Consider the following 72,089-nt stretch of genomic DNA (forward strand, 5'->3'; position numbering starts at 1 on the left):
TGCTTTTTATACACAGTCAGATTTGTGATTGGATGTGTTTCATATTCTTCATTAACGTTGTTGGACCTGTGAATGTAAATTCAGTGGGCTGGGCTGTTAATGAGTACTCATGCCATGTAAATGAAGGTAGATACGGTTCCGCTGATTGAGATTAGGTAACCTGACCCAACTGGAAAATCTGAAAATTTAACAGCAAACATGTAACCTACCATAGGAAATTGGCATTTTGCATTTCGACCAATCTGCTCATCCTTCTAAAACTTCTGGGTGGACCAGGAAGATGCCATCTTCTGTATTTCTAGGAATTAATTATTTGTAAATTGAAGGTACAAATCATGATAAAATAAGTAATTTGGAGTACAGTCTTGAGTGTTGTCAAAACAAATAAGAATTTTTTTTTCAAATCCTTTCACCTTGCATTGCACTTATCATGTTAATTTGCAAGAATGTCAAATTTTTTTATTTGTTCATGGGATGTTGGTGTCAACACAGTTATTATCCATCTTCAATTTCCCAGAGGGCATTAAGAATTCCCCCGATTGTTGTGGATCCAGAGTCATGTGTAGTCCAGAATAAGTTAAGGTTTGGAAGGTTACCGTCCGTAAAGGGTATTAGTGAACCAGATAGGTTTTTACAACAACTGACAGTTGCCATTACATTAGTTTTAAATTACAGATTATCTGAGTTCAAATTTCACTATCAGCCGATTGGTTGTCAAATTAGACATTCCCATGGAGAATACGCCAGTGAAATGCTGACTGACGAGTAACTATAAACAGTTTCAAACTAAACAAATTATGTCTGATTGGTCAAGACATAACACTAAGGATTCACAGAAAGTTGCTGCCCATTTTGTTATATTGAGATAGACACTGTGAAAATATTTTCTTCTTCTGTCTTCTAAGAGTAAGACCTTGTGAATTAACATATTCAGCATTCAGTGTTTTAACACTTCTAACAATCCTAAATTGGCCATAAGTGTAATCTTGAACATATTTAGGATTATTTAGCATATGCTTTCCAATTGCCGAATCTGATGTGATATTGGGCACTGTCTTTTGAGTTTTACAAGAACTAGGTATGTTCATTACTGAAACAAAATATGCTGGCGCGCACATGGGGTTCAGGCAGCATCCATGGAGAGAAAGCAAGATAATGTTTCGAGTCTAGATGACTCTTCATCAGAGCTGAAATGATGTGAGTATGTTCACTACTTTGTTTGCTGCAAACAGCAGAAGAGATATATGATTTGATACAGTGTGCCAGTCTTTAAAACTTGCAACCGACATATTGAACATCATAACACTAAAATTCACTGTAAAGCTTCAACAAAATATGTCTTTTTTTCTTTCAGCAATGATAAATTAAATTCAATTAATTCCCTTCTATCTGTGAAAATATCAAAACGTTGTAAAAGAGTCATTGCCAGGAAAAAAGGCAGAGTCAGAGGAGACATGAAATAAAAAAAACACCTTTGGTATCCAAGGCAACTGCAAGTTTCTGTTCTTTACAAAACCTTGGTCTCAAACAGGTTACTACAGTGGGCTTTGTGGAGATGACAAGAACCTGCATTACCTAATGACACAAGTGAGTTTCAGCCATGAACAATCTTATGTGAATTTGTGATTATATAACATGCAGGAAACTTGTAATGAACGTTCACTCACCATTTATTCAAAGGCAAATTTTATGATATACTTAACTGAGCAGCAGTAAACAGTGTAATGATAAAATTTCAGTATGTGTGCGCACTCAGGTTGCTGTTAATTTCATGTCTATGATATTCCATTAAATTTACATAAGTATATTGTAAAATGACATTTCAATGTGAAGAAAATTGTGGATACTTTTTCTTAAACAACATTTGTTGATATTAGTAAATATCCTTAATGTCAATTCCATGACACGAATGGCATAGGATTTACATTTGGCATCATGTACTGGATATTACATGCCCATTCTGGGGGTGTATTAATCAAGGATATTGTGGCACAGAGAGGCCCAGGCCAATACTTCCCACTTGACCCTGAGCTCATCCTCATAACAAAACAGTTGTTGTGTCCAGCCACCAAAATCAGCACTTGGCCTACCATATATTAATAACAAAATAAACAGTTGAGTTTGTTAAAAGTGCCCATGCCATAACATGGCTGGTATGGGCTTGCGGTGAGAGTGGGCAATGAGTTTCTGGTTAAGTTTTTAAAAGTGCAGGAAGGACAGGGTAAGGGTCAGGGGAGTGTCCTAGGACCAACCTCCTTTAGCTGCTTCATCAATGACCTTCTCTCCAACATAGGATCAGAATTGGTTATGTTCACCATTGATTGTAGAACGTATAGCACAATTCATGAAACCTTGGATACTACTCGGAAACAGTCCATGTACAACTGCAACAAGCCCAAGCTTGGATTGAAAAGTGGCAATTAACATTTGGTCATCTCCAACAAGGGAGAATCTAAACGTGGTCTGTTGACATTCAGTGACATTATCATCTCTGAACTCCCACTATCAACATGCTGGGGATTACCATTCACCAGAAACTGAACTGAACCAGCCATATACATACTGTGGCAACAAGCCAGGGAGAGGCTAGGAAAACTGCACTGAGAAAGTTACTGCCAGACTCCCAAAGCCTGTCCACAATCTATAAGGCATAAGGCAGAAGTGTTATGGAATAATCTACACTTGTCTAGATGAATGTAGCTCCAACAACACTCAAAATAAAACTTGACACCATCCAGGACAAAGGAGTTTGCATGATTGGCACACACCTACAAACATCCACTCCCTCCAACGCTGACACTTTATCAGCAGTGTCTACCATTTACAAGATGCACTTCAGAAGTTCAGCAAAGATCCATCGACAGCATCTTCCAAATCCATGACCCCTTCCATCCAGAAGACCAAGGGACCCTTACTTGCAAGCTCTACTCCAAGTCACTCACCATCGAGACCTGGAATATCACTGTTCATTTCAGAATTATGTCAGTGGTAACACTCAGGATGTTGACAATGTGACATCCAGTGGTCGTTGTTTGTCAAGGTGAGATTGTTAGATTCTCTTTTGTTGGAGACGATAACTTCCTGGCATTTATGTAACATGAATCCAATTTGTCAATTATCAGCTCAAATTTGTGAAGGATTTTGTGAAGGTCTAGCAACAAAAGGTCATAGACTGCTTCAGTATCTGAGCAGTTATGAATGATGCTGAAAGTTGCACAATCAACAGCTGGCATGCTCACCTCAGATCATATGATTGTCGGAAGTCCATTGATGAAGCAACTGAAGATGGTTGTGAACATAGGACACTCCCCTCACCAATTGCTGGAATCTTTAACATTTAACTGAGAGGTTAGAGACTATATTTTGTGAACAATCACTTTGTACCTTCTGCAATGAGCTGAAAAGAACCTTGAGAAGAGAAATGAGAGAAATCCAGACAAAGTAAAAGGGTCACTTAATGAGCCCTCTGGATAGAGGTGGTTCCCAATCTTCCCGTCCATCCAAAACCAATGTTCCCTTGAAACTGCATGTGTGCACAACCACCTCAGGGTTTTGTGCATGGTCTTCACAATAGAAGCTCTCCAAGGAAGTTTCAACAAGCTCCCAAACTGTGTTTTAAATTCCTTAAGGGATATTGGAGGACCTGGTTAATTCAAATTCATTCCCTGAGGGATTTCATCCCATTCCATGTGTTTGTCATTTGTATCTACATTGCTATCATTTGCTCTTAAGGATCAGCCATTGCAATCTACCTAGCACACTCTCAGCTACATTCCCTCCCCCCAGTGCCATCCCCCTCCCATTTATCTCACCACCCTCTTGGCTCGCAGCCTCATTCCTGATGAAGGGCTGTTGCCCGAAATGTCAATTCTCCTGTGCCTCGGATGCTGCCTGACCTGCTGTACTTTTGCAGCACCACACTCTCAATTGCAATCCATCAGTCTACTGGCTGCTTTCTCAGATAAGTCTTCAAGAAAAGAGTGAAGCCAAATGTAATGGTTTTGAGCTGTGGTTGAACAGGGCTAAACAAAAATCTTCATGTTTTTTTCAAAGGCTTTTTATCATCTATTCTCATTTGTAGTTGTCCTGAGGGCATCGCATCACAGCTGTTAAGTTTAATAAGTCAATATGAGGCTCTCAAAGAATTGGAAACATTAGTTAGTAAATTTTTATCCACTGTTATAGATGACTATGTCTGGAATTCCATGCATGGAAAATATTGCCTTTAAAGTAGTTATAATGAATTCTGAAATAGGTTTGATAAGCTTCTGGTTCTCAATCCATTAGGAAAAGTAGTCAACCCTAATGAAAAATGTTGTTCCCTTAAATGTGGACAGACCAAGGCTAATGTGTTCCATGGCCAGAAAGAAGAAGGATATAAGAGGTTCTTTTCTTGTCTGTGATTGACACACGTAACTCAGTTTGACACCATGTCCTCCAGGATTTCAAATGTATAAAACAATCATATAAATCATAGTACCCTAGCCTTACACTTGAAAATACCCAAAACACCCTAGTCACTCTTTTGAAGTATTTCCAGATGGAGAGCCTGTGGAGCCACCAAGCAGTTATTGATAGTATTGATAATACCATTTTGATAGTGCTATTCAAAGTACTGACGCAGGAATAGTGATACTGGAGACATTCTCTGGTAAGCTATCCAAGCAGAACATCTGTGCAGATTCTTTGTTGTGTTATATAACCTCATGATCTCATCTTTGTTGTGGCTGGCAAATAATGAGTTATGAAGGCCATCAAGGTCTCAATTTTTTGACTAAATTCTTTTTGGTCCGACATTGCTGGGCAGCTATCAAGGATCTTTCATAACATGTCAGCATTGGTCTTGTATTTTCTCTGTACATATTCTGCAATTATGGCATCAACCACAATACAAAGCTTTGGATTCTAAGTGGCACCTATCAGAGCAACTTTATGTTCAATAAAGTCACCAATAGTTTGTGATCAGTCTCAATATTCACAGGTAGGCCTGAAACTGATTGAAGAATTTCTCATACACCCAAGTCTTTGCATGTAGATTTTCCTCAATGATGTTATGTTATTTTTCCATGTCAGTGAGAGCTCTGGGAAAGGATTAGACTGATTGCGTGATCCTACCATGTTGAATTTGGTGTAAGACAGCTCCCAGACCTGTGGATGATGTATCCATTGTTATTGTGGTAGGAAATGCAGGACTATAGTGCCCAAGAACTTCAGATGGATCTCTTGACTTTTTCACAAATGTTAAGTCAAGGCAAAGTGTAATGGATCACTTAGGGAACTGACACCATAGCAGAGCATCATGTAGCCTGTTGTGTGATATTTGAAATAACCTCATTTTAGCACATCTCACAGCTTGTACACTTGCCTGAAGTGGATTTGTGACATTTCTTAGTGTTAACAAGAAGATGGGTTTGGCATCGACATTCACTTCAATGAGGTATATATTATTCAGTTTCTCCAGACTTCTGAAGAGTTTTGGAAATTAATGTTTAAACTGAATGGCTGGTTCTTACCTGATGACAACTCCCACGTTAAGAATGAGACTATACAGGCTATACTGTTGAGCAGTGAACATGACTGGTTGTGAATATTACATAATGTTTCAACAATTTTTTTGTCTTTGTGTGTTAATGTTGCCTAGAACTAAACTTTCAGACAGGTTCTGCCTGTACCATGAATTTGCCAGATGGAAGTTGTGGAGTAATCTTTTGCAGCCAAAGTAATTGACAGAATTGTGTCCAATTTTAATGTGTATAATAACCATTGTCTGTGAGTGATCCTGATTATTACTGCCTTTAACTTCCCCAAGAGAAAGAGCTTGTTGTGTGGCACTGCTCTACTTTGTATTTACTTTGTGTTTTTTATTTGGATATGGATTACTATAAGTAGCTCACTGTCAAAACTGATCACTGTTACTGCTGCGAATGTTTTTAGTTGTGTTGACACTACCTTCTTCCTGCATGTGGACCTTCCTCACTCCAGCGGGGTAAGCTTGTAAAATGGTGGTTGGCACCTTTTCTTCTTCTATTGATGCCATTGTGGACTTTTATTTCTATGCTTTCTATGGTCTCCACGTTCTTGTTCATCCTGTATGGGACTCTGCAAAGTTTATGTGTGAAGTAAGAAGGAATTTATTGCTCAGCTGAGTTCAAGGAGCACCTATGGCATGTTGTTTATGTTCATACCTATACTGGTTCAAAAAATAGTTTGGCCTTGAGGACTTTCCCTGCTACGTCACATTGCTACTGGCTTCGCCTAAAGTTTATTCTCATCCTTTGCTATCAGAATGCTAGCTGGAAATGTCGTTGACCTTCTGCACTCTGCTGTTGGTGGGCTTTATGGTAGGTGCTCCTTACTGGTGGCCTCTCACCCTTGGAATGTGTGCCTCTGCTTGCCATCAAGTAGTAAAATTTTGTCTCGGCTGATAATAGGAGGTATTATATATCTATGTAGTGAATATCAAAAATATTTACTAACTATAACTATATACAAGCAATGAAAAGACAGGCCATCACTGAATCCGAGCATTATTACAAACCAAAAGAACTGCAGATGCTGGACCTCAGAAACAAAAGCAGAAATTGCTGGAAAATCTCAGCAGGTTTGGAGAGAAATCAGAGTTAACATTTCCAGTCCAGTGACCCTCCCTCAGAATTGTTCCTCACACCCTGTTCTGATTTCTTTTCACAGATACTGAGCTTTTCCAGCAATTTCTGTTTTTAATTCCAACATTATTACACAGCTCCTTAAGCACATGCTTACTAGTTATTTTTACAATAAAGACATGGCTAACCTTTTGCTCCTTAGAAACAATTTTGGCCAGGATATATACAGAGTTTTTGTTATTTTTCTAATAATCTGACTAGATTCTCAATAATCAGACTGACCCTTGTTACCTTATCACAATGACAGTCTACTACTACTGTGCGACTGGTCAACTATAATATTAGCACCAACGCGTGCGGGAAAAACCCAAAATAAAAGACCTTGATGCCATTCAGGCTATTCTTATGAACATCTATCTTTGAAGATATGGCAATCAATCGGAGAACTCCATCAAAATTCTACGTTATTTCCCCAAGTCATAGAATAAACCTTGGATGGAAATTACAAAGGTTAGACTCACAGACATCGTGGCAATGCTGTTCGCTATCATCATGACAGGGAAATTATTAGGTCACAGTCACACTTCCCCAGTAGTCAGAATTGTAGCTTGCCAACTCCGAGAAGCAAATTCAAAATCCGTACTTGCTGCAGAATATAGGAATCATAACAGCTGGCTAGATACCTGTTATTAATGTGGAAGACACATAATTGATTGAGAGTAATTTTAGCTTTGCCTGATTTAAAACTGGCAACACTGAATTAGCTGCCCATTATAAATGCTGCCTGACTTCAGTATCATTGAAGACCATCAAAAGGAACATAAGTTTGGGTGTGTAATGGGTAGCCAAATTTAAACCACCCTTTGTACTATAGCTCAAAGAGATAAAATTAACCTTGTTGACTGATGTCCCTCTCTATTTATACAGTTTATAATACAGCCTGATGGAACTTTAATGCTATGGGTGCAATTAATGAAGACCTGAATTGTTGAGAAAAGGATAATTTTAAAGATGTTGTATCCTCTTGATCTATCATTAACTGTCTTGATATATCATTGCATCAGAAATTGGTTCAGCCCAGGTAAAAGTCGAGTTAGACATACCTCTGAGGAACTAAGAGCAAATAAGGGATCCCAAGCAGCAGACAAAATTCTATTTGTATTAGTCCCAAGGAGCACAATGTGTCCTTCTGCCGTCCTGAAGGCAAGGATCTGTCGATGTAGTTGAAAGTCTGCGCTCTTCTTCAGCTTTCTCACTCATATAGGTGCACAATAAAGCTAATTCTCCTTCAAAACTGAGACATTTCTGACATAATTCATAACTCCAGGGGGAATTCAGACTAATTCAGCCATTATTCACCGTGGAGGCAATTCTAGAATAAACACAGACTCACTGACTATAACAGCAAATAAAAGTCCAGACTTTTGACACAACAGCAAGCACTTGATGAAGAGGATGGTAGGAGACAAAAAACACAAATCCTGAATCTCACCCTCTTTTCTTTGCGTGAGGGCAGGTTTCAGGGTGGGCTGTAGTGTGTGCTCATATTTACCAGAGGTACTCGACCAGCTGCCTCCAATAAAATCAGCGTTCAAAACCTGAAGTGTGGAACCAGACTGTACAGATTAAACCAGGTGAGACCAAATCTGTTCTCACAACAGTTCTTTCAGATAGTCAGGCACCCTTGAGGGAGGTAAAGAATCAACTTGGAAGATTAAAGTCACGTAATGATTATAAGAAGCAGTCACGCTTGGGCATAAAATGTTCATAAAAGCATTCTTTGCTCATTTTGGGATATGGTCTCTCATATAACTCCTTGTTTTCTCTTGACATTCCTTTTAAATAATGGGATTACTTCAGTTTTCCTTCAGTTCTTCTCTTTCATCAGAACTTGTGTTCCATAATATTTTTTGACATTAATTGTGTGCTTCTTTGTGAAAGCAGAGCCAAAATATGTAGATAATTGGTCTGTCATCTCTTTGCTACACATTATAAATTCCTCTGTTTCTGACTGTTACTTGCTTTTTTTTGACTTCACTATTACTTTTCTTTTCCTAATCCTGTAGCAGTTTTGATAATCAGTTTGCAAGTTTTCAGTAAATTTACTCTCACACTTTATTTTGCCCCTCTTAACCAAACCCTTTGTCCCTTTTGCTGAAATCTAAACTACTCCCAAATCTCAGGTTTATTTTTATTTTGGGCAGTTTGCGTGCTCCTTCCTTGGATCTAATGCTATCCCTAATTTCCTTATAAGCCATAGAAAGACCATCTCATCATTTTATTTTTATGCCAGACAGGTCATGCACCTGTTAAGTATTTTCCATCGCTTATCCACGATCATCATGTCAAGTAACAGTACCCAATTTCAATGTATTGAAGGTTTTGGTATCAATAGTGAAATCGTCAGCAGACACAATTTCATTTCTGTCAAGACGCCTCCTGAGATATGCTGATGGTCGATAGTAGAAGAGTTGGCATGAAGAGGAAAAAGCAAATCATGGAGGATGTGGGGGGTGGGGTGGGGAAGCTACAATAATTAGTATAGTAGCTATAATGGGCCATGAGGGCATGGGAGCAATATGAGTCCATGGACATGGGCAAATAGGCATATGATGGCATAGAGTGTATGACAAGCCATGGATATTGGTACAGGTGCATTAAGTTAGCACGGAGTATGTGTCGGGGCTTGGGCATGTTGTGAGAGCAGGAATTGGTACGGATGTAGGTAGAGTGTAAGTGGTTTGAGATAATGAGAGCAGGAGGCTTTGTTTATGTTGTAATCTTTAATTTTAAACTTCCACCTACACTTAATTCAGGCAGCAGTTCCAACTGCCAACCGGAAACTGTGAATGCAGGTGGGTATTTGTGAAGACCAGGTTCAAGTAATTAGATTTTCTCCCACCTTTGTGCAACACCTTTTTATTTCAAAAATACACATCATTCATAAAAAAAACTTTACATACATACATAGTCACTAAAGCAGTTCTGTTTTTACAGCAACTGATTTGAAAGTAATAAATGAAGACCAGAATCTCCCTGGAATTTTTTGATCCAACTTGATTGTGGCAAAGAGCTCTGACTCCACTATTAAGTAATGCTTGTTGTTGTCATCAAATTTCACAATCAGTCTATCAGCTAAAATTAAGTCTGTTATATCTAAATAAGTTAATATCTGCATTAAAAGCGATGGACAAACAAATGTCATTTATAAAATAACATCACCAAAGCAATTCAAATGCATTGCTGAGATTTGGGAGCAGTTTAGATTTCAATAAAGAAGAACAAAGGAAGTGGTTAAGAGGTGGAATATAGAGTTTGAGAGTAGATTCACAAGTGATTTGAATGAAAGTCAGTTATTTTTAGATTTTAGACTCCCCACAGTGTGGAAACAGGCCCTTCTGCTCAACCAGTCCACACTGACCCTCTGAAGAGTAACCCACCCAGACCCATTTCCCTCTGACTAATGCACCTAACACTATGGACTATTTAGCATGGACTGAGAAATGTCTCTTGATTAAACTTAAAATATAAGTCATAACTATTAATTTACCCTGGGGCAGTGTTTTGTAGCGGAAGAAGACAGTGTTATTTTCTGGGTCTGTAGATTGTGGAGGAGCAAAAATGGCCTTTGGTACAGTGATAGGCGCTTCTTGTCAGATGTGGGAGTTTAAAGAGAGTTTAAGGGTTACTGCGGATTATATCTGTAATAAATGCTGTTGGTTGCGAATCTTATCAGATCGAATAGATCGGTTAAAGAGACAGTTAGAAGCAATGAGGAATTTGCAACAGCAACAGTATGTGATGGATGGCAGTTATCGGAAGGTGGGAAGTCTCAGATGCAGTCACATAGATGGGTTAACTCCAGAAAATGTAAGAGAGGTAGGCAGCTAATGCAGGAGCCTTCTGTGGCTATACACATTTCAAAAAAGTATGCTGTTTTGGAAAATGTAGGGTGTGATGGATTCTCAGGGGAATGTAGCACGAACAGCTAAGTTTATGGTATTGAGACTGGTTCTAATGCAATGAGGGGTGCGTTGGGTTCCAAGAGATCAATTGTGTTAGGGGACTCTCTAGTCTGAGGTAAAGGCAGATGTTTCTGTGGCCAGCAGTGAAAAAGCAGAATGGTGTGTTGCTTCCCTAGTGCCAGGATCAAGGATGTCTCAGGAGGGTGCAGAATGTTCTCAAGGGGGAGAGGGCCCAGCAAGAGGTTATTGTGCACATTGGAACCAATGCTATAGGAAGGGAAAAGGTTGAGATTCTGAAGGAAGATTACAGAGAGTTAGGCTGAAATTTAAAAAGGAGGTCCTCGAGAGCAGTAATACCTGGGTTACTCCTGGTGTTACGGGCTAGTGAGGGCAGGAATAGGAGGATAGAGCAGATGAATGCATGGCTGAGGAGGTAGTGTGTGGGAGAAGGATTCACATTTTTCGATCATTGGAATCTCTTTTGGGCTAGAAGTGACCTGTACAAGAATGAGGGTGTGCACTAAATTGGAAGGAGACTAATATACTGGCAGGGAAATTTGCTAGAGCTGCTCGGGAGGATTTAAATTAGTAAGGTTGGGGTGGGGGTGGTGGTGGGACCCAAGGAAGCAGGGACAAGGTAGGATAATAAATTAAACTGCATTTATTTCAATGTAAGAGGCCTAACAGGGAAGGCAGATAAACTCAGGGCATGGTCAGGAACATGGGACTGTGATATCATAGCAATTACAGAAACATGGCTCAAGGATGGGCAGGACTGGCAGCTTAATGTTGCAGGATACAAAAGGTACAGAAAGGATAGAAAGAGAGGCAAGGGAGGAGGGGGAGTGGCATTTTTGATAAGGGATAGCATTACAGCTGTGCTGGGGGAGGATATTCCTGGAAATACAACCAGGGAAGTTATTTGGGTGGAACTGAGAAATAAGAAAGGGATGATAACCTTATTGGGATTGTATTATAGACCCCCCTAATAGTCAGAGGAAAATTGAGACACAAACTTGTAAGGAGATCTCAGTTATCTGTAAGAATAATAGGGTGGTTATGGTAGGGGATTTTAACTTTCCAAACATAGACTGTGACTGCCATAGTGTTCAGGATTTAGATGGAGAGGAATTTGTTAAGTGTGGACAAGAAAATTTTTTCATTCAGTATGTGGATATACCTACTAGAGAAGGTGCAAAACTTGACCTACTCTTGGGAAATAAGGCAGGGCAGGTGACTGTCAGTGGGGAACACTTTGGGGCCAGTGACCATAATACTATAAGATTTAAAATAGTGATGGGAAAGGATAGACCAGATCTAAAACTTGAAGTTCTAAATTGGAGAAAGTCCAATTTTGACAGGATTAGGCAAGAACTTTTAAAAGCTGATTGCAGGCAGATGTTTACAGGTAAAGGGACAGCTGGAAAAAGGGAAGCCTTCAAAAATGAGATAACGAGAATTCAGAGAAAGTATATTCCTGTCAGGGTGAAAGGAAAGGCTGGTAGGTTTTGGGAATGCTGGATGACTAAAAAAAATTGAGGGTTTGGTTAAGAAAAAGAAGGAAACATATGTAAGGTGTAGACAGGGTTGATTGAGTGAGCCCTTGGAAGAGTATAAAGGCAGTAGGAGAATACTTAAGAGGGAAATCAAGAGGGCAAAAAGGGGACATGAGATAGCTTTGCCAAATAGAGTAAAGGAGAATTCAAAGGGTTTTTACAAATACATTAAAGACAAAAAGGTAACTAGGGAGAGAATAGGACCCCTCAAAGATCAGCAAGCCGGCATTTTGGGGAGTCGCAGAAAATGGAGAAGATACTAAACGAGTATTTTGCATCATTACTTACTGGGGAAAAGGATATGGAAGATATAGTATGTAAGGAAATAGATGGAGACACCTTGCAAAATGTACATATTTCGGAGGAGGAAGTGCTGGATGTCTTGAAATGCATTAAGGTGGATAAATCCCCAAGACCTGATCAGGTGTACCCTAGAATTCTGTGGGAAGCTAGAGAAGTGATTGCTGGGCCTCTTGCTCAGATATTTGTATTATGGATAGTCACAGGTGAGGTGCCAGAAGACTGGAGGTTGGGTAACATGGTGCCACTTTTTAAGAAGGGTGATAAGGAGAAGCCAGGGAACTATAGACCAGTGAGCCTGACGTCGGTGGTGGGTAAGTTGTTGGAGGGAATTCTGAGGGACAGGATGTACATGTATTTGGAAAGGCAAGGACTGATTCAGGATAGTCAACATGGCTTTGTGCATGGGAAATCATGTCTCACAAACTTGATTGAGTTTTTTGAAGATGTAACAAAGAGGATTGAAGAGTAACACTGAGACTGGTGAGAAAGGTTAGATCTCACGGAATAAAGGGAGAACTAGCCATTTGAATATAGAACTGGCTCAAAGGTAGAAGACAGAGAGTGGTGGTGGAGGGTTGTTTTCATACTGGAGGCCTTTGACCAGTGCAGTGCCACAAGGATCAGTGCTGTATCCTCTATTTTTTGACATTTACATAAATGATTTGGATGCGAGCATAAGAGGTACAGTTAGCAAGTTTGCAGATGACACCAAAATTGGAGGTGTAGTGGACAGCGAAGAAGGTTACCTCAGATTACAACAGGATCTTGACCAGATGGGCCAATGGGCTGAGAAGTGGCAGATGACGTTTAATTCAGATAAAAGCAAGGGAAATTTTGGGAAAGCAAATCTTAGCAGGTCTTGTACACTTGATGGTAAGGTCCTAGAGAATGCTAATGAACAAAGAGACCTTGGAGTGCAGGTTCATAGCTCCTTGAAAGTGGAGTCGCAGGTAGATAGAATAGTGAAGAAGGCGTTTGGTATGCTTTCCTTTATTGGGCAGAGTATTGAGTACAGGTGGTCATGTTGCGGCTGTACAGGACATTGGCTAGGCCACTGTTGGAATATTGTGTGCAATTTTGGTCTCCTTCCTATTGGAAAGATGTTATGAAACTTGGAAGGGTTCAGAAAAGATTTACAAGGATGTTGTCAGGGTTGGAGGATTGGAGCTATGGGGAGATGCTGAACAGGCTGGGGCTGTTTTCCCTGGAGCGTCAGAGGTTGAGGGATGACCATATAGGATTTAGAAAAGTATGAGGGGCATGGATAGGATAAATAGACAAAATCATTTCCCTGGGGTGGGGAAGTCCAGAACTAGAGGGCATAGGTATAGGGTGAGAGGGGAAAAATATAAAAGGGACCTAAGGGTCAACTTTTTCACGCAGAGGGTGTTATGTGTATGGAGTGAGCTGCCAAAGGAAGTGGTGGAAGCTGGTACAATTGCAACATTTAAAAGGCATTTGGATGGGTATATGAATAGGAAGAGTTTGAAGGGATATGGACCGGGTGCTGGCAGGTAGGACTAGATTGGGTTGGGATATCTGGTCAGCATAGATAGGTTGGACTGAAGGGTCTGTTTCCATGCTGTACATCTCTATGACTCTAATTAGCTTATTTGCTTAGACATCAGTTAATTCTCAAATCTACAAGCATTTGCTGTTGACATGCATTCTTTGCATTACCAAGGACTGCACTGATAAAATATGAATGGATGCTTCACACTATAAATACTGTTGTCTTTGTTTTTTATTATTTCCAATAGCTTTACTTTCAGCACATCTATTTGTCCTCTACAAATTGGCAACAAACAATATCAAACATCATAAATCTATCCAGTTCTAGTGTAACATAAATAAAAAATTCTATTGTGTCTGCTGGTTAATAGTGAGAAGTCTACCATAAATCTTTACTCAGGGTATCAATGATAAAATCTTCAGAAGAAAGTTCCTGAAAATGTAGGACAATTTAATTGAAAAACATAAAATATTGGAGACACTTGGATGATGACTAAACATGTATAAAATAGGAAATAATTGTTTTAAAATCACAGATATTTCAGAATTTGCATTAAAACATGACTGAACAAAAGGGGTAAAAGATAAAGGGAATTATTGCATGGAATAATGATAGAAGGTGTAAAAAGATAGTGCTGGTGAATCACCAAGCACGAAAAAGCCCAATTTTTCCATCAAAATTATTCATTACATCAGGATTATCTTTGAATTCAAAGACATTTCTCAGTGTTTTTTTTCCTCACTGGCAAACATCTCCCTTAACAATACTCCCTATTCCTACTCCCCTTCATCTATTTAGGAGCTTGCAGACTTCTTTAATGGTAAGATTGAAATTATTTCTTTAGCTCCTTAGTCTGCTTCCTTTCCATCCTCTTGTCCATCAAGTCCACAAGGGTGATATGCTCAAGGCTCTGGATTATGTTACGACATGGAGGTGAACCCTTCTGCTAATTAAACCAAACACCCAATAAAGCTCATCTCACTTCATAATCTGTTAAAGTATGAGTGACAGAGAATTCCCAATTCCACTATTTAAGGAAAAATAATATCAATGTATTCTTTAGTTCTAAAAATGAACATTAAACAATAGCTATTCATCACTCTAACCTCCCCTTTCTCTTAACTGCTTGTTATCTGCCTCCAACTCTCTAACAATATATTATTCCAATAAAACCCATGTTAAAATTACATCCACTTAATTTCAAAGCCACACAGCCACTGTCATCTCTGGTGTCCTTCTTCTTTCAGCTGAAGATCTCCCTTGGTCATCATTTGTCTTTTACAGTAAAGATGTTTCATATGAAAAAGGTACATTTGATTGAGAGTGTTTTGAATTGCAGTCTTTTTCAATGGCAGTTTGCTCTTTGCCTAACTTTCAAAATGCCTTTCCTTTATGCCCCCAGCATTGGATTGTCTCATTGGTTCAATGTTGGCAAAACAATAAATTCAAAACCGATTGGGTTTTAGTATCCTGGAGCTTAATTTAAACTAATTGGTTAAATTTGAATTGTTATCAAAATAGCAACCAACTCAGAAATCTGTTTCAGAGCCTTATGTTACATATTTTCAATTTTGAGTACACTCTGAGACTGCTAGTTAGTCATATGACAGGTGCTTGTAAGCTTTCCTTGCAAAACAGCATTCACTCTTTCTTAAAGGTACAGTACACACCTTCAACTTCATAACCATTCTTATTAACAGTGTTAAGAGTACACAGTCAGTCCTGATGGTTTATGTCCAAAACAATCAAAATAGATAAGTAGGCCAAACAAAACTATCTAAAGAAACTTAGCAGGTGAGGCAGCATTTGTGGAGAGAAAACATAGTTAATGTTAACCTCTATTTTCTTCCTCTTCCACAGATGCTGCTAGACCTGGTCAGTTTGTTCAGCTGTTTATGTTTTTCTTTACTTCAGAGATCCAACATTGGCAGTTTTCTTGTTTTATCTGTGCAAGTAGAGCATCTCGCTTGACAGATATTGTTGCTATTATTGCTGCTGCTATTATTGCTCCTTTTTAGAACTAGATGGTGGAACTTACCATTTTTGAAATGAAGCATAACTAGTTGCATAGCAACTAAAGTTGAATGAATTGTAGGACAGATGAAGTGATTTCCAAGACTTTGCAGTCATCTGCCAAATAATGAAAATATACTAAGGTAAGAAGGGTTGTGGTTTCCAGCCTCTCCTCTATCCAGGACTAGAACTCTTTGGCTTTGATTAAGAATGTTCATCCAATTTATCAGTTTCATTGAAGAACTCCTGACTGCTCACATGTCTGGTTGACATGGACAACTGTTGATAAAGTAAGAAAATAGACATGTAAGCTGCTAACTCCGCAAATAATGACCTACTTGCATATGACAATTACTGATCAACAGCTCGAAAGGAATTCCTCCTCACTTCCAAACCAGCATGGGTTAAACCCATAAAGCAGATGGGATCTTAAATTCAAGTCACTTTTAGGGAACTTAATTCACCAGAATCCATCTTTCCTTGTCACAGAAATTCTCTTTTATTGCACCACTACTCTTGTCACTGGCTACCAGTTCTGAATTCCCTATAGGCATTGAGGATAGAGTAGATCATTGCACCTGATCGCAAAGACAACTCACCCATTGCTGTTCAGTCTCTCCACTTTTACCAACACCTGAAGTTCAAAATGGTCAGTGTCTAATTTAGTTGAATGAGTGAATGAATGAATGATTTTATTGTCATATGTATTTTACAGTGAGGGAAAAAAACAGTAAATTACAGTGAAGAATTTTTCTAATGTTGCTATGATCCAATGCCATTTTAAGTAATTTAAGAATAAGTAAAGAAAAATAAAACTTAAAGAGAGTCCTTCAGTCCTTTGCCAGCTCATCAACATCAATGACACCTGCTCCACCTTCCCTCCTCCACTGCTTCACTCCTGTCTACATTGGATCCAACCAATTTAAAGCTGCCAATGTTGGACCCAACTACTGATGAAGTCCTTGGTTCACAGGCACATCTTTTGCTGCTGGGCCTAGCTCACCAATGTCACCTCTGCTGATGTAGCATCCATCGATTCCAATGCCAGGTCTTGTGCTCACCCCGAAGAGTAAGTAAGGCCTCATTTGAAGTTCACGATGGGTTCACTTGAGGTCCACACTGAGCTCGCTCAAGATCTGTCTTGGATTTTCACCACTGCTGATGCCACTGGGCTCGAGTAAGTAAAGGAAAATAGAAAAGAAAACAAGAAAAGAGAAAAAGAAAAGTGATTAGAGCAGATAGGCACTGGCTCAATTCGCTTTATACTTAACCCTTATTTAAATCTTTCTGTCTTATGGCCTGTTCTCAGACGACAGCAGAACTACTGAGTTCATTCTCCCAAATGATTAGAGCAAAATAGTAGCTTATTTTAGAGCTAAGGTTTATCAAATTGTTTCCTCTTACTTTTGAAAGGAAGAATGCTAGTAAAGGGTGACAGACAGAGATAAAAGATAATACTTAGATAAACATTTATTCGCAGAGTTATTTCTTCAGCTGTCATGGACAATAAAACAACAGCCTAGAAATTGAATGAGAATATTATTGAGACAAGAAATGCTATGACGAAAGAAGTCAGGCACTTCTGAAATATGCACATACATAAACACAGAAATCTAGAAGTTGCTGTCAAAGTTTGTACTTTGTCACAGTCCTATCAATGGATTTGCCCCTATTATGACTGTAATTGCAGGAAACCTCTGCCATTTTCCATTAAATTTTCTTTGAAACAAAGTTTGTTTCTCTCTCTTTCTTTTCCTGGCACCATCTTCATCTATATCCTCACTTCACCCCCTCTTCTCTCACTGAAAGACTGAAGCGACTGGGCTTGTATACCCTTGAGTTTAGAAGACTGAGAAGGGATCTGATTGAGATATATAAGATTATTAAAGGATTGGACACTCTGGCAGCAGGAAACATGTTTTCGCTGATGGGTGAGTGCCAAACCAGAGGACACAGCTTAAAAGTAAGGGGTAGACCATTTAGGACAGAGATGAGGAGAAACTTCTTCACCCAGAGAGTGGTGGCTGTGTGGAATGCTCTGACCCAGAGGGCAGTGGACGCCAAGTCTCTGGATTCATTTAAGAAAGAGTTGGATAGAGCTCTCAATGATAGTAGAATCAAGGGTTATGGAGATAAGGCAGGAAGAGGATACTGATTAGGAATGATCAGCCATGATCATATTGAATGGTGGTGCAAGCTCGAAGGGCTGAATGGCCTACTCCTGCACCTATTGTCTATTGTCTATTGCCCCCAAATGTCACCCCATCCTCATCATCAACATAAATATTACCATGCACATGAGAGGAAATCTTCAATGACAAGTTTACAAGAAGTAAGGACATAAAACCATAAGATGTAGGAACAGAGGGAGCAGGCCATTCAGTCAATCAAGTCTGTTCCACCACAACTTTGTCAGCAACTATCAGCTGGGTGACAAATGCACAGTATTTCTTCATTATTGAGTACAAACTCTTCAGCCAGTACCATTGATTTTTCATAAATCTAGCAATAAACATTTGATTTACCATTCATGATGATAAATTATTAAAATCATTTTCCAATTTATTTCACTTGATTTATGCAATCCATTTTGCATAGCCACAATTGTCCACCTCATTAGTAGGCTTTTCTCTTCCCTTCTCAAACAAGCTTTATTTTCTGGAATTTAATCCTCAAAACATTGGTACAGTTTGTAAGAAAAATGTGATTTGCTTTTTCAAACTTTGAAAGTCAATTACCCTGACAATACATTGTATGTTACATAGCATAATACAGTTGTTGTTATACTTCTTGTCATTGGATTCATAACAAATCGTACCAATAAATAATAGATATAAATGGTGAGGAAACTCTAACAATAAATACACAACAGCCAAACAAATGTAATATCTTAAACATATTCTAAAGGATGCAACATCAGCCCGTCTATAATGAGACCACCAAACAGGAATAATATTATTCAATATCTTGAATAATTATTTTCCATGTAGCAATAACTATAAAATGATTTCATTATTTCATTCCAAACTCCTAAAATCATTATGGTGCTCATGCATTTCTTTTCCTACTTCCATATCCAGAAGCCTAGATTAGATTACTTACAGTGTGGAAACAGGCCCTTCGGCCCAACAAGTCCACACCGCCCCGCCGAAGCGCAACCCACCCATACACCTACATCTACCCCTTACCTAACACTACAGGCAATTTAGCATGGCCAATTCACCTGACCTGCACATCTTTTGGAGTGTGGGAGGAAACCGGAGCACCCGGAGGAAACCCACGCAGACAAGGGGAGAATGTGCAAACTCCACACAGTCAGTCGCCTGAGGCGGGAATTGAACCCGGGTCTCTGGCGCTGTGAGGCAGCAGTGCTAACCACTGTACCACCGTGCCACCCACAAAAGCCTACTTTTGCAGCAGAGTATGAACACATTCCCAAACAGCCATTAGGTATTTACCATTTTTTTTCTCACCAAGAACAAACTAATGATGGCTGTCTGGTGGATCCTAAAGCTCAGTTATTATGTAATTTTGATGTGCCCAAATATTGGGAAGATCAGCAATGTACTTACATTTAAAGAATAAAGGAGAACATTGGATTTTGAAACTTTAAATTATACATAATTAGCACTGAACAGTAGCATAGTGTAGAATTTAAAGTTACGCTTATACTTCCATCTAGTTAAAATAATTTTCCTCAAACTTTTTTATCTCATGTACTCATTAAATCTATAAGAGTTGAATATGTGTTAGAAGGTCTATAATCAGGGGATTATAAATTTGCAGAACTCTAATCAGATTAAATTTAAAGCAAGTAATAACACTAGGATATTATCACAGTAAAATATTAATGCTTGGGTCATTCATTTATAAACTTGCTATCAAAATGAGCATAAATATTCATGGATGCAAAACCATGTGAACTAATCATTTTTTCTCAAGGCCACCAGCAAACATTGGACACAATTGATATAAAACACCAAAGCTGTGCCATTGTTTTCATTGCAGAGTCTTAGTGATCTGTGGTATTACATAGAATTGTGTAGAATATGTAGCACAGAAGTAAAGTAGTTAAGACAACTGGGCTGTGCCTGTTTTATATTCTGCCAAAGCTTCCTCACGGTTAGTGAGTGTGAAGACAGCAGTCTGTTGTTGAGTGCAGCAATACAGTACATAAAACATGGTCTTGAGAATGTGGCAACTGAGTGAATATTAACTTTTTTCTTATGTTTAATCCAATTTGTATTTAACATTTAACTATGATTTATTGTTAACGTTCAGACCTTTCGGAACAAATAATGTATATACTCCTTACTGAGTAAGCATCAACAGTTAGTTAATTAAGGGACTACCTTGTACTAGTTTCTCTCGGCAGCTCAATGCAGGTAGTTTCACAAAGTACACAAAGTAAGCAACTTGTGACAATAGGTGCAGGAAGAAAGCAACTTGTGACTGAGTGCAGTTAGATACATAATGTGAGTTTAGGACCTTCATGAATGCAGGAGTTGGTAATCTGAAAAAGGAGGTGATGTTCTCACTTATTACATGAAATGAGTCAGACAAGACAGGAAACTGGAGACCAGAAGCAGAACATAAGCGTGAAAGCCCAGAAGCATTGATTGGATGCTCAGGTAAACAAGTAGTTGCTGAGTTTTCAGATTTCTTTCTCTCTACAAATGTGCACAATTCTGCAAAGCGGCACTAGGGAAATACTACCAACAAGGCATGTTAATTATTAATAGGATTTATCATGTTTCTTAATAGCAATAAGGTTTATTAGTATTGGGAACATTTATTAAAAATAACAAGGTTCACTAAAAAGTAACGAAACTGCAGAAAAATGCATATTTTGTTGAAGTTCTTTTGTTTTGAAATCAACAGGACAGTTCACAAATATACCAAAGTAAATCAAAAACATTAGCATACTATATGAGAAGAATGGCAGGAAGATTATCATGGAGAATATACCACTAAAGTAAGATTATTGAGTTACATGGGCAAATTGCCTTGTGCAAGTATGATGTTGTGAATATAAACGAGAACTGACAAAAAAAGGGCAGAACATGTGTTTAGTCGAATAATCCTCCTGGATACAATGTTTTCAGGAAAAGAATGAAGGTGGGAGTTGTGCTAATATTAATTAAGGAAAGCATTGCAATGCTCAAAAATGATGCTTTCACAGAGGTTTCAAGAGCACAATTAGATTACTTATAGTGTGGAAACAGGCCCTTCAGCCCAACAAGTCCACACCGCACCCGCCAAAGCGCAACCCACCCTACATCTACCCCTTACCTAACACCATGGGCAATTTAGCATGGCCAATTCACCTGACCTGCACATCTTTGGAGTGTGGGAGGAAACCGGAACACCCGGAGGAAACCCACGCAGACACGGGGAGAATGTGTAAACTTCACATAGAGAGTCACCTGAGGCGGGAATTGAACCCAGATCTCTGGCGCTGTGAGGCAGCAGTGCTAACCACTGTGCCACCGTGCTGCCCTACATCTACATGGCTAGAGATTATTTTATAAGCTATCCATATATTAGTCCTTAAAGGCTTAAACCATTTTGACATATCTATTGGGGAGCCAAGACTTGAACTTGGGCTTTTTATCCCAGAAGTGGGAACAATGCCAATGCACCACACAACCTTTTCAAGCTGTTGGAAATGAAATTAAGTTCCACCTAATCTGATTCTTGAATGTTGTGAAAATATTAAGGGCATTTTTTTGCTTTTTCTTTTTAAAGAGACATATTACAACAGAGGTGACAAGCTGTCTATTTGAATCCAACAAAATAAACAGTTTGTTTAGAATCTTGTATTAAATTTGGAGCAATAGAAGGATCCTGAATGGGTAGTGTCAAGGTCCCCCGAGCCAGAATGACTAGTTTTGGTTTTTCAGTAGCCGTCGTTGATGTATTGAAGCTGGTTTTATAAGCTACAGTACACCTCTCCCTATTATGGGGGCGGCACGGTGACTCAGTGCTGCCTCACAGTGCCAGAGACCCAGGTTCGATTACAGCCTTGGCCAACTGTCTGTGTGGAGTTTGCACATTCTTCATGTATTTGCACGGGTTTTCACCCACAGTCCAAAGATATTCAGGTCAGGTGAATTGGCCATTCTAAATTGCTCATAGTCTTAGGTGCATGAGTCAAAGGGAAATGGGTCTGGGTGGGTTACTCTTCGGAGGGTTGGTTTGGACTTGTTGGGCTGAAGGGCCTGTTTCCACACTGTAGGGAATCTAATCAAATCATTACTCTTTCTTTCGCAGAGTTCTGGCTTGATTTTTCATCCTCCTGGACTGAAGAATTGCATTGTAAGCCAATCTATTTTACTGAATTTACTGTTGTCAACATTGCGTTTATGGGATTTTACTTTATTGGAATAGTTACTGTTTAGTTATGAAACAATATATCAATCTGTTAAGTTTTCCAATAAAGTTGTTTTTTGAAATTCTTCTGTCCTTCTCCGTAGTTTAACTCTCATGTATGAATAAAATGTGTTTTGCTTCAAGACTGATAATTTGACCAATTGAATTGCATCCAAAATTCAACACTTGACACTTGCCTTTAAAATAAGAAAAGTTTAGGGCCTAGGCTAGACTCTTACTAATTTTTTAGGGTGTTTGGTCTGGTCCGTAACAGTGTATAGGGAAAATTTCCTACAGCAATATGTTTCCTCTAGCAGTATATTTCCCACAGTAGTATGTTTTCTTCAGTAGTATGTTTCCTAAAACAGTATGATTCCTCCAGCAGTATATTTTCTACAGCAATATGTTTCCTCAAGCAGTATGTTTCCTAAATACTATGTTTCCTCCAGCAATATGTTTCCTAAAGCAGCATGTTTCCTAAGCGCTGTTTCCTAAAGCAGTATGTTTCCTACAGCAGTATGTTTCCTCCAGCAGTATATATTCTACAGCAGTATGTTTCCCAAAGCATTATGTTTCCTCCAGCAGTGTGTTTCCGAAAGCAGTGTGATTCCTACAAAAGTACGTTTCCTACAGCAGTATGTTTCCTAAAGCAGTAAATTTCCTACAGCACTATGTTTCCTACAGAGTATGTTTCCTCCATCAGTATGTTTCTGAGAGAGTATGTTTCCTACAGCAGTATTTTTCCTAAAATAGTATGTTTCCTAAAACAGTACGTTTCCTCCAGCAGTATGTTTCCTCCAGCAGTATGTTTCCCAAAGCAGTATGTTTCCTCTAGCAGTACGTTTCCTCTAGCAGTACGTTTCCTAAAACAGTACTTTCCTACAGCAGTATATTTCCTCCAGCAATATGTTTCTTACAGCATTATGTTTTCTAAAGCAGTATATTTCCTGTAGCAGTATGTTTCCTAAAGCAGTATATTTCCTAAAACAGTGTGTTTCTACAGCAGTATGTTTCCTCTAGCAGTGTTTCCTGTAGCAGTCTGTTTCCTAAAACAGTAAGAATGAATGTACAAAGATGCTGGTCACCTACAAAACACAAAGTTTGAATACTTCTGTAAGTCAATAAATACAAGTTACACATGGAGATGGAGAACATTTCTGAGATAATAAATACATATTTTACTCTTATTTTGTTAAGGTTAAAGGACCTGGTCAGAGCATAGTGTAAAAAGAAATCATTCAGACACAAAATGTTCAAAAATTAAATAAGGAGGCATTGGATAGGCTGTAAAGTAAATAAGATACTAAGATTATTTGAGATACATCCAAGGATATTAAGGGAGAAGAAACTTAAATTTACAGAGGCACTGGCCATGATTTTTCTGTCTTTCACTGTCTTAGGGCTAGTGTTACAAGACTGGAGAATTACAAATGTTATGGACTTTCAGATGGAAGGTTTCATTAATACATTGTGAACATTATTAGATTATGAATTGTTTTAAAAAGAAAAGCACATGGATATGGATTAGTGCTGGGAAGCCTTTTTTGAATAATGGCCATAAATTCATTCAGGAACAGAAATTTAAATGCACCAGTTTCAAGAAGAAATGTGACTGGAATCAAGGGCTTGGAAGAACCACTGGAATATTAATGGGATAAGATGTTTATGACAGGCAGAATGAGAACATTGAGATCTTTTTTCTTGTTTTGACTTCCATTTTGAGAATACAAAGGTTCAGTTGAGAAGAGTTCAAAGTGGAGTTCAGAAGCAAACCTTTATTTTCTCTTTAGCAGGAGATTATTCCATTCAGTTTCATGGAAACCAGTCACTGCAGCAGCTCTTACTAGTTACTTCAGCTTATAATGTTTCAAAACCATGAGAGTTGGAATAAAGACCTTGAGGTTGTTAGATTTGATAAAGCTTAGCCTATCAGCCTTGTGAAAGTTTCATCGGACTCAGAGAGGAATTGTAACATTTTCTGAACAGTTCAGGAAAGAGAAACTGGATGGAATCAGTCAAGTAGAAACTTAGAATTGAATTTGCATTATTTTTTCTTTGGACTTCATTCTGTGCAATGGATGGTTTTGGAAACTTTTTAATGTGTGTTTTAAAGTATTATGACACGTGGTTTTCTTGCATGTATCATTTGGATTTTTTTCTAATTGCTGCATAATAAACTTATGTTCTGTTGTTATGGATGATTTGCAACTTCCTGTCAATGTACTTCAGGAAATAATATATTACAAACAATTTTAACATATAATCTATAAAAAATTAATTCTGGAATCTGACTTGTCTGGTAAATTGGATTAATCAAACCTTGTTTATAATAAGGGTAAGAATACATTAAGTAGCTAGAAACTAGTCAGTTTAACTATGAAGGTTTGAAATGTCTGGAAAAAATAACTTATAACAAAGATAGTAGTCACATGGACAAATGTGGGTTATTTAAGAAAGGTTGTCATGTATTTCTTGATGGAAAGTAATATTTATCTAACTTGTTATTTTTGGAAAACAACATAGAAGGGCAATGATGTTGTTGTGGTGGCCTTGAAGGCATTTAATGCAACACTACACTACAGCACTATGAGCAAAGGTAGGACTCATGGAATAAAATGACAGTAGCAGCTTCAATGAAAATCGGTGGAGTGACAAGAAACAAGCTATAATGCGAGTGGATGTTTCTAGGGCTAGAGAAGACTTTTTGTCAAGTTCCTCATGAGTCAGTATTGGGACCCATGTTTTTCCTCCTTGACCATAGGGTATAGGGCACAATTTCAAAATTTGTGGATAATACAAAATTTGGAAACATTGTAAGCTGTGAGTAAGGTAGTATAGAAATTCCAAAAGACATGGACAAATTGATGGAGTGGATGGATAAGTGACAGATAAAATTGAATGCAGAAAAATGTGAAGCAATTTATTTGGGGGCGAGAAATTATAAAATAAATAGCAATTTGCCTGGGAGTGCAGAAGCAGAAGGATCTGGGTTTTTTTGTAGATGAGTCATTCAATGTGCATGCACAGGTTCAGAGAAAAGTTGATAAAGCATACAGTATCTAAGGTTGTATTATAAGAAGCCAGGAGTATAAGAACAAGAAGGTTATGCTGAACCTGCGTAAGGCACAAGTTCATTCTCAGCCACAGTTTTATCTATTGTTTTATGTGCCATTCTTTAGAAAGAAGTGAAGGGAGCAGAGACGTTGTGAAAATTATCCTCATGAATGATTTCAGGGTTGAGGGATTTTAGTTACGAAGATAGTTTGGAGAATTTGGGACTGTCTTGCTTTGAGAGGAGAAAGTTAACGTGTTAGGACAGAATAGAGAGGGAGAAACTGTTCCCACTAATGACTGAGAACAAGAGAGCAAGGATTTACAATAGTTTGTAAAAGATGCAAAAACAAAATCATGAAAAGCCTTTAGATTAGTTTCCCTACAGTATGGAAACAGGCTCTTTGGCCCCATAAGTCCACGCCAATCATCCAAAAAGTAATCCACCCAGACCCATCCCCCTACCCTATATTTACCCCTGATTAACACATCTAACATTATGGACAACTTAGCACCGCCAATTCACCTGACCAGCAAATGTTTTGATTGTGGGAGGAAACCAGAGCAGCTGGAGGAAACCCACACAGGCACAGGGAGAATGTGCAAGCTCCAGAGAGGCAGTCATCCAATATGGGAATTAAACCCAGGTCCCTGGTACTGTGAGATAGCAGTGTTAACCACTGAGCCACTAATCCGCCCCATGAAGCATATAGTTAGTGAATGGAATGCACTGTTTAAAAGTGTGGTGGAGGAAGGTTCATTTGAAACATTAAAATGAGGACTAGATGGTCATGTGAAAAGAAAGATTAATAAACATTAAGTGAGAAGGCAAGAGAATGGCACAAAGTGGATTTTTCATTTGCAGAGATGGTGTAGACCTCCTGCTGCTTTGCAATCAACTTCCAAACCCTTTCTCTTTCATGTAAAATTCTAACTTCACTGAAATGTGTCTTTGCTATTCACTTAAATCATGTCATCTCATCGCCTACGGAAGCATGCTCGCCGATCTCTGGGCAGACACAATCTTCTGAATTAATATTGTATTTACTAAGGAATATTTATATTTATGAATCTTAATTTCAATTTTGTTCTAACTATTTTAGTTTGATCTTTATCTTATGCATTATTTAACTGCAAAAAGCTGCAGAAAACTGCAACATAAAAGGATTTGGCTTACTTGAGCATGGAACCCAGAAAGCTAGCAGATGCAGCAAGATATCAGGAAGGCTAATGAAATGCTTGAACCTTATTTCAAGAGACTAGGATAAAAGAGTAGGGAAGCCTTTCTGCAACTATACAAGGTGCTGATGAGACTACATCTGCAGTACTGTGGGAAGTTTTAATCCCCTTATTTGAGGAAAAATATCATTTCATTGGAGATAGTTCAGAGAAAGTTCATGAGGATGGTCCTCAGTATGGAGGAATTGTCTTATGAGCAAAGACTAAACAGTTTGGGACTCTACTCATTGTAGCTTAGAAGAATGTGAAGTGATCTCATTGAAACATATAAGATTCAAAGTTTGTGAGAAGATTTGTAGCTCAGGTGCTCATTGTTGTGGTTCTGTTCACTGAGCTGGGAATTTGTGTTGCAGACGTTTCATCCCCTGTCTAGGGGACATCCTCAGTGCTTGGGAGCCTCCTGTGAAGCACTTCTGTGTTGTTTCCTCCAGCATTTATAATGGTTTGTCTCTGTTGCTTCCGGTTGTCAGATCCAGCTGTCCGCTGCAGTGGCCAGTATATTGGGTCCAGGTCAATGTGTTTGTTGATAGAATCTGTGGATGAGTGCCATGCCCCCAGGAATTCCCTGGCTGTTCTCTGTTTGGCTTGCCCTGTAATGTCCCATGCAAGACTGCACAGAACACTACATAGGGCAAACAGGAAGACAGCTAACGATCCGTATCCATGAAACCAACTAGCCATGAAATAACACGACCAGCTATCCTTAGTAGCCACACACGCAGATGACAAGCAACATGAGTTCGACTGGGACAACACTACTATTATAGGACAAGCCAAACAGAGAACAGCCAGGGAATTCCTCGAGGCATGGCAATCATTCACAGATTCTATCAACAAACACATCGACCTGGATCCAATATACCAGCCACTGCAGTGGACAGCTGGAACTGACAACCGGAAGTGGCAGACAAAAATCACTATAAATGCTGGAGGAGACAACACAGAAGTGCTTCACAGGAGGCTCCCAAGCACTGAGGATGTCACCTAGACAGGGGACGAAATGTCTGTAACACAAATTCCCAGCTCGGCAAACAGAATCACAACATATAAGATTGCTAAGAAACTTGGGATGATAAATGCTGAGTATGTTTCCCATCATGAGAGAATCTAGGAATAGAGGGCATAGTCTCAGAATAAAAGGGCACAAATTTAAGACCGAGATGAGGAGGAATTTCTTCTCTCAGACTGTTGTGTGTCTTTGGAACTCCTTGCCACAGGGAGCAGTGGGGGTCAGGTCCTTGTGTATACTTAAGGCTAAATAGATTCTTGATTAGGAAGGGAATCAAGGGTTATGGGAAAGCGCAAGAAAGTGGACGTGAGGAATGTCAAATCTTAATCCTACTGAACGGCAGAGCAAGCTTGATGGGACAAATGGCTTACTCCTCTTCCTATTTTTGTAGTAATATGGTCTTTTGGTCAGATGCATTCCAATAATTACCTTAAATATTATTACCCTGTGATTGTTACGGTCTGGATGCTCCCTCATTGTAAACATGTCCTGTCTGTTTTGGCTCATTTTCCATTACTAGCTTAAAGAATAATTCTTCTGTTGGGCTTTGCAAGTATTCTGTAAGAAATTTGGCCTGTACATACTTTAAGAACTCAATTCTGGTTCTTCATTCATCCACTTTTCCTTGAAACCAGTACTATTATTCATTATCTTCTAATCATCTCATTGAATTGCTTGCACTTTGTTTATTTCATTTTTATTTCATTCTCAAGTAGTCTGTAGAATATCATTACTAGCATTCTTAATCTCTTTCTACAGCTTCTCTCAGATGCATGTGAATGCCGTTCCAACCTTTAAGTTAATTTTTACAACTGTTCTTATGCTATGGAGAATTAGTATAGTTGTGCAACCTTTCCTTCAGTATCTTTTCTGAATGCAATGTATCTTATAATATTTAACTGCCAGTTCTGTACCTTATCAAACCACATTTTGGTTACCTCTGTTGGTTCTGGAACATCAACAAAAACTATTGCCTCAATTTCCCCCTATTAGAATTCATTCTGCTTTCCTTCATAGTGGGAAGGCAAGGGGCTACTGTGCCCAGACTTGTAGTGAACTAAGTCACAAGTGGCAGTCAGCTGAATGAAAATGTAAATAAAGAAACATCACATTTTGCAGTGTTTAAGGGGGATTAATTTTGGAGCAGTGCTGAGGTGAGAGACTTGATTTACCTTGCTGTATGGCCCCAATTTCAGCCTTGTTATGTGGGAGGTCAGCTGTCTTCGAGTAGAAGGTGCAGAAGAGTGTGGGAAAGATATGTCATTGAGTTGCTGTCACATCTCATGCATTAGCTGGCTGAAGAGGCTTGTGAGCAATACACTTTGCCATCTCAAGTGATGGAGTTGAGACAGAAGCAGCATTAGAATAGAGAAAAAAAACACTATCCAAAAATAGCAAGTAGGTATTGATTACTGCCATTCAAAACTTACTGTTATGTTTTCCTGTAAAAAAGTGTAGTGTTGGTGTTGTGAAGATATTTAAATACCATTTTGTTTTGGTTAGATATTTGTTAAGATTTATGTCGCTATTAATAGAACAGCTGTACTTTAATGCATGTCAAAGCAGGAAAACTATACCATTGTACCATTCAACTTATAAACATTTTTACAGTGCAATATGATCTGGCCTGACTTTAACATAAAATGTCAACATCCAGACCTTCTCTCAATCAATAACTGTGAAGAGCTACTGCATATGCTCCAATGTGAATGAATAAGAATGGTGCTTCATTTGACAATGTGACTAGAAAGTGACATTCAAGCATTCACATTTATATATCTTTAAAATTCACAATTCATGTCTTCTTACATATTTTAATGAGTTATAGAAGCAGCTATTTTACAGGCTGTACCATAACACTTTGTTCTTTTCCATCGATTAAAGATGAATTTACATGCATGTCTCAGGAAATCAGTAAGCCTTGCAGTTTCTAGCTATTAGGCATGCAACAGTGCTTCTTGCTATCAATAAATAACGTGTCTGTAAGAATTTACAAGCATTCCAGTAAAAGATTCAGCCATTTAGTGATTTATGAGGACCTGACTAACATACAACTCACTCTAGATTCTATTTTATCATTAGTTGAGATAGGTTAGTATATGTGCGATATCTAATCTTTCACAGAGGAACTGAGAAACCAAGTTTTCCATTCGCAAGCATGTGATGCTTTTCAGGAAGCACATTTTTCTTGAAGCCTTCAGTAACATTTTGTGCGTGTAAGCGAATTGTACAATGTGTAACTGCAGCACTATATGATCTGGATACAATATTCTTCATTTAAACAATATTACACAAGTTCAATCCTGCTATACAATTGGAAAAGCAATTACAATTTAAAAAAAATGCAGCACCTGTAAATCCTCTTTGAAGATAAATAAAACTAAAGCTACAAATTGATACATATTTATATAAGAGGTGGTCCTAAAATTTTGGGTCAGCACAAGGGAGTCTTGAACTGCAACTACCCTGGCCAAAATGTGAAAAAAAAATCTTCGACTGGGCGTGAATGTCACGACCAGGCTAATATTTGTTGATCATTCTTTACTGAGAATGTGGCAGTGAGTTATATACTTGAACTACTTCTGTCTAACTTATGTATATAGACCCATAGTGTTGTTAGAAAGAGAGCTTCAGGAATTTTGACACTGTGACAGCTAAAGAGAAGTGATATATTTCCAAGTCAGGATGGTATGTCACTTTGGGGGAAAATAGGCATGTGAAGGTTTTCCTATACATCTGCTATCCATACTCTTGTAGGTGCTAGAGGTCCAGAAGGTGCTGTTGGAAGAGCATTGGCGTGTTGTTGTAGTGTATTTTGTAGATGGCATGCAGTGCTGCCATTGTGTCGATGGAGTTAATATTGAAGGCAGTGAGTGTCTTTCTAACCAAGGAGCTCTTTTGTGCAGGATACTGTCGAGCTCCTTGCCTGTTGCTATTGTTGACTGGTGAAGTCAGAAGCGATAATGGGCCTCAAACTCAATTAGCATCTAACTGTCAAGGAGCTAAGAGTCAACTGAATGAAAAAGGATCAATAGATCAGGTTGCCACTTGTGACTGTCAGATAATTAATTCACAGCTCAGGGAAATGGTGCGAAGGGAGGGAAAATCCAAAGGTGAGTATGGGTTGCTTGGTGAAAAATAAAGCAGGCTGGGAAGTGGAAGGCAATTGTAGGCCAGGAGTATGTAGATCATGAGTCATTGGGCGTTGAATTATCCAGAACATTAGAATGGGTGGACTAGAGATTCAGCACAAGGTCATCAATTAGTTGGGAAGGTAGAAATTGGGCCTGAAGCTAACAGAGAGACTTAGGTTGGTGATGGAAATCAGTGGCAAGGTTGATTGCTGCTACCAGCAACCTGCATTCCTTATATGTGTGTGGTCAAAAGAAACACACCTGCTCTTCCTGGCAATATATTTAGTTAAGTTACATAGTTTCTATAGTGCAGACAATTATAAGCCTGGTTTTCTAGAAGACCACAATGGCTCTTGCTACAAATCAGTCTTGTAAAGGTGATATCAAGCCAGCTTTAGGCCTTTAGCATTCCGTATGACATTTGATGTACTTTTGACCAGAAGTGTCCATAGATTCCTTCCTACCAATCTGGGCTCTCAGAAAGCTGCAAGTGCAATGCAATTTCTAGATTGTTAATTTTTGTAAACTGATATGCAGTATTTAACAGGAGACAAATTTTAATGAGATATGGGGAGAAACATATATTGAGATTTGTCTGGAAATTGTGTTACTTTCTTTTTATTTGGAATAAAATGAGCCAAAGCCAAAGGTTATAAATGTTAGGAAATGAAGTGTGTGGAATACACCAGCATTGATTTAAATGTGAGTGACAAGATGGTACACTCAAAAGAATGAGACTTTATGTTCTGATTTTCACTAGTAGTTATGTGGACTGATTAGAGTCATAGAGATGGACAGCATGGAAACAGACCATTCGGTCCCACCTGCCAACACCTGGCTCAGATCCATTAAAACCCTTCCTAGTCATATACCCATTCAAATGCCTTTTAAATGTTGCAATTGTACCAGCCTCCACCACTTCCTCTGGCAGCTCATTCCATACACATACCACCCTCTGTGTGAAAAGTTGCCCTTTAGGTCCTTTTTATGTCTTTCCCCTGTCAGCCTGTAAATCTTTTCTGAACCCTTCCAAGATTCACAACATCTTTCCGATCGGAAGGACACCAGAATTGCATGCAATGTTCCAACAGTGGCCTAACTAATGTCCTGTACAGCCACAACATGACCTCCCAACTCCTGTACTCAATACTCTGACCAATAAAATAAAGCATACCAAACGCCTTCTTCACTATCTTATCTACCTGCGACTCCACTTTCAAGGAGCTATGAACCTGCACTCCAAGGTCTCTTTGTTCAGCAACACTCCCTAGGACCTTACCATTAAGTGTATAAGTCCTGCTAAGATTTGCTTTCCTAAAATGCAGCACCTCGCATTTATCTGAATTAAACTCCGTCTGCCACTTAGAGTCATAGAGATGTACAGCATGGAAACAGACCCTTTGATCCAACTTGTCCATGCTGACCAGATATCCCAACCCAATCTAGTCCCACTTGCCAGCATCCGGACCATATCCCTTAAAACCCTTCCTATTCATATACCCATCCAAATGCCTTTTAAATGTTACAATTCTACCAACCTCCACCACATTCTCTGGCAGCTCATTCCATACACGTACCACCCTCTACGTGAAAACGTTGCCCTTTAGGTCTCTTTTATATCTTTCCCCTCTCACCCTAAATCTATGCCCTCTAGTTCTGGACTCGCTGACCACAGGGAAAAGACTTTGTCTATTTATCCTGTCCATGCCCCTCATAATTTTGTAAACCTCTATAAGTTCACCCCCTCAGCCTCCGACGTTCCAGGGAAAATAGCCCCAGCCTGTTCAGCCTCTCCCTGTAGCTCAAATCCTCCAACCCAGGCAACATCTTTGTAATTCTTTTCTGAACTCTTCCAAGTTTCACAACATCTTTCTGTTAGGAAGGACACCAGAATTGCATGCAATATTCCAACAGTGGCCTAAGCAATATCCTGTACAGCCCCGACGTGACCTCCCAACTCCTGTACTCAATACTCTGACCTATAAAGGAAAGCATACCAACCACCTTCTTCACTATCCTATCTACCTGCGACTCCACTTTCAAGGAGCTACGAAACTGCACTCCAAGGTCTCTTTGTTCAGCAACACTCCCTCGGACCTTACCATTAAGTGTATAAGTCCTGCTAAGATTTGCTTTCCCAAAATGCAGCACCTCACATTTATCTGAATTAAACTCCATGTGCCATTCTCAGCCCTTGGCCCATCTGGTCCAGACCCTGTTGCAATCTGAGGTAACCTTCTTCGCTGTCCACTACACCTCCAATTTTGGTGACATCTGCAAACTTACTAACTGTACCTCTTATGCTCGCATCCAAATCATTTATGTAAATGTCAAAAAGTAGAGGACTCAGCACCAATCCTTGTGGCACTCCACTGGTCACAGGCCTCCAGTCTGAAAACAACCCTTCACCACCACCTCTGTCTTCTACCTTTGAGCCAGTTCTGTATCCAAATGGCTAGTTTTCCCTTTATTTATAACTTTGTTAACCAGTCTCCCATGGGGAACCTTGTCGAATGCTTTACTGAAGTCCACATAGATCACATCTACCGCTCTGCCCTCATCAATCCTCTTTGTTACTTCCTAAAAAAACTCAATCAAGTTTATGAGACATGATTTCCCACGCGCAAAGCCATGTTGACTATCCCTAATCATTCCTTGCCTTTCCAAATACATGTACATCCCGTCCCTCAGGATTCCCTCCAACAACTTGCCCACCACTGACGTCAGACTAACTGGTCTATAGTTCCCTGGCTTCTTCTTACCACCCTTCTTAAACAGTGGCACCAGGTTAGTCAACCTCCAGTCTTCTGGCACCTCACCTGTGACTATCAATGAAACAAATATCTCAGCAAGAGGCCCAGCAATCACTTCTCTGGCTTCCCACAGAGTTCAAGGGTACACCTGATCAGGTCCTGGGGATTTATCCATCTTTATGTGTTTCAAGACATCCAGCACTTCCTCTTCTGTAATATAAATATTTTGCAAGGTGTCACCATCTATTTTGCTACTTTTTACATTGTCCGTATCCTTTTCCACAGTAAATACTGATGCAAAATACTTGTTTAGTAACTCCCCAACTTTCTACAGTTCCACACAAAGGCCGCCTTGCTGATCTTTGAGAGGCCCTATTCACTCCCTCGTTATCCTTTTGTCCTTAGTGTATTTGTAAAAACCCTTTGGATTCTCTGTAACTCTATTTGCCAAAGCTATTTCATGCCTCCTTTTTGTCCTCCTGATTTTCCTCTTAAGTATACTTCTACTGCCTTTATATTCTGTTAAGGATTCACTCGATCTATCCTGTCTATACCTTGACCCACGAGTGGAATTCTCTGCCACACTAAATGGTTGAGGCCATAATACTGAACATTTTCAAGAAGAATTTAGATATAGTTCTTAGGGATAAAGTGATCAATGGGGTTGTTGAGAAGTGGGAACAGAGTGCTAAATTGGATGACAAACCAATTATGTTGAATGATAAAGAAACTCAAATGCCCAAACAATGCTGGCTCCTATTTATGTAATTTCCATTCTCCTCTGTACAATTCTCTATTCCTTCAATAAGGTATTTGGTATAAGCAATGAAATACTTAGATATAGATAAATATAAATATATAAATACTTAAATATAGATCCTAATCTATCCATAAAGTTTGCAGGTTACTTGGCATATCTTGAACAATTTAATTCCTTATGTTCTGACTGCAGTTGTAGTGAGATCAGGTCTACGCTCAGATTAATGACAATTACTAGGATATTTTAGATTAGATTAGATTACTTACAGTGTGGAAACAGGCCCTTCTGCCCAACAAGTCCACACCGACCTGCTGAAGCGCAACCCACCCAGACCCATTTCCCTACATTTACCCCATCACCTAACACTAAGGGCAATTTAGCATGGCCAATTCACCTAACCTGCACATTTTTGGACTGTGGGAAACCGGAGCACCCAGAGGAAACCCACGCAGACACAGGGAGAAAGTGCAAACTCCACACAGTCAGTCGCCTGAGGTGGGAATTGAACCTGGGTCTTTGACACTGTGAGGCAGCAGTGCTAACCACTGTGCCACCGTGCTGCCCACTAAGGGTGGCACGGTGGCTCAGTGGTTACCACTGCTGCCTCACAGCACCAGGGTCCCAGGTTCGATTCTAGCCTTGGACGACAGTTTGTGTGGAGTTTGCACATTCTCCCCGTGTCTGCGTAGGTTTCCTCCGGGTGCTCCAGTTTCCTCCCACAGTCCAAAGATGTGCAGGTTAGGTGAATTGACCATGCTAAATTGCCCATAGTGTTAGGTGCATTCGTCAGAGGGAAATGGGTCTGGGTGGGTTACTCTTCGGAGGGTCGGTGTGGACTGGTTGGGCGGAAGGGCCTGTTTCCACACTTGTAGAGAATCTAATCTAAAAAACTTTAGGCGTAACTGTGAACAGGTGATGATAAGAGTCATCTTCTGGAACCCGTCCACCACCCGCCCACCAATTTGTTTTTACCCTATTGACTATAAACACTATGTTTGAAAACTAACAACTTTCCAAATTCTATGCATTTTACAGGGAGAGTCTATGGATGGCTTCACACACCTGGAGTCGCTTTGGAGATTTCAGGTCAGTTAGTGCACATCAAGTTCCTTCTCTAAAGGTGTTCAGTCCTTGTCTCCCTGAATAATGGCTGTGTCATTCCTGATTACACTTGAGGATTACTTTATATAGGCCATCATGCTATGGTCCTCTTGTTTGTTGAAATGTGCTATTTAGTGTTCAACAAGATAAAATGGTCTCAGCTATCAGAGTTTGGTAGGAACAGTACTCACAGGCTGGTAGTCTCTAAGTGATGCCTGGCCTCCCTTTTTCATGAAGGAAACACCACATGGGATCTGTGTCTAGCTGAAGGTGTGATTTTGGTCTGTCTAATAATATTCTTTATTTCATTGTAATCGTTCATCATCCTGTACTCTACTGCTTAGCGATAGTGCCTGAGAATTGAAGGAAAGTTGGATCAACAGACTTTGGCCCTTTAAAAGTTGTCTTCATTCCTATTGCCTGAACAACATCACTCAGAAGTAACTATTAACTTTGAGAACTGTAACTTTCTCAACACTCTTCATATCCTGACTTAAGACCAAAAGACCATTTGCTTCATTATGCAGTCATGGCTACGCTCCTCAACCCCATTCTCCTGCTTTCTCCCCATAATCTTTGATCCCTTTGATAGTCAAGAACTTATCTATCTCAGTCTTATATATGCTCAATGACGTGACGTCCGCAACCTTCTGTGGCAATGAATTCCATTGATTCACAATTCTCTGGCTGAAGAATGTTCTCCTTATCCCCATTCTAAAAGCTATTTTCTTTACTCTAAGTCTGTGCCCTCAGGTCTTAGTCTCTCCTACCAGTGGAAACATCTTTTCAACATCTACTCTGTCCAGGCCATTCAGTATTCTGTAAATTTCAATTAGTTATTTCCTCATCCTTCTAACTTCCATCAAGTATAGACCCAGAATCCTCAAATCTTCCTCATATTTTAAACTGTTCATTCCTGGGACAATTCTCATGAATCTCCTCTGAGCACACTTTAGGGATAGTACATCCTTCCTGAGGTATGGGACCCAAAACTGCACACAATAGTCCAAATATGATCTGACCAGAGCCTCAGAAATACATTCCTGCTGTTATATTCAAGTCCTGTTAAAATAAATATCATCATTGCATTTGCCTTCTTAACTACTGACTCAACCTGCAAGTTTACCTTGAGAGAATCCTGGTCTAGAACTCCCAAGTCTCTTTGCACTTCCGAATTCTAAATTTTCTCCCCATTTAGAAAATAGTCCATGCCTCTATTCTTATGACCAAAATACATGACCTCACACTTTCCCACGTTGCACTCCATCTATCACTTCTTTGCCAAGTCTCCTAACCTGTCCACATCCTTCTGCAGCCTCCTCAACTCCTCAATGCTACCTGTCCCTCTATATATCTGTTTATCATCTGCAAACTTAACCAGACTGCCCTCAGTTCCTTCATCTAGATTGTTAATATATGAAGTGAAAAATTGTGCTCCCAACACTATGCTTTGCAGAACACCACTTGGCATCCACCATCCTAAGAAAGACCTTTTTATCTCCACTCTCTACTTTTTGCCAGACAGGCAGGCTTCTATCCATTCTAGCACCTTGCCTCTAGCACCATGGGTCCTCATCTTACTCAATAGCCTCCTGTGAAGCATCTTGTCAAAGGCCTTCTTGAAGTCCAGGTAGGTAACATTCATTGGCTTCCCTTGGTCTCAACTGCTTGTTAATTCATAGAAGAATTCTAACAGATTTGTCAGGCATAATCTCCCCATAATGAAACCATGGTGACTTTGCCCTATTTTACCAAATACTTCCAAGTGTTCAGAAATTTCATCCTTCACAACGGATTCCAGGATCTAACCCATGACCAAGGTTAGGCTAATTGGTCTATAATTTTCCATCTTTTACCTTACTTCCTTTTTAAACAGGGGTGTCACATTAACAAGTTTCCAGTCATCTGGGACTGCCCCTGATTTGAACGACTCCTGAAAGATCACCACTAATGCCTTCACTATCTCTTCAGCTATCTCTCTTAGAACTCTTGGGTATAGTCCATCCAGTCCAGGTGGTTTATCCACCTTCAGGCCATTCAATTTTTATAGCACCTTCTCCTTGGGGTGATGGCCACCATACTCAGCTCTGCCCCTCACTCTCTTGAATTTTTGGAATATTATTCATGTCTTCCACCGTGAAGACTGATGCAAAGTAATAATTCAGTTCCTTGTCACATTGCTGCTGCCAATAAGAGAGATTTAGGGAGCGAATTATCAGGCTTAGGACTTGACAAGGAGCTATTAAGATCAGGATGGTCTGTTTTTTGAATTTTAGGAGCACATATATCTTGGGGTTGGGGTGGCATTTTGATTTGAAGAGATTATAGAGGTAAGGACTGATTGGAAAACAAGGATGTCGATTTTAAAATCACATTTTTGCTAAACTAGGAATCAATACCGGTTAGTGAACACAGGGACAATGTTAATAACATTTTCACGATTTTTTTTGTTGCTGAATTCCAAGAAAAAATGGTCTTTTGCAATCAAAACAGTATTGACTTTGAAGTAGCTAAAGTATATTTTCTTATTTAGCATTCATGCTTCAGAGTTTCACTAGTGCAGGTTCGAAATGCAATAAAATACAACAGGTGAATATTCTTCTTTTATCCCCTTGTTTGAGAAAGTACATCAGTAATTCAGTTATAATCCAAATTCATGAACCTCTGATTTTGTATCATTGATGACACATTAAATGGGATGCATGTTGGAAATTCATGAATTTGGGATATAACTGAATTACCGATGTATTTTCTCAAACAAGGGGATAAAAGAAGAATATTCACCTGTTGTATTTTAGAAGTATGGGTCCTCTCGGCATCACTGTGCTTGTAAAGAATACTTGGAGGCATCTCACTTTGTAAGGTTTTCTTGATTGAAATGTTTGAAAACCTCAGACCTTGAGAGACTGTCAACTATTGTCCTCATCTTTTATGCCGTGGGGATCTTTTCGAGTAGCCACAGGGGAAATCACAGGAGTCAGTCAGTTTGCTTCCTTGACCTTTGGAAATCTGACTTCCTTTTTTCTTCACAATGAAACAATGACAGATTGCAAACTATATTGACTGTTTTCAGTAACATAAGATGACTGTAAAAATACAAGAATAACTGCAAGTATATAAAACCTGGAATGAATAACTGAATCTTCTTTCTCTGCACTCAAAACTCAGTAATGTAGTATCTTGGACACCAGATAGGTATTTATGGCATTCCAATAGCTTTCTGAATACCCTTGATATCTGTGTTGTACTTGTCTAATAATTATGGTGGGATTTGGTCGCATGATCCCTAACTAATTAACCAATGCCTCTTGGAGACTAAATCACTAGCCCAGTAATGAAAAAATTACACTTTCATACCAACTTTAAGTTGCTTGCACAAGGAAGCATAAGATAGAACTAGCTAGTAAATTATTTCATATAGCTGTTCTGTAATTATTAGATGCAAAACAGAGACTCTTCTAAAACAGGACAATTGCAAATTATGTTTTGGCTATCAAATTGGCAGTATACTTTAATGATGTTATTACTACTGAATTTTTGTTTTTATTTGCTTCTAGTAACAGCATGAACATTTCCTAGTTCAAGGTTAATGTTGTGCCTTGCACAAAATATGTTAATGGAATTACTCATTAAGTTGCAAATGCCTCACTTCGACTTTTGCTGACGGTGCTTTTCTGCATATAGCCTTTCTGTTGCTGGGGTTGAAGACTGAGGTTTTAGCCTGCATATGTCATCAGGTTGGATCATAGTAAAACAAGGATGAAAAATTATATGGCATATTGCATGTTTATCATTGGACCTCGGAGAATATTTATGTTGAACTTCTCTCAGAATAACAGAATTAGATAACAGAAAAATACATCCAAGAAGCTATTTTCCTTGAAAGGAAAAGCTTGAACATGTTATTGCATGATACTATTGCGGCTGATAGACCAATTTGTTGCAATCTTTCTTCCAGCCTCATTAGACACATGCAGTGTACGAGACTTTGGCAAGATCTAACAATCTCTCCACATAAATTTTTACTTTGATTGTCTTAAATTCTGATGTGAAGATCTTCCATTGGAAGTGAGAAAGTATAATCATCATTGACCTTCTGGTGTGCTGTGGATTCAAAAGATGACCTGTGCATCTTCCAACTCTATATCAAAAGAAGAAAAGTCACTTTGCATTGAAGGCAGCAACCTGAGGGAAACAAACCTGATACCCACTCAATAGTATAATTTCCCCAGTGCATTCTAAAATGGGAATTAGGCCAACATTACTCTCTCCATATAGCCAGTTTTAATCAGGCCTTATTGCAACTGTCTTATTGCCTGCAACAGAATCTAATTTCTACTCTTTAGTGTCTACTGATGGCTTTGCATTTCATCTAATCTTTCTGACTTACTAGGGAGCAGAGCAGGGCTAATGAATATCTGCTGTAGTTGGAGTAGCAGTTATGATAAATGGATTCAGTGCATGAACATGGCCATCCTACAAAAACAAACTGTAAACATTCCAAACATAAAAGTACTGAAAGACATTCTGAGCCTCATATGATGGGAGAAGTGTATTTCATTGAAACCCATGAAGTTTATTCAACCAGGTAATTTAGGACATTTAGAAGCACAACCAACATTATTTTGTGATCCCTGATCAAGAAACATCTGTGGTATAAGTTTAAAACAGATCCTTTGCCCCTTGACTATTCAATAAACAGTCAATTGTAAGATTCCCCTTCAAAATTGGTAAACAATTGGATGTCAGTTTTGCAAGGTTTACAGCTCCATAAACTTTGGTGCATAAAAGGACCACTGTTTTCCATTGAAGACCAGGCAAAAATCTTCCTTTCTTCACAGCAATGCTGCTGACCAGTCCCAGCCCAGAATGCTCACAATAAGCTCACCCTGATTAGCTCCATTCCTGCCTAGAACACATTCACAAGCCACCAATATTTTTGCAATGGCCTGCCACGTATTTTCAAGGAAGCAATTGAGCTAACCCCAAGCTCTGAACCTTTGAAATTAGGTCTGACTAATTTGATCACTTTTTCAACAATGGTGTTTAATGAAGATATCTGCAGTTTCCTGAACTTACTAAAATGAGGGTCACAGAGGAGGAGCCTGTTTGAGAGGAAGTGATAGTGTAGTGGTAGTGTCACTGGACTTATAATCCTGAGATCTAGGATGCTGCTCGAGGAAAAGGTATTCAAATCCCACTGTACAAATGGTGTTGTTTGAATTTGAGATCCAGAATTTTTAAAACCCAGCACAATGACGACCTTGTAACAGTGCTGAAAAAGACCCATCTCTTTCAGTCATGCCCTTTTCAGAAGGAAATCAGCTGACCGTATCTGATTAGGCCTGTATGTGACACATGACACACAGCAATGTGGTTGACCCGTTACTACCATCTGAAATAGCCTCACAAGCCAGGCAAGCACGGTTTGGGGTGGGAAATAAAAGTCTGGCCCAGGTAGTGATGTCTGTATCCCAATAGATGAACACAAAATAAACCTGTCAATCAAGCTTCAGTTATAAATTTCTCAGACAAAATAATTCATTTTGAATGGAAAGAGCCTGAATTAGCTCATTCTGCCATTTCTTAGCTATCAAATAAAAGTTCATGGTAAAACTATATGCTGTCAAATGACAACCTTGTTTATAATAGCTCCTCGTTATTGGTCACTAGTCGTGCCAGTCTTTCTTTTACTTTGCTGCTCTTATTGAGTCATTGCTGGAGATTGATCTGGTATATGACAAAAGTTCAATTGTGTTAATTGGTCCTCCAGGGTTTTTCTTTTGAGGAATTAATGTGCTAGCTCCTGGAAGCAAATGAAATGCTCTCACCTTTGAAAACAGTCCAAAGAAGAATCAGGAGAAGACTGGAAATTTAATTGAATTTTGATTGATATTTACATTGAACAGTTTACAACTTGGTGAACTATGAGGTCCATCTCTTAAGGGCCTTTTTTTTCCATGTTGCACTCAGAAACTATATATGGTTTATAATGATAAGTGTCATGTCCTTGCAAATGTTAAATCTGTTCTGGCAAAAACTGTTGAAGAACTTTGCAAGGATTCTGCAATAATGATTGACAACCCATAGATATTAATAAGATGAAGCAATAGACCAAGGTACTGTCAAATGGAATATGTACACATTGCATTTGATTTAATGATTTACACAAGTAATTTGCTGTCAGATTCATCTTTCCATGAAATGTGTTGATTCATAACCCATAAATATTTGTAGACAAGCTAATTCAGCATCAATTGCTGTCAAATTGTTGATTGATGTTGTTGTAAACATGTTTGCAATCTCACAAATATGAATCACTGAATTTTGAATTGATTTCATTTTGGGATAGGTTTTCTTTAATACTACTATGTTATTCTATTCATTTAAAATATATAATAACCAGTATCTAAACAATCCAACATTGGCATTTCTAAAAGGAGGAAAGATGCTATTGATTGAAATGGTAATGAAGTTTGATTAGATTTCAAAATCCAAGCTTCAGTCATTTTAAATTCATTAGGTAAATAATCAAACAAAGTTATATCTTCTTATCTATTAACTTCAGTTTCAATAATAATAGAATTTTGTATCTGACTTGATTATAAAACAAGCAAAGAATAAAGTTTACATTAGGACATTAAAAATACATGATAAATGGTGAAATAGCAAGTATTGCACCTTGTGCCATTGCATAGGAAGATGACATGGGCACGGCAAAGAGCTGTTCAGAGTGGCAAAACACATATCTACATAATATTTCATAATCTCTCAGAATGCTTCTCAATAAAGTACTGTTAAAGTCATTGAGAATTGTTATGATCCTCAGTGTGAACTCACAATCAGCAAGAGAGATGAATGATTCATTAATCTGTTTTAGGAGCAGTGATTGAGGGAGGATTGTTGGTTACAACATCAGGAACATATATACTTTCCTTACGATTGTGTCAATGGATATTTTGTATGCACTGCAAACACTGGAGCAAACAAGGCGGTGCCTCAGTTTAGAATCTAATTTGAAAGACAAAGCATTGAAGAATGTATTTCATTGAGTTTAGGTTATTTGGTCATAGCCTGTATTCAGGATTGACTCAGTTTACACAAGAGCAAAGACAATTAACAGCAGTATAGGAAGTTAATGAGCATTTAAATCAAACAGTGACTTTATGACGTTCTATAAAATGTCTACTTGGAGCATTTTTTTCACAGTGAGAAACTGGTTAAACTATGGATGGTCATATAAAGTACTGACCGGTGATCAGAAGTAAGAGTGAAATAACTGTCTTGCTTTTAAGACACAAATTAAGCATTTAAACTCATAATCGTGGACAGAAATCAAACCAAACTAAAATAAATAACTTATGTATATCTTGAGAACAATCATAAGCATCACTACTGCTTTTGTTACACAAGGAGGGAAAAGTGAAAATGAGTTTTGTTGCATGTACATTCTGAACCCTTTATTTATTATGGCTTTAGGCACTCTTGTCGATGTAAAAGTGGCTGAAGTACAAGTTTTAGGCATCAAAACTTACATATGTTCTTATGAACTTAATTTATTTACCTTTTGCATCTTTGTTCTATTGAGTCCTCTATTGTAGCTGCCTAATATGTGTATGTTATAGATAGACTTGTGCAAGGCACTTGAACCACAAAACGTTTTGCAAACATTTCTATTGAAACAAAATACATATTCCTCATGTTCTCCTTGGGGAGCTGATGTAGAGCTGTATGTCCCAATTTCCTGATGGCTTAGGGTGAGTATTGTGAACATGCTGTGGCATTAAGAGGTTATTTTGTTCTGTTTTGTTTTAAATACAGGTTTGAAGACAGAGGTACAAGTTCTCCAGTTGGAAAGTCAGCCAGTAAGCAACTTGTGAAACCTTGTGTGTTTTTTTTTAAAGCTGGTTGGAACCATGGAAGCAGCCTAAATGGATATGGTCAAGTTTCCACCCACAGAACCAGGATTTTATGTTTAGCTGCAACACTTGCTGTTATGCTCTTGAAAAAGTGAAGACTGTTCTTTTTTTGTCACTCTCTCAATTACAGCCAAAAGCTGGGCTACAGGAGTAACATATGAGACAATCTGTTTTCTGAATTTACCTTTTGCCAAGGGCGTGTTTATGATGTTTTACTATATTGGTACAGTTACTAGGAGTAAATTAATCAATTATTCTATTAAGTGTTCCAATGGTGTTAAGTTATTCCAAGTTCCTTTCTCTATTGTTGTATTTTAACTATATTATTTGAATAAATTGCATTTTCTTAATTTTGAGTAGTTTGACCAATTGAATTTCATCTGGAACATAGTAACTTACATTTTTCTTTGAGATAAGACTATATTCTTAATATATTTTGCAGGGATCTGGCCTGTCCTACAATAGTATTTTAATGTTATTCAATTGGTACAGCACAATTGATCATTCAGTTGGATGCAGGACTAGGGATCTTATGATACTTTTGAGCAGGCAATATATATTTCTTCTCATTGTTCTCTATCCAGTCCAACTATTATTTTGAAAATCTCTATTAAATCTCCTCTCAGCCATCTTCTTTTAAATGATAACAATCCTAGCTACTTCAATCTATCCTCATAACTGAAGTGCCTCATTCCTGGAATGGCTTCTGCATCCTCTCCAATGCATTCACATCTTTCCTTTATTCTGGCACCCATAACTGTACACAATACTCCAGTGGAAGTCTGACAACTATCTTGGACAATTTTGTGATCACCTCCCTGCTCCTCTCTCTGCCCCTATTAATTCTCTTTTTAACACTCTCTGCAACTGTCCTACCATCTTTACTGATCTGTGTACAGATATACGCAGATTCCAGTGCTCCTGCCCACTTCACACTGAAGAATTGTATCTCCTATTTCATGTTGTATTTCAATACACTTCTGATTAATTTGCATCACTTCACACTTCTGTGCATTGAACCTCATCTGCTACCTGCCCTCCCACTTTACCAAATTGTCAATGTCCTTTTGGAGTTCCATACTGTCCTGCCACAATTCTTCCAAGTTTAGTCTCATGTGCAAATTTTGAAATTGTCCACTGCAAACCAAGATTGAGATCATTCATATATATCAAGAAAAATAAGGGTTCCAGTATCAACCCCTGGGCAACTCCACTACAAACCACCCCTCAAAAAAAAACAAAATCAATTGACCTTTTATTATCTGTTTCCTATCACGGGATAAATAAATAGGGAAAATTTGTTAATTTTGTCATTGATAAACATTATTTAGTGTTTGACAATATTTGTTTATAGTAATGAATATCTCATTATTCTTAATCTTGCTACAGGTATAAATGTCACAATGCAATCAGGTCATTTCCTATTTCCAAAGGAATAGAGTTATGTAACTGCATTCCAGGTGGACTAATTGACAAGAGTCAGGATACTTTAGAAGTAACACATAACACAAAGAACGCATTACAGTTGCAAATATCTATGCAATTCTGAATCAAATGTTCACCTTTCTTGACCACAATTTCCTTGTGCTGCCAGAAGGAATTCAACTAGTTTCAAGAGAATGACTGGTCCAACTGGTGAAGGACACCTGTGAACACTATTTATTGAGCTTTCTAACTTATGAAGAAATCAAAAGGAAGAAGAAAACAAATGAGATTATCTCTGTTGATCTAAAATAAATTTTTCATACTACCATCTGCAAGGGAATCAGCAAGTTTCCAGGAGTGATGGAAAGGTTTTCCAATGCTATCATCACTGAAAAAGAATCAAAAGTCAAAAACAAGCAATGTTTGACAGAAGAAGCAAATGTCATAAACAAGAATGAGCAGTTCAATCCACTTGACTTCAGTGAGGAATATGGAACCGAAGTTATTCTGACAGCAAAGCAGCTGTTGAAAAAAATAATACAGAAACTGGGACATTGTTGCCAGGTGATGGACTAACACAAGCTCAGAGCAACATTTCGATCATTTGTCGTTCAAAGAAAAAAATATGAGTACCAGTGACAAGGATATCATTAGGTAAGCAACAATATTCTAACACCTTGACTGAGGATGTGAAAAGGACTGGTTCACTAGGAAGAAATTCACAGAGGGAAAATGGTGACATCCAATCAACTTGACAAGTAGAAGTAAAGAATACCCATACATCAACACCAATGTATCAGCAGTTTGACAATAAAGATTTACATGAACAAAACTGAGAAGAGCTACATGTGACTCCACAGAGCTGGGCCAATATCCACTGTTTCAGGGCATGATCCTAAACAAAGAAATTGTCTAGTCTGAAACTCGACAATTCTACCAAGGAAGAACTCATTTATCTCAGCAAGGCAATATCTTCCATAATAGACATTAGTGAGATTAAATGTCCATGGGTAGACACAGGCTACAAGCCACAGAAGACTATAACCGCCATTAGAGATGATTTTATAATTGAAAGTCATTTATTAAATTATTTGGACTAGACTAAGAGTTACACTGGAAATCAATCTAAGATTGTTAGACTGCTCAACAGTATTTGAGCATGCTAGAAGCTGTAGGATCAAGCAAAAATCCCCACTATTAAAAGCATTGGACTTACCCCTTCTCAAAAATACTGGATAAAGCCCTGGACTTTTCAAAACTTTTAAAAGGTTTAAAAGAGAAAGGCAGCTGGACTGAATTCTGTCAATAATACGCAAACACAATTCACAGAAATCGAGATGACTATCTGGAGCCATTTTTCAGCCTGAATTTTGATTTATACCTCGTCTCTAAAAGAGCAATCAATCAAAACCAGCACTCTAGCCAAGACAACTTTTACATCTTGGGCTATACAGTGCAAACACAATGGGTCTACAGAGATACTGAATGTTCAAACTTGGCCAAAACACATGCACTCATACTCTAACCATCAGAAAACCAAATAATGTAAGAAGAAAACACCAGGTCTCAATGAAAACTACAGATTTGAGAGGAGATAACAGGGCACACAGTCAGTATAACTGCTAGTCCCAATCTCACCTGTGGATTGGCCTTTTCAACAACAAGGCACTGTGCAAGCAGCTTCGTACAGGCTTCCACCCTTAGCAAGCAGCTTCCAAAGCAAGATTCCTAACTAAGAGAACCAACAACAAGAACCTTAGCAACCAGTGGTGAGCTTAACCTCCTGAGACCCCAATGTCCAACCTAGCTAGTGGGGAGGGGAAGGCGGGTTGTGACAGTGCATTGGGACCCCAAGGGTACGAAGTCTGCTTAAAGATTACGTAATTAAAACCATTGTCTTCTGTGTGTTCCAGCAGTGCTAATTGAGCTCTTAGTGTATTTAATGGAATTAATGTTCTCTGTATAAGTAATTGTGTCAATTTCCTCATTTATTGATCTTACCTCTTTCTTGTGTTGGCCTTTTGTACTTTCAGTAAGCACAGAGATTCTTTTGCCTTGAAACACCTGTCTACTGCCTCTTCATTTCACACTCCCCAAAATAAGTCCAGTGTCCAGAACCAAACGTCTAGGGGCGGGGGCTATGATTCAAACCACTTAAACTGCAGAAAAAAACTGATTGCAAACCAGAACCCTACAAAGCCTGACCCTGTTTGATGAAGTCAAAAATGAATTTCTACGTGCATTACACTTTTATAAAGAGAAGGGTTTGAATTCTCCCTCACCCCATGGCGACTCCCTGACCAATCAGAATCTACCTCCCTGGCCTGTGAAGTAAGATTGACAGTTATCTGTTCTTGCAAGGACTCCATGCCAATTATGGATCAACCAGTCAGCACCCTCTTCTCATTCTGTACAAAATTGTGTCGTTTTATTTCTTCAAAATCTGTTTCTGGTGCACTTGTCCTCATAAGTAAAAATTAAAATCTTTAACAACTCTTCTCCTCTTAGCAATGTCTAAGTTTTGTACTTGTAAGCTTCATGTTTACAAAATTGAGATATCTTCCTCCAAAAATGAGGATGCTGGATGATAGTCCCCATTTGCCTGGATGGATGCAGTTCTAATGTCAGTTAAGAAACACATTACCATCCAATACAAAGCAGCTTGCTTGACTCGTGCTACATTTCAGCATTCACTTCCTTCCCCAACAACTCAAAGTGGCAGCATAGTGCACCATCTACAAGATGAGCTGCACTGACTCACTAAAAGCCCTATCATAAAACCTTCCACACATATTACCTCGGCTATCTTGAAGGACATGGAAAGCAGATGCATGAGAGTATTGCCACTTGCAAGGTCACCAAATGACACATTTTCCTGATTTGGAGTTGTATCACTATATGTTTACATTGTAGAATCCTGTACATACATTCTGAACAGCATTGTAGCCATAATAAGACAATTTGGGCTGCAGTAATTCATGTAGTTAGCTCACCACCACCCTTTCAAGGGCAGTTAGAGCTAGGTAATAAATACTGGTCAATTCGTTCACAGTATATGAAGGAATAAATAAAAAATGATTAGCTTTGAGAATGGACTAATAGCAGGCACAGCTTTTGTTGATTTGTCTGCTGGATTCAAAGCAGTCAATCATCAGATTATTGCACAGAAGTTACTCTATGCAACTGCATGTCTGAACTGATAAGCAAAACATTAGCTAACTGATGATAGTTTGTTGACCTAACTGGCAAGTGAAGCAGTTTGCATTGGTGATAAAGTAACTAACTTTAAAGTATTGCTGTTGCACATTTGCTGTTCAAAATTTATACCAATGACCAGTCAATTCATCCAAAAATAGTAGCTTACTGATTTGTGAAAACTTGGACATAGCATCTTGGATATTCAACAAAGTAGAAAACCCCTTTATGATGCACGAACTGAACTAATTAACTATGTGATTAATCTACAATCAGTAAAACCTGAAAAGACACAATACAAAGTAGTTTCTTGTTACAATGAATCATAAAAGTATGATGGTGCAGAAGGAGATCATCCAGCCCAGCATGACTGCAATGGTTTGTTGAATGGGTATAGTTGCCTAGTACCAATTTCTTGCTTTTTCCACATATCCTTACACATTCTTCAAATAACTTTACAGAGGCTAAAATCTCATCACCAAGTCACTCTTCATTTACATGTGGAAAGTCCCTGATGCTGATCCAGCTGTCTTAGAGTCTCACAATACCTGATATTCCTATTTTTAATCTATTAGCCAGGGCTCCCTGATTGGACCAGATTAACAGCCCCAATCAGAGAACTGGCCTTGTTACAATCACTCCATCTCTCCGGGTCTGAGGACATAGGCCAGTCTTTTTATTTGAAGCACCTCCTGGGGCATTTTTGCACTGGGTCAGGTTCCTCCGACTCTGCATTGGATATAGCACAGGGGTTTGCTCATGCACCTGAAGCACCTCGGAAGAGGCTCACTTACTTCTTCTTGCAACAAACATGTCTGTACAACAAGATCAAAGATTTTTTTCAATGCTGGACAGTGAGGGAGAACCCACAGGTTCTGACAACCTTTCAAACTATTCCAAAATGCCAGGCATACTTTGCTCCCACTCCATTTGCAATTTTGTAGGTTTCATATGGTCCACATGCTTGTTTAGGACCGTCGCTCCTATTTGAACTTTACATCTCACTGGTTCTGACCTCACATCATCGAGCCTCTTACCCATGCAGGACCATTTCCATGGTTTCCATGTCAAACTATCTGTCTTGTTTGGTGGCATCTGGCATTTGGCACTAATATTCCTGATGCTGTTACACCCTGTAACAACAACCTCACCCCCACCCCCAACCCAGGTGTGGGAAGTTCTTTTTTAACCCTATGCAGAGTCTTCTCCCTATTAGCATCCCTGCTGGAGCTATCCCTGTAGTTGCATGAGTATTGGTCCATCAATCTAATAGAAACCAGGACAGTTTGGTAACTAGTGAAGCTGTAGGTTTCAGCCTATCTTCAAAGTTTGGACCAACCTTTCTGCATGGACATTGCATGATGAATGTTTGGCACCATCCTTACATGTTGGATTCCATTCGACTTGAGGAAATACTCAAATTCCCTGCTGGTAAACAATGGTGTATTGTCTCCAACCAATACCTCCAGGAATCTGTGTTTTTGTATCATCATATGTTTTTCTATCATCATTTGCATGTTTGAAGAATGTACTCTATGCATGAACAACCACTTTGAGTGGGAATCTGCAATGTCAAAGAAAATTAAGCCCATGAAAGGACCTGCAGAGTTAATATGTAACTGAGTGTAGGGTTTACTCAAACATTCCCACAAATGTGGGGTAGTTGCTGGCAGTAATCTTTGTTCTTGTTGGCACTCTGAGCACTCAGCCACCTGCACAGTTATGGCTGCATCCAGGCCTGGCCACCAGACGTAAAGTCTCATCAATATCTTCATTTTGGAGAGCTCTGGATGACCCTGGTTGAGTTCAACCAGTATCTGGCAGTGACCTTTGCTCGGGACAATCACACTTGCTTCCCATAATGTCCTCTACTGTGAACTGGTCTTTCCTGGTCTAAAAAGGTTTCAATTCTGGTTATACGGCCCTTTGGCTTCTTCCATTAACACCAGCTGCTTCAGTTTTGCCCGGACTGGAACTTTGATATTGTCCAAAAAACTAAAACTGTTACAGACTGTGGTGTGTCTGTGTGAGAGATTGCTCAATGTATCCTTATTTGCTACTTGCTTTCCTGGATGGTGTTGCAGCTTGTAAATATATGCACATAGTGTTAGAGCTTACTGCTGAATTTGGCCTGAAGCTATGGGTGACACTGCCTTGTCCTCTTTAGCTTGAACTAGTAAGAATTTGTGGTCTATTATTATTACAGATTTACACCCTTAAAGGTATTGGTGGAACTTCCTAACTCCAAATATGACCAGCAAACTTTCCTGCTCATCTGTGCGGATTTACGCTCAGCCAAAGTTGGGGATGCACTCGCTATTGGGCATTCCTCTCTATTTGGCCTCCTTTGGACTAATACTCCCTTGATGCCATATGGGGAGTCATTGTGTGTCAATATCAGATCTTGCTTGGGATCATACTGGGCCAATACCTTCGAGGATGATTAACAGTTTCTTCACTTCCCTGAAAGCTATGGCTTGGATTTGTGAACATTTCCCAGGCCGAACCATTTTAGGAGTTGATGCAAAGATGCCAAGATGGAAGTCAAGTTCTGTACGAACTTTCTGTAATAATTCACAATCCCAAGGAAAGACCTAAGCTTTGGTACAGATTTGAGAGCTAAGGTATCTTTGATTGCCCTCTCTTTATCTTCCAATGTGTGTAATCTGGTCTTGTTAACTGTGAAATGTAAATAAGTCACTTAGGGTGTCTGGAAAAGACACTTTTCCCTTCTTAGGTATACGCCCACCTGGGAGAAACATCTAATGACTATGTTCAAGTTTTCTAAATACTCCTTCTTGGTCCTATTATTAGCATGTCATCTAGATAAATAGAGACATTGGGTAAATCTTGTAAAATGTTTTCCACAATCTGCTGAAAAATTGCTCAGGCTGATGATACCCCAATGGGAGTCTCATATATTGAATCCAACTCTTATTGTTATTAATTATCGCATACTTCTGGTAATCCTCATCTAACCATGATTGCAATAACGCATGGCTCATGACCAGCTTCGTGAAGGACAGCCTGCCTGCCAGCTCTGTGTAAACATCTGCTATCCAAGGGATTAGATTTCTATCCAACTGTGAAAAGTGGTTGGTCATTATTCAAAATCCCAACAAAAAGTGAACTAACCCTCAGACTTCAAAATCGGTGTGACCAATGCTGCCCAATCAGCAAGTTGGACTGGTTTGATGATTCCTTTGCTTTCCAGTCTTCTGATTTCTGCCTCTACTTCTGCCCATAAGGCAAAAGGCACTGGACAGGCCTTGCAGAATTGTGGAATTGCTTCCTGGCTAACATGCAAGGTGGCCTTAGCTCTTTGATAGTTCCTCGACCTTCTTGAAAGACTTATGGTTATTTAATTAGGACCACAATCAGGCAGCAATTTTCTCATTGAAAATTGTTGAGGCAATCTAGGTGAATCTCTCTCAACCAGTTTTACTCCATCAGGCTTGGGCCCAAGCCTTTTACTATACTCACTGTTAAATGAACCAGATTATTCTCATAAGAGACTTGAACCTGTATCCTTAATCTGTAAAGGTGCTCCAGTATAGATTATCAGTAATATTGTTGTCTCAAGTCTACATACTGGCAACATCTAGAATGGCCCTGAAGAAAATGTTAACCATTTGGCCCATTTTGCTGTGGGCTGATCTACAGTCCCTCTGATCAGGATATGTCTTGAGGGTGGCTATGCAATTGCCTTCATTCAAGTGATATTCTTCAAGCTCAGTCAGACTGGTGGTGGTGTCCACTCCCATCAAAATACGTTGAAACTCATATACTCCACTTGCTGCATTTTCAATGATAAAACTAGTTGTAGTGCCTGCTAAAGTCCAGTTGGGCTTCAGTTATAGGCACTTTTGCATAGTTACATCATTAATCCCAATTATCAAGTGTGCAACAATTAAAAGATGGGGTGTTCCCTCAGAGAACACTTCAACCTCGTATCTTCGAGTGACCATCCTCCAAGGTGGACTTTGGGACATGCTTGCAAAGTGGCTGAGCTGAGGCTGATAACCAAGTTTAGTACCCATGGGGATGGCCTCACCCGGGACCTTGGGTTCATGTCACACTACCGGTGACCCCACTGCACTGCACTGCACACACACACACACACAGATGTACACACACACAGATGTACACTCACAGACAGACACAGACACACAGGCACTCCTACACACACGCTCCAACATACACACACACACTCCTACACTCACGCAGACCCTTTCTCATACGCAAGCTCTCTCTCATATACTTACACATACACTCCCACACTCACATCCAGTGACATACCCTCTCACAGACTATACCCCTTTCCACTCACACTCACACATGTACACACACTCTCTCACAGACACTCAAAACCATCCACACACACACACACACACACACACACGCACACACACACACATACATTTGTGGGTTGAATTTGTACTTGCAGAATTACATTTTATTTTACTCAAAAACTGCATGAATCTATGTAAGATTCCGTAAATCCGTTTTTTTTAAATTAGGATCAGACTGAACATTGGGGCACAGACAATCTCACACAGGGCACCTCCACCTTCAATGCACTATCTGGACTGACATGATACCAATTGCTAAAGTACACTTGAGAATGTAACATTAGAAAAGTTCTGCGATTTACATATGAAAGAACTGAAACCAACATGTTAATTCTAAAAGATGAGTAACTTAACAAACAATGCAGATCTTTTTCAATATAACATTTCGGTTACATCACACTGTAAACTTTTGCTATAAATACTGTGTCTAATGAACTTATACTCCACAAATACCTGATGAAAGAGCAGTGCTCTAAAAGCTAGTGCTTCTAAATAAACCTGTTGGATATAACCTAGTGTTGTGTGATTTTTAAATTTGTATGACCCAGTCCAACACCGGCTTCTCCAAATCATTAAAAGTTCACACTTTTGAAACAAAGACCCCAATTTGCCAATTGCATTACAATGAAATCATGTGAAAAAAACTTGCGTTATGGCAGAACGACATGTATCTCAGAATTAGAGGAGGTTTGGGGTTGTAATATTTCTTAACAAATTCTGCCAACTTCTTGAAAGGTTTTTGGCTAGTGCTTAGGGAAAATAAAGTTCCTAATAACCAAAAAAGTTAGGAAAATTACTCACTGCTTTCCATTTGCTTGGAAAACATAGCACAATCTTCCCACATACAAGGTCAAGTCTTCGATGGCAGGGACAAATGACTCAGGTTTCCCAAACAATGGCATGATGCCAGCAATGCTTATCCCAACTTAAAAACGACTTTTGCAAGCATGTTTCTTCAAGACTGTGTTTACTCTTATTGCCACTGAAATAACTTCACAGAGGCTGGTATCCTGTAACCAAGTCAACCTTTATTTAAACACAGAAGGTCCTTGACACTGGTCCAACTCCCTCAGAGCTTGTTCCTATAAAGCATTACATTGTCTGACAATCCTCTTTTTATCTGTCAGCTAGGACTCTCTGATTGGACCAGATTAATAACCCCAATCAGGGAACTCATATTCTATGAGGATCATCTGGCTGATCTCATTAAAATCACGACATTTATTTTTATCTAAATAGTCATCCAATGATCTTTTGTATGCTTCAATTGAATCTGCTTCCATCACATTTCCAGGCAGTATATTCTATGTCTTAACTACTTGCTGAGTAAAAATATTTTTATCACTTCACACTTACGTCTTTTGCATACTATTTTAAATCTATGCCCTCTTGTTTTTTGGTTTACTAGCGGGAACAGTTTCTCCATGTCTACTATATCCAGGCCACTCATGATTTTGAAGATTTCAGTGAGATCACATCTTAGGTTTCTTCAATCCAAGCAACAGTCCCAAATTCTTCAATCTGTCTTCATTACTGAAGTTCCTCATCCCTTGAATGATTCTTGTAAACCACTTCTGTGCATATTTCAATCCATTCATATCCTACTTCTAACTGTGGTCCCATAACTGTATAAAATACTCAATTTGAATGGTGTCTTACACATTTTCAACATTGTTCTTGTATTCTATGTCCCTATCAGTAAAGTCAAGGATGAAGTATATTTTACTTAACACTCTCTCAACCTGTCCTGCCACTCTCAATGATCTGTGTACATAAACAGCCAGATGCCTCTGTACCTGGATAGCCCTTTGACTTGTATCTCCTATTTAGTTTACTTTCAATGTTCTTCCTACTAAAATGCATCACTTCATACTTCCCAACATTGAAATTCATCATCCACCTATCTGTCTACTCTACCAATGTGTCTATCACCTTCTGGCCTTCTTACATTATCTTTTTCTGAGTTTGTAATTCTTCCTTTAAGCTAATATATCTTGTAGTAATGTTAGATTGCACTTGAAAGATTTAAAGATTATGCCACCAAAGTAGAGGCTAAGATGACAGCTAAAGACAATTCCTTCAGCAAGTTGACCATTTTAGATAGGATAATTGACTAGAAAACATTACAGGCAACTTCTCTGGTCCTGTGGTACTCATCCAATGCTCAATCTAGGAAAGCTGTATTCACTCCAAGAAGTTTGATTCTGAACACAGTGCAGCATTTAGAGCTGCTATCAGAAACCATTCCTGAAGGAGGGTTCACACCCGAAACGTCGATTCTCCTGCTCCTTGGATGCTGCCTGACCTGCTGCACTTTTCCAGCAACACATTTTCACCTACTAAAGAGGAGTACACTACACTGGTTTGCTGATCTTGCTGAATTCATCATGGGGAAGCCAGTTATATCAAGCATTGACAGGACAAAACAAATCAAAAACCCTTGTCATCCAGAAAGATGACACAACAAAGAGGCTGAAGTCAAGGGACAGCCATGTTGACTAGGCAAATATCGCTAGAAAAAGGAATTTAAGTTGCCTAATGCCCTACAGCAATCTTTTTCTTCAGGTTCCAGTGAGGCATGGTGTACTTTGCAGTGCCTCAATCACTTCTGGACTGATGCTTACTACAGTAGCATTATTTTGCAGTAAGATATCTAGTCAACTGTGAGAGCAGAAAAGCATCCCAAATGGTGAAGCATCTCCTAAAATGCCTTCTGCTAACATAGTTGTACAGCCCTGAAGCCAATTCTCAAGCCAGAACTTGCTTCATTCATTGGTGAGGGAAGGTGAAATGACACAAAAAAGAATATTGTGGTCTAAAAATTACCCCATGTCTCAACCAATTCTTCAGATGTTCTTTGCTGTCCAAAATTCTCAGAATGACCACAAGAAGTTAAACACAACTCTAACTGGAAATATGTTGCTCAGCACATTGAAGAACAATAAGCAAGAGGTATTCTTTACATGGGCCAGAAGCAGATGCCACATCCTTTGCAGTGGCAAATAAAGAGGCTAACCCCCCCCCCCCCCCCAGTTTGAGTTCCTTTATTGCCAAATCACGTTCCCCTGATCAGGGTTGAAAACACATTTCTTCCTGATCACTTCTCCTTCCAAAATTGTGTGTCCTGATTCAAGATTTCCCAATACCTAACCTTCATTCCGCGCAGCACACCATTCAGCCGCCAAGGATTTCCAAGGTCTCTGATCTCCCTTCCTTTGCATTGGGATCTGGGTTTCCTAACCTCCCCAGTGTTTAATTATTCATCTATCCTAAGGCCTACGAGCATCACCTCTACCTTTACTTTACTCCCAATGATTACCCCATTGTCAAGCATTACTCCCATCGGAGCAAGATTGAAATATGCAGGGAAGTCCTCAGATCTTACCTTTCATGGCTAAGTTCCTTGCAGAAAGAAGGTGATTAGTGATAGGGTGATTCCATTGAAAGTATTGTGCTTGTGTGAGATTAGCTACCTTACATTGGCTCAGCTCCAAATCCAGCCATGAATAGGTAAATCAAGAACACATGTGGGTACAGTTACAATGTTTAAAAGGCACTTAGACAAATACATGAATCAGAAAGGTTTGGATAAATATGGGTCAGCAGCAAGCAGGTGGGACTAGTTTAGTTTGGGATTATGTTTGACATGGACTAGTCAGACCGGATGGTCCATTTTCGTGCTGTATGACTCTATGACTCCATGTAGTAGGTGCAAGAAGTCGTATATAAGTAAAACACAAAAGGAAATTTTCAATTAAATTTAAAGTGTCAAAATTGGGTATGGGAAAGATTATAAAATTCATAAACAATGTCAACTGATTTGTAACTTTTAGCCAAACATCCAGACAAAAGTCACTCAGAGGACAGTAAGAATTTAGGGAAAAGAAAGATGCAACAAAGAGCCTGAAAAAGTTTGGGTAACTTGAATTAAACTATCATTTTATATTAATTGTACTGCCTGATTGAGAATATGTTATTACTCAGGTAATCTGGCACAAATGATTGTCACTAGCAAACAAGTTAACTTTGAGCACATAAAGGTTATTCTGCATTCAATTGCTTATAATTTCAAGTTAGGGAAACTCTAGCCCGAGTATCTTGTAACTACAAATAACAATTCAGTCATGCTCTAACAGTATAGAATACAATTTAAATCATTCCATTTGAAAGTAGTTGCACACAAATTAGTTTCTCCCGGATTGTAACTACTCTGAATAGGTTGCATTCTTCCTACAGCCTCATTCTTTCTTTAATGTTGATGATTGATTCCAAAGCACTTTCAAAATTTGAGTCTGTAAGAGTACTTCTTTAACAATAATTAATCACTTTGGGAACACTGATAATAAAATTATTTGAAATGACAGGCATTACTGGTCTTAAAATATTAAAAACAAATTCTTAATGCTCAATCCCAACATAAGGCAGAGTCATCATTTTCACACAATGCACAAATTGCCTTTTTTTGTAAAAATTAATAAACCTAAATCAAGCTTGTGGGGGTGTGTGATTGTTCTGCTTATGTTGTTGAGGCAATCCAAAAGTCATAATTTCTATTGTAATAGAAGCAAATGAAAAGTCATCAATTATAGATTGCTTCATTGTTGATGTATCTAAATTACAACAAATTTGGTGTAACAGTCATATAACTATGGTGTATGTTAAGCTTAATTATGGATTCCTTACAATTAGTATTCTTGAAATTTATACAAAATATTTTATATTGAATAGGTCCACAAAACTGGATCACCAAAAAAAGTATATGGCAGCAGAAAACGAACTGGAACAATTTGGGAAAAAAGTTGGGAAGACCTGGCAAGAGGTCTATATGCATATTAACACGTGGAGATAGTAGGACCTTCTATCACAAACAATTTGCCACATTAGACAGCCATCTAACATCAATCTGCTACATCAGCAAAAGTGGGCATCTATTCAGCAGGAATATACAAATACAACAATACAAAATGCATGAACCGAGGTATCTCAGAAAAACAAATAGAGGCAGGTTTACATCTTTAATCGAAGGGACATTAGCAGGATTTGACCCTTCAATTTTCTGTTCTCTGCTCAAAATATGAAATCTTTAAAAAAGCTCAGAATGAATAGTTACTGTACCCTTATACATCCTCCATTGAAAAACAGCAAGATTAACAATATTGGAGAGACCGATTCTGTTAATGTCTATTCCATCAAAGATGAGCTAACCTTAACTCAAATTGCAGGACATTTAATTTCGTTGTGACCAATCAAGCCTATTTATTACAGAATCACAAAATTGTTACTGTGCAATGGGAGGCTATTTGCCTCATTTATCTGTCTTTACTCCATCTATCCCTTCATTCCCTTATCAAACAACATTCCATTGATCTAAATTTTAAAACGTCAATCGTAACAGCATTCAAAGCCTTTTAGGGATTGCAGTAACACCTGGTTTCACTCCTTAATGGCCTGTCACTAAATTTAAGAAAATGTCATTAACTCTGGATTCTCTAATCAGAGCAGTAAATTTCTCACATGGCCCCAATTTAATTCTTTTAATATTTTAAACACTTCAATTGAATTACACTCTACACCCCCAAGTCTGCTGGATGAAAGGATATTGACTAAAGAAATTGAGGGTTTGGTTAAGAAAAAGAAGGAAGCATATGTAAGTTATAGACAGGATAGATCGAGTGAATTCTTAGAAGAGTATAAAGGAAGTAGGAGTATACTTAAGAGAGAAATAAGGATGGCAAAAAGGGGAGATGAGATAGCTTTAGCAAATAGAATTAAGGAGAATCCAAAGGGTTTTCACAAATACATTATGGACAAAAGGATAACTAGGGACCGAATAGGGCCCCCCAAAGATCAGCAAGGCAGCCTTTCTGTGGAACCGTAGAAAATGAGGGAGATACTAAATGAGTATTTTACATCAGTATTTACTGTGGAAAAGGACATGGAAGATATAGACTGCAGGGAAATAGATGGTAACATCTTGCAAAATGTCCATACTACAGAGGAGGAAGTGCTGGATGTGTTGAAACGGTTAAAGGTGGATAAATCCCCAGGACCTGATCAGGTGTACCCGAGAACACTGTGGGAAGCTAGAGAAGTGATTGCTGGACCTCTTGCTGAGGTACTTATGTCATCAATAGTCACAGGTGAGGTGCCGGAAGACGAGGTTGACTAACGTGGTGTCACTGTTTAAGAAAGGTGGTAAGGACAAGTCAGGGAACTATAGAAGAGTGAGCCTGACATCGGTGGTGGGCAAGTTGTTGGAGGAAATCCTGAGGTACATATATTTGAAAAGGCAAGAAGTGATTAGGGATAGTCAACACGGCTTTGTGCGTGGGAAATCATGTCTCACAAACTTGACTGAATTTTTTGAGGAAGTAACAAAGAGGATTAATGAGGGCAGAGTGGTAGATGTGATCTATATGGACTTAAGTAAGGTGTTCGACAAGGTTCCCCATGGGAGACTGATTAGCAAGGTTAGATCTCATGGAATACAGGGAGAACTAGCCATTTGGATATAGAACTGGCTCAAAGGTTGAAGACAGAGGATGGTGGTGGAGGGTTGTTTTTCAGACTGGAGGTCTGTGACCAGTGGAGTGCCACAAGGATCAGTGCTGGGTCCTCTACTTTTTGTAATTTACATAAATGATTTAGATGCCAGCATAAGAGGTACAATTAGTAAGTTTGCAGATGACACCAACATTGGTGGTGTAGTGGACAACGAAGAGGGTTACCTCAGATTACAACAGGATCTTGATCAGATGGGCCAATGGGCTGAGAAGTGGAAGATGGAGTTTAATTCAGATAAATGCGAGGTGCTGCATTTTGGGAAAGCACATCTTAGCAGGGCTTATACACTTATTGGTAAGGTCCTAGGGAGTGTTGCTGAACAAAGAGACCTTGGAGTTCAGATTCATAGCTCCTTGAAAGTGGAGTCACAGGTAGATAGGATAAGGAAGAAGGCGTTTGGTATGCTTTCTTTCTTGGTCAGAGTATTGAGTACAGGAGTTGGGAGGTCATGTTGCGGCTGTACAGGACATTGGTTAGGCCACTGTTGGAATATTGCATGCAATTCTGGTCTCTTTTGTATCAGAAAGATGTTGTGAAACTTGAAAGGGTTCAGAAAAGATTTACAAGGATGTTACCAGGGTTGGAGGATTTGAGCTATAGGGAGAGGGTGAATAGTCTGGGGCTGTTTTCCCTAGAGCATTGGAGACTGAGGGGTGACCTTATAGAGGTTTACAAAATTATGAGGGACATAGATAATGTAAATAGGTAAAGTCTTTTCCCTAGGGTTGGGGAGTCCAGAACTAAAGGACATAGGTTTAGGGTGAGAGGGGAAAGATATAAAAGAGACCGAAGGGGCAACCTTTTCATGCAGAGAGTGGTACATCTATGGAATGAGCTGCCAGACGAAGTGGTGGAGGCTGGTACAATTGCAAAATTTAAGAGGCATTTGTATGTGTATATGAATAGGAAGGGTTTGGAGGGATAATGGCTGGGTGCTGACAGATGGGACTAGATTGGGTTGGGATATCTGGTCGGCGTGGACGGGTTGAACTGAAGGGTCTGTTTCCATGCTGTACATGTCTATGACTCTATGACTATGAGTTGCCTATATTTAATCACAGTACTCCAGATGTGAACACAATGTTCTTTGGATTGCCATAACTTCCTCTCCTTTGTATTGTAGCCTCAGTTAGATGGAGGATAATATTCTGCTTGACTAATTTTTCTTGTACTTGTACATGAGCTTTTAGTGATTTGCATTTTGGGAATTAAGCAGTTAGATTCGAAAATTGGCAATAACAGTGTTATTTACGAAGGTGGGAGAGGGAAGCAAAGTAATTGCTATCCTGCCTATCCAGTCTAATTGTGATTGTCTCTGATTAGATGACTGAATATGAGCTGATCGGACTTTGAGCTGATGAGAAACAATGTAGAAAGACCCCTAAATCTCTTTACTCCTGTAAGGTTCTGAATTTCTTGTAATTTCAATTTCATATGAATTCAGATTTAAATATAAAAGTCAAAGCAGGTGCCTGGTGATTCTAGCTCACCACTGCTCTTCCAAACTTTCATCTCAGATACGTACAACAATATCTTAAGACATTCACCATGGGCAGTAACCTCTGCATCTCCATCCAACAGACACCAGCCTCACTGCATGCTCAGAGCATGTTATCAAACCACTTACAATGCAAATCTACACTTCAGTGTTGTATTTTGGAGCACAGTAGTACCTTTTATTGCAATGCTGTTGCCAGGACCCTTTGCATACAAGATTAGGCATCCATCCTATGGATTCACCCCAAGGTGCATCTCAGGGCTACTAGCTCTCTATTTTCACACTGAGTAACGTTGTGCCTACTTTAGTGCTCATTGCATTCTTGCTTTGCCTTTTTATACTTTGTACCCTCAGTCCCATGTTAAATGTTCAAAATACTTCTGACTTGCATTTTGTCGCATAGTGCAGGCATCAGGCCAGATCACTTGACATGATTTTCAGCAGCCATCTGTCAATGAGGTGGGCATATTGCTGTACCATGCTATGTTAATTTCACAGATCTATAATGTGCATCGAGGAAAGTGTAACATTGATTTAGAGAGGGTTATAAGATCAGATGAGGCAATGGACCAGTAAGCTCTGGGACCTGCTCCACAAACAGTGATTGATGTGATAATGAAGTGTCAGCCATGTTAGCTATGTGTCCTTGATTTGTGATTGCTGTTCCACTACAGCTATTTGGATACAGAACTGGCTCGAAGGTAGAAAATAGAGGGTGGCGGTGAAGGATATATGCTTTTAGACTGGAGAACTGTGACCTGTGGTGTGCCACAACGATTGGTGTTGATTCCACTGCTTTTCATCATTTATATAATGGTTTAGATGTGGATATAGGAGCTATAGTGCAAATGACACCAAAATTAGAGGTGTAGTGGACAGTACCTCAGAATACAACAGGATCTTGATCAGATGTGCCAGCAGACTGAGGAGTGACAAATGGAGGTTAATTTATATAAATGTGGGGTGCAGCATTTTTGAAAGGCCAATCAGGGCAGGACTTATATAGTTAATGGTAAGGTCCTGGTGAGTGTTGCTGATCAAAGAGACTTTGCAGTGCAAGTTCATAGTTCCTTGAAAGTGGAGTCACAGATGGACAAGATAATGAAGAAAACATTTGGTATGCTTGCTTTTATTGCTCAGTTCAATTCTAGTTTCCCTGTATAGAAAGGATGTTGTGAAGTATGAAAGCGTTCAGAAAAATTTACAAGGATTTTGCCAGAGTTGGAGGGTTTTAGCTATAGGGAGAGACTGAATAGGCTACGGCCAATTTCCCTGTAGCATCAGAGGCTGAAGGGTGACCTTATAAAAGTTTATAACATCATGAGAGGCATAGATAGGGTAAAAAGACAAGGTATTTTTCCCATGGTGGAGGAATACAGAACTAGAGGGCATAGTTTTATGGTGAGAGGGGAAAGATTTAAATGGGACCTGAGGAGCAATGTTTTCACATTGAAGGTGGTGCATGCATGGAATGAGCTGCCAGCGGAAGGGGTGGGAGCTGGTACATTTACAGCATTTAAAAGACAGCTGACTGGGTATATGAATAGGAAGTGTTTAGAGGGATATGGGCCAAATGCTGGCAAATGGGAAGAGGTATATTTAGGATATCTCGGTTGGATTGAAGGGTCTGTTTTCATGCTGTATACTTCTATAACTCTACATACAGAGTGAAAGGTAACTCTGAACTACTAATTATTCACTGGATAGAGGTCTAAGCTTCAAATATAGTGCTACTACCAGTGGTCCCAGGATACTCTGACAATGGTGAGGATGTGACAAGCTGAGAACCATAGGGTTGTATTGCATAGTTAATGAGGTGAATTTGGGGTGATGGCACTAGATAACCTCACTGAGAGAAACCTTCCTTGAAACTCACCATAATTACACTTAGTTTATTTCTGGTAATATTAGCACAGTATGTCCAAATAAACGTGAAAATAAGAGAAATTAAATCTTTAAAACCATAGGAACTCTTCAAAGTGAAAATTATCTTCTCCATTGTAGTTACAATTCAAGTGTGGTAAGTCATGATAGTCCTGAACAGCATGGTTTACTAATCTTATCATTACCGCAAAAAGGTCAATACAGGTTCAAATCATTTAGAGGCACAAGGGACCTATTTAACAATCACTCAATTCACTGATAAGAGATTATTTCCAGGATAACTTTGCAGGAGTCCTTCGTACACAAGCATCAGGTTACTTCATTAATGACTTTCCTTTCATCATAAAGTCAAAAGTGGGGATGTTTGCTTATGATTGAATAATATTCAGCATCATTCATGATCCCTCACATACTGAGGCAGTCCATTGTCAAACATAACAGGTCCTGCACAATATCCATTCTTGAGCTGATACATGACAGTTCACATTCACACCATACAAGTGCCATGCAATACAAGTTTTCATTAAGAGACAATCTAACCATTGCCCCTTTAGATTCAGTGGTATTGAATCTTGGGGTTTAACATTGACCATAAACTGAATTGTCGAGTGTGTGGCACTGGAAAAGCACAGCAGGTCAGGCAGCATCCGAGGATCAGGAGAATCGAGGTTTCGGGCATAAGCCCTTCATCAGGAATGAGGCTTGTGGGTCAGGGCTGAGACATAAATGGGAGGGGGTGGGGTTGGGGCAAAGTAGCTGGCAAGCGATAGGGTGGATGAAGGTGAGGGAGAAGGTGATAGGTCATAAGGGGCAGTGATGGATGAGTCCAGAGGGCAGTACTGAATTGAAGGCTTGGGACCGGGATAATGTGGGGGGGGAGGTGGGATGAGGAAGCTGCTGAAATCCACAGTTATGCTGTGTGGTTGAATGGTCCCAAGGTGGAATATGAAGATTCCTCCTCCAGGCATCAGCTGGTAACGGTTTGGTGGTGGAGGAGGCCCAGGACCTACATGACATTGACGCAGTGGAAGTGGGAGTTGTAGTGTTGAGCCATGGGGTGATGGGGTTGTTGGGTGCAGGTGTTCCAGAGAGGTTCTTGTCTCCCTGATGTAGGGGAGATCACACTGGGTGCAACGGATGCAGTAGATGACATTGGGCCTCCTCCACCGCCAAACTGTTACCACCCGATGCCTGGAGGAAGAACTCCTCATATTCTGCCTTAGGACCCTGCAACCACATGGGATAAATGTGGATTTCAACAGCTTCCTCATTTCCCCTCCCTCCACATTATCACCACAATCCCAAGCCTCCAACCTGGCACTGCCCTCCGGACCCATCACATTCCCCCCCAAACCCCCCCCCCCCCCAAATCTATCACCTTCTCCCTCACCTTCACCAACCTATTGCTTTTCCAGCTACCTCCCATTTATCTCCCAGCCCCAATCCACAAGCCTCATTCCTGATGAAGAGCTTATGCCTGAATCATCGATTCTCCTGTTCCTTGGATGCTGCCTGGCCAGCTGTGCTTTTCCAGCACCACACTCTCGACTCTGATCCCCATCATCTGTAGTCCTCACTTCCTTCATAAACTGAATTGGATGAGTGATATAAATTCTGCTGCAAGAGCAGATCAAATGCTAGGAATCATACCAGACATACTTTCAGACTTGATGTTCCTTGCTGGACTTCCATCTTTCATCCTCTGTTGACTAGACCTCATCAAAACTTTGCTGTCTTTCCCCTAACTCATACTGATCTCTATCATCCCATCAACCTTCTACTCACTAACCTACATTGGCTCATGGCCAAGTGATAAATTCCTTATCATTTTGGCTTTGAAGTGTGAGCACTATTTTCTTCTCCACAGCTGCCAGACCTGCTCAGTTTCTCCAGCACTTCCTGTTTTTTTGGAATTTCTTAGTTTTTGTTTTTATATTCCTTCATGGAATCATATGCTTTTCCGTTTTTGTCTCATTTTCCAGCCTTCAAAGACTTCTGAGAATTTCTCCACTTTGATCCTCTTGTGCATATCTAATTTATTTCTTCCATAATTGGCAAACCTTTTTTCAACCTCATAGGTCCCAAGAATATTGGGCAACATTGTGGCTCAGTGGTTAGCACTACTGCCTCACAGTGCCAGAGACCTGAGTTTGATTCCAGCCTTGGGGAACTGTGTGTGTTTGCATGTTCTTCCTGTGACTGCGTGGGTTTCCACACACAGTCCAAAGGTGCGCAAGTTAGGTGGATTGGCCAAGCTAAATTGCTCCATAGTGTGTAGGCTAAGTAGGTTAACTATGTTAAACTATGTTCACCTATATCATGTCTCCTTTTATTATCAACATCCACATTTGCATGCTCAAACGTCTGAGACACCTTGAGACATTCAAGTACATTTAAGGCACTATCTGAATGCAATTCACTGTTAATATTCCACAAATTTCTTCTCACCCATTGAAGGTGATGTAGGAATACCTGGAAATAACTTCTATTGCCATTTTACTCTTGCAGAATCCCTTAAAGTAAAAACTGATAAAATAATACCATGAGGCCATCATCTCCCCACTTAATCCTCCTCTTTCTCTTTCTGTAAGACAAAATCACCCAATACAGGATGATTTTGCAGAATCCCTTAAAGTAGAAAATGATAAAATTATCTAAAGGAAGTGGGGTAATGAGACGATTGAAGTTATGTAAAGGAGAGCAGTAAGTATATAGACATGAAATATTTCAGTTCAGTTCACAGAGAGAGAGGAAGCCAAGTGAGAGCTCTGGCTGATATTTCCCCATATCATTGTAATTATTACATACACCACATGATATACAGAATGTAGCTTACATATTTGAAGACTTTGTTAACCTTTTTTTTGTGTTTGCAAAAATTATTTTTAAAGAATTTTTGCAGAGCTACTCCTATAGAAACTAAGAATAAATCAATAAATTGCAAGGCGAGAAAAATGCAAAACTGAAATCTACCTTTGAAAAGTAGCTACAAGCATTTTTAGTCTTGTTTGCAAAATGAAGTGTAGTGGTGCGGAATAAGGTGCCACAATAAAACACAATTTTATTAATAATTGGGTAAATAACATAGTCTGATTCAGGAAGTATAAAGCAAAAGATGTATAATTAATAAACAATTCAGTGCAAAAATGCAACAAACAAAATTAATCCAATATCATCGTGAGCAGTTAGACTTGACACCTAGGATAAAACTTTTATATAGTGGTGAGGAGTTACTGCAACATCAGAGTTGTCACTTCTTGAATTAGATGATCGTACTGGATGATATCTGCCTTCTCAGGTGAATGTCGAAGTTTCCATGTTCCTGTTTCAAAGACATCAGAGTTCTCCAGGTATTCTGACCAACATATCTCCCTGAACCAACACTATGATAACAAATTATCTGGTTAATAAACTCACCACTACGTGTGGAATTTACTCTGTTTAGTGTGATTGCCATTATATCTGTCTTAGCACAGTGACTATGTGTTATTCATAATTAATTTGCTGTGAAGTACTTTGGGATATTCTACAATTACAAAAGGTACCTTTTTAATCTAAGTTTTTGCCTTTTTTCCAAAAACTGCTTTGCTGGAGTAGTTTTTATAGTTTTAAATTTTGTAACATTAGAATGTGTAGCAATTATGGTAAAATGCTTCACAGACTGTATATTAAAATATTATTAAAAAGCAGAGAACATCATAGTCCATAGCAGTTGTGACAGTATTCAGTGACAATGCCATTGGAGACCAGTTAGACGTTGGACACTCCAATGTGAAAACTATCAATCAGCATTAATGGGTGTCAGGTTGGTGCTCTGCATTTTGAATGGAAGAAGGCTATGTATACTTGACAGTCCTCTGTTAGTCTGGACCCACTCCCTCCTCTATTAGGTGATTTTATCTTACAGAAAAAGAAAGAGAAGGCTTAGGTGGGAGGTGATGGCCTTGTGGTTTTATTACTGGACTGTGAATCCAGAGACCCACGTAATGTTCTAAGGACCTGAGTTCAAATCCAACAGTTGGTGGAATTTCAATTCATTAAAAATCTGGAATTAGGAGTCCAATGATGACTATAAGTCAATTGTCAGGAAACCCATCTGGTTCACTAATGATCTTAATGAAGGAAACTGCCATCTTTTCCTGTTCCGGCCTACTTGTGATTCTCGATCCATAGCAATGTGGTTGACTATTGACTGTCCTCTGGAATGGGCAATAAACCAGCGATGCCATCACCCCATGAAGGAATTTTTTTCAAAAAGAGTACAATTGCGATGGGAACATTAGCAGTTTATAATCATGCATAGTCATGCTAAGATCTGAGCTTAAATGGCTAACTGCAGGACTGCAGTGAGACTTTTAGGACATTGGCAGCAGGTGGTGCTGTCACCCATTCCATGTGGCGCTGAGGTGTCTGCCCTCTGAGTAGGCAGCATCTCTTATTATGGAGATCAGGAGACTGTTCATCCTTTTTCTGCATTCAACTCACTGTACAGTCAATAGGAGAGTTTCCTGCTATCCTCACAGGGAAAAGTGCCTGAATGGCCTGGGCCATCTCTATCAGGATGTCCTACCATCATTTACATTGTGAATACAAATAGATATGCACAACCTACATGAACATGATAGCATTAGAAAATACGTCACTGCCAATTATCACTCTTAAAGATTATGGACATAACTCAGAAATGCACTATAAATACACTTTATCCCTGAACTTCAATTAATGCCATATGAATTAGCTTTATCCCTGCAGTTTGCAGCTCTTTTATTAATGAAATGCAGTTTCTCATGTATGAAACACTGAAATCTTAATTCTCTTTCTAATACAATTAAATAATACTTAAGAGTTTGTTGACATAACTAATAAATACAGTCTCAGATTAATGAGTAAATACGAATATGTGACCTGACACAATAATGGTATTTATAACAAAGAATGTTTGGATAAAAGCCTTCACACTACCCAATGTTAAGGATTATACTGTCGATCAGAAGGGGGAAACAGACCTTTTCATTTTCTGTTACTGTCTATGTAAGCCAGTTTTCAATGAGTCTGTAATGTGTTCAGTGCAAGATCTGGGAGGGGGAAACCAGTTACTGCTTTTCATCATGACCTCTTGGAGGTTTCGGGTTTATTGGCCAAGTCACCTATAAATCAGGAGAGGGGAGTCCTGAGCAACTGTGGTAATTAGCCGAGTAAGATGTTCCAGATTCCTCAGTCCCTTCTTTTTAGGTTACTTCATGCAGTGATCCAAAGACTCTAGCTGAAGCTTCTGCAGCGCATAATGTGGTGAACTGAAGTACATCATCTTTGTCTTAGAAAGCTCTGCATGAACTTTGCCCTCCACCTCTGCATGACACTCTCACTGACATACTTGTTCTGAATTTATGTTTTGAATCCTCTCTCCCTCTCTCTCTTTCTCACAATGATGTCCCATGGTGGCTGATTATGGTCTCTGAGACCTCCTTTATGACCTTGATTGTGTGGTGAGCATGAAAGTGTACACATGTGAGTATGTGAGAGAGAGAGTAAGAATGTGAATGTGTTTAAGAGACAGTATGTTTGTAAGAAAGAGCATGTGAGTGGGAGAGAGGGTGTGTGTGAGAAAGAACCCTGAGATTGTCAGTGAACCAGCATATGTGCACTCACACACTAAGACACACACGCACACACACACATGTATGCACATAAGCATGTGCACAGAAGTGCAGACACATTCACTGTTTGGTGTGTTGACACATGTAGCCACACTGCTCCTCTTCTCCTTTCTTTCTGAAATTAATCCATACTGGACCAGGAGAGACTGAAAATCCAGGTTGAAAGGAAACTTGCTTCCACCATACACTGCACCATCAGCAGCGAACACAAGTTAAACTCAATTTCTTCACATGGCTTTCTTAAAAGCAAGTTACATTTTGACCAAGGTGACCAAAATCTGAGACCCATTCAGTTACCCCAGCTTTGCTTCTTCTATGAAAAGCTCAAATGATCATATTTGTTAGTTCTGCTGATGTGTGTACTTATTCACCTTTTTTAAAATTAATTATTCATTTTTTAAAAGCATGTCAATTTATCTGTTCAACATTGTTTTTCTTTGCTCAGCAAGCTATTTATAATTTTATTCATTCCATAATGTTATGCCAAAATCGGATTTCAGGGAGTTGCTGCTGATTTACGTTTGCTGAAGGGGAATGAAAGGCTCACAAGAAGTCTGAATGCTTTTTGGAAGAGAACATTTGTGATCCAATAGAAATGGGAAGTGTTTGAAATACTTAATGAATCAGCGAATGAGTCTGTGCAGAGAGAAACTGATGCCAGTGACCCTTTGTCAGAATTACTGCTGTCAGTGACCCTTTGTCAGAACTACATTTGATCATAGGTGAGAAGCAATTACTCTGTTTCTCTCCCCACAGATACCACCTAACCTGAATGTACTTCGTGTGCTTTCCATTTATGATTCCGATTTCTAGCATTGCTCTCCCAATACATGCTTGATGTTGGACTTTTCTAAATATTAATAGTTTCAGTTTATAATAAAAAAATCATTAAGTGCTCAAGGCAAAATGTAACTTGCTTTTAAGAAAGCCAAAGTGTTTTGGATATGGTTGATTGGATATTCCATAGGGCCAGATTCAAAGAAGCAGAGTTGGTTTCGGAAGGCAAATGACACAGTTGTGTGCATTGTGTAAACAATCAATGGTTAAAATGTAACATATTGAAACTTGAGCTTTCGAAAGATTTACCGAAGCATTGAATACAAAACTATGAAGTTTTGCTAATCATCGAATAAACAATTCGATCACACTCTGTTCATGGTTCCTAATTTTGCGCATCCGAAGGATGTAGGTTGGGGAAATTAGTCGGGTAGATGGTAAGTGGCATAGCTGTGAGATACAGCTAAGAGATGCACAAGACAGGAGAAGCAGTGGGCTTCATGATTTTCCTCCCTGCTCCAGGTTCCATGTCTATGTCCATATGAAGCTTCTCATCCACTGCTGTGTAACAATGACAGTGAGCTGCTTCGAGGTGAACATGTTGCTGGTGGTGTTCCAAGCATTTGTTCCATTTGTCCTTCTCGGGATTAATGTATGGAAGATGATTTAAGAAGAGCTTTGGTGAATTAGTTCAGGGCATCTTGTAGGTTGCATAGACTACTCCTACAGTAAATCAGTGTTTGATCGACTGAAAGTTTAAAGTGATGAATTTGGTGCAAGTCAAGCTAGTTAGTCCTGGATGGCATTGAATTTCTTGAGTATTGTTGGACTGGCAATCATCTTGGTGAGATAACCTATTTCAACAGTTTTGTAGTGAACTAACACAGTCCTAATTAATGTAATATTCTGTCATAAGGAACACAGAGGAATTTACAAATTTCACTGCATGACATTTGTATCCATGTATGGTGTAAAGAGACTGATTAAAATGTGATGCCATAAAACTTGCAAATTGCAAATGTATATATATTGAAGATGCTGCCTTTTAAAATAGTTTATATACACTTAGTATGAGAGTGCACTTATTGCCTAACAAAAAATAAGACAATCAAATTATCCCAAAAGTATTCTTACACTACACCAAAGAAAAGTTGTGATAGTAATGCAATTAATCATGTGTAAAAACTAGTGTACTGAGATGGTCCCATATGCCCTGAAACATGAAGGACAGATTCTGAAATTTATGCAATTCTCAAAAAGACACTGTATTTCTATAATACCTTTAATATAATACAGTATCATTGGTACTATATGGATCAAATCATGATTCTGAGCCATGCCTTGAGATAGTAGAGTAGTTCACTTGCCTTGTCTCAGAGAGAAATTTTAAGGCGTATATTAAAGGTATAGAGGGAGAGAGCAAAAAGCTTCAGGAAGGGTATTCCAGAATTTGGGCCTCAACAACAAATGGTCCAAGCAGCATATTGGAGCAATTAAAGTTGGGGATATACGAGAGATTAGATTCAAAAGATCACAGATACCTCGGAGGTTTGTTGAGCAGCAGGTTGCTCCTAAGTTTGAGAAGCCTGGACACATGGAAGAATTTGAAATTAAGACTGAGACTTTAAAAATCAAAGTGCTACTTAGCCAGGGGACAATATGTATCAGTGAGCACGAGGATGGCAAGTGAAGGGAACAGGTATAATATAGGATGAGACAACAAAATCTGTTTGAGCTAATGTTTATTAAGGTGAGGGATGAAAAGCAATGAAGAGCATATTGAAATAGATAAACGTGGTGAGTATAAAGGCAAAGATGAGTGTTTCAATAAGAGGTGAATTGAGATGGTCTTGGAACAGACCATGTTGCCAAATTGTTACACTTGCTCGCTGATGGTACAGCTCTGCATTCAGAAGCTTATCTGAGCTTGATTAGTACAATGTAACCACTTAATATAAACTTCAAGCTTAACTGGACAACTAAGATGATTAAAAGAACATGATGCATACATTCTGATTTTAATAGTTTTAAAGCATCCACTTTATATGCTTTTATTGGGCAGGTCTTGCATTAAAGAGCAAGAACTATTGCTCAAGGCTTGTTTTAATTTATTGCAGAAGTGTTAGAGGGAACAAATCTGAGTTAATGTTTTATTACTAACCTGATAATTGTTTCATTAATTATTTCACACCCTTTCACACATACAGAATTAACAAGAACTGTTTCTTCGATTTACTTTATTCCAATTTAACTCACTTTATCAGTTACTTTGCTTCAGAGTACAACTCATTCGAGTTTCGTTTCTAGTAAACACAGGAAACAATGGGGTACATTTCAAACTTGCTGTTTGAGACAGTGCAGATTGAACACCAGTTAAAGAAACCTTAGGATTATCTTAATAATTTCAATGAAAATAATAAGCAGATCACTTCAATAGCAGGCACTCAATTCATAACTCATGCCTAACCAAGAGATTTTCTTAGATTCATTTTTGTGGGATATGAGTGTCGCTGGCTGGCCCTTGAGAAGGTAGTGGTAAGCTTTTTTCTTGAACCACTGCTGACTATCTGCTGTGGATTGACCCATACTGCCATTAGGGAGGGAATTCCCCAGGATCTTGACAGTGAAGGAATGGTGATATATTTTCATGTCAGGCCAGTGAGTGGCTTGGAGGGGAGCTTTAAGATAGTTGTGTTTCCATGTATCCATTGTCCTGGTCATTTTATATGAAAGTGATCATGGGTTTGGAAGGTGCTATCTGAGAATCTTTAATGAATTTCTGCAGTGCATCTTGTAGTTGGTACATATTGCTGCTACTGAGCATCAGTGATGAAGAGAGTGGATGCTTATGAATGTAATGCTTATCTGCTTTGTCCTGGATGGGGTCAAGCTTCTTGAATGTTGTTGGAGTGGTACCCAACCAGGCAAGTGAGCAGTATTCCATCACACTTCTGACTGTGACTTGCAGGTAGTGGACAGACCTTAGGGGGTCAGGAAGTGAGTTACTTGCCACAGTATTCTGAGCCTCTGACCGGCTCTTGTAGCCACTATGCTTATGTAGTGAGTCCAATTGAGTTTCTGGTCAACAGTAACACCCACAGAATGTTGATAGTGGGATTTTTAGTGAAGCGAATGCAATTGAACATCAAGAGAGAGTGATTAGTTTGTCTCTTATTGATGATGGTCACAGCCTGACATTTGTGTGTCATGAATGTTACTTGCCATTTGTCAGCCCAAACCTGGATATTTTCCAAATCTTGTTGCATTTGAACTTGGAAGGCTTCAGTATCTAAAGAGTTGCAAAAGATGCTGAACATTGTGCAATCTTTGATGAACATCCCCATTTATGACATTATGATGGAGAGAATGTCATTGATGAAGCAGCTAAAGATGGCTGGGCCTAGTTCACTACCCTAAGGAACTGCTACAGAAATGTCTTGGAGC

This window comes from Chiloscyllium punctatum, chromosome 9, assembly GCF_047496795.1.
Source record: "Chiloscyllium punctatum isolate Juve2018m chromosome 9, sChiPun1.3, whole genome shotgun sequence".
NCBI lineage: Eukaryota > Metazoa > Chordata > Chondrichthyes > Orectolobiformes > Hemiscylliidae > Chiloscyllium > Chiloscyllium punctatum.